Source organism: Cnephaeus nilssonii, assembly GCF_951640355.1.
Source record: "Cnephaeus nilssonii genome assembly, chromosome: 4".
NCBI lineage: Eukaryota > Metazoa > Chordata > Mammalia > Chiroptera > Vespertilionidae > Cnephaeus > Cnephaeus nilssonii.
The window spans coordinates 60,191,179-60,263,267 of NC_137075.1; the positions used below are offsets into that span (position 1 = coordinate 60,191,179).

Genomic DNA, 72,089 nt, shown 5'->3' on the forward strand with positions numbered 1-72,089 from the left:
AATAAAACATCAGACACTTCCAGAATCATGATACAGTCTCTAGGACAACTGGCCAGGATCCTCCCCCTGATTATTATTGACAAGGAGAAGATTGTGAGAAGTTCTGAGTTAAATCACAGTGCAGGACAGTGAGAGAGAGACAGCAGAGTCAGTATGTTTATGGCTGTGGGCCAACTGACAAAAGACCGCTCACATTCCTTCTATGTCTCCTGGAATTTCGGATTAATTTCCAGATGGCTATTTGCACAGATTATTTTGGCCGGTCACCCTCGAACTCCGGGAGCCTCCGCTTCTTGTTTGCACATGGGCTTTGCGGACTGCTGCCCACAGCCATTCCACAGGAGCGGATATTCCTTTTGGCAAACTCTGTGCCTGTCTCCGAGCTGGCCCCACGTCACCTTCTCCCACTTCTTACTCTATAACTAATGCAAATTCTTTCAGACAGCTTACTTCTTTCTTCTTCCTTCCTCCTACTCAATGTATAAAAACGCTTGCAAACTCCCAGATGATGTACACGTATGCCTTTTCCACCCAGCCATGCTACTGGTGGGTGGTTTGGCTAGCATGTTTGGCTCAATAAAACCTTTCCTTAAAAGAAAATTAAAATTATTGTTTAACATTATCCAACAATAATGAGTCTTCCAATTAGTCTCATGCTCCCACGCCTCCTATTAGCCTTTGGTCCTCACCAGAAGCCTTGGTGGTGAAAGGTGGGGGAACCGGGCAGGGCTCGGCCCAGTTTGTGGATGGGGAACTGGTGCATGAAGAGAGCTAGCTGCCTTGCCTCCACCACACAGCTAGTAGGTACTGAGGGAAGAACACAGCATCCTTTCCCCTCCACACCTGCTTTTCTCAACTCCCCTTCACCTCCACCCACCACACCCCAACTACTATGCCTCAAACGCTGAGATCACTTTGATTTGGCTTTTGTGACTGCAGTTAGGAGAACAGCTGAAACAGAACAAACAGAGAAAAACTGAAACCCACCTCACATCTCAGTTCTGATTTACCTTTTTGTAGATTTGCGTCATTGCCAGCAACTAGCTATCTGACAGCATCCCCAGGGGGCCACAGCTGACTCAACTTGCCCATTTGCTTGGTGACAAGAGGGCACATTCAAAGGCAAACCTGCTCACTCCGCAGTTTGCGCTTGCTTACTCACTCAGACTTTCAGGACTTATCTCTTAAGTGTTAAGGTGTGAATGTGGCCCTTTTTGCCCAGCATCTAGCTCAGTACCAGGCACACCCAAGTTCTTTTTTAAAAATATATTTTATTGATTTTTTACAGAGAGGAAGGGAGAGGGATAGAGAGTTAGAAACATTGATGAGAGAGAAACATCGATCAGCTGCCTCCTGCACACACCCTACTGGGGATGTGCCCGAAACCAAGGTACATGCCCTTGACCAGAATCGAACCTGGGACCTTTCAGTCCGCAGGCCGATGCTCTATCCACTGAGCCAAACCGGTTAGGGCCACACCCAAGTTCTTAGATGTGTTTTCTGCTAAGCGTATCTTTCCATCATTTATCATCTTCAAATATTGACCCCACTTGAAGGGATACCCACAAAGACAGGATAAATTAAGTATCAAAATGAATAACTGACTGTAATAGATTGAAGCACAGTGAACATCTAAAAATCCATGAGTCTATAAAGATACTACAAAAGAGAAAGCAAGCATATAAATCCCATTTATTGTTGGAGGTGGCTATCATACCGACTCCTTACTCTGAAAATTGGTAAATAGTTTACATTTTATAGTAGCCAATAAGCCCCAGGTGATGAGATAAGAATTCTTTATAGATGAGTACTGGTTAGTAAATGTAGAAGAAATGATAAAATTAGAAAAATCACCATTTTGCAATCCCCAAGAAACAATAGATTTAACAAAGGATTATCTATGGGAAATAGGGAAAGTTTGATAGGGAATTAGATTTACCTGGTATCAAAGTACTACCTCCCCCACCCCAACAGATGGGGAAAAGATGGGGAATCAGGTGATGTGACATAAACCCTGGATCAGTCCTAGCAATATACAGGTAGAACAGCCAGACATTATATATCTCTTGATGAAATGCAATATAAAGTACACAACACCACCTCCATAATATTCTCATCAAAAGTATTTCACCCAAATCTAGTCAAGCCGTTAGATACTACTTCCACCTTACAGGAAATATAGGAGGTAGAAAAACAAAATAAATGACATCACAAGAGGGGGAAAAATAAAACAATTCAACATTCTATGGGACAACTGGTCTTGTACCCTCAATAAAGTAATGTCATGAAAATGGATAGGAAAGAAAGAGATGGATCCTAGCATAGATAATCCACAAGAATTAGAATTATGCAATTCTATAATTTTCTGGAAGCTGACTTTCTTTCTAGAACAGTGCCCAATGCAAGAACCAGGCCACAGTGGGCACTCAATACATATTTGTTAAACGAAAGGATGAATAGTAAGTGAATGAATTCTATAGATGAGATCAAAGAGGCACAGAGGCCTAAGTGCTGTGTTCTATGGCAGGCAGCTGGTTAGGGGCAGAGCTAGGACTAAAAATAGATCTATCAATTCCTAACCTGGTGCTTGTTCATAATTCTCTATTTTTGTGATTCTTGTTAAGAGGCATAACAAGCAAATGTAATGTGTGGTTCCTGGTTGGATCCTGGTTTGGATAAACCAGCTGTAAAAGATATTTTGAGGACAACTGAGAAACTGAACAGGGACTGGCTATTAGATGACATTGAGGCATCTCTGACAATTATGTCAGGTGAGATATGGTATTGGTTATATAGGAGGCAGTCTGTCCTTATTTTCAAAAGATATATACTAAAAATTTTAGGGGTAAAAGTCATGACATTGGTAATTTAAAAAAATACTCAGTGCAAAGAATTTGGTGGAGCATATATGGTAACATGTTGATAAGTATTAATCAAGAAAATGGATACATAGGTATTTATTTGGCTATCATTTTGTTTAAAAGTGCTAATATTAGATAGATAGATATACATACCAATAGATGGACAGACAGATAGAGATCCACCCAGCAAAAGTCTAGAATTCTTTTATTTCTCAATGTTCCTGGTGAAGTGGTCAATTTTACCTAATTAAGACATGAATGATGTAAAAGAACAAAATTCTCAAACAGCTTTTTTTTTTTACAGATATACCAACTATAGCAAGTGTTTTTTTTTTTAATATAGTTTATTGATTTTTACAGAGAGGAAGGGAAAGAGACAGAGAGATAGAAACATCGATGAGAGAAACATTGATCAGCTGCCTCCTGCACACCCCCTACTGGGGATCAGGCCTGCAACCAAGGTCCATGCCCTTGACCAGAATCGAACCCAGGACCCTTCAGTCCTCAGGCCAACCCTCTATCCACTGAGCCAAACCAACTAGGGCTCAAACAGCTTTTTTAAAGAGCATTGACATTGACTTAATTCTTAGTAGGAATAACTGTATTTTTTAATATTTTCAAATTACATGAATTTGCACAACGCATTGTGTTGAATAAATAGCTTAGAAACCACTCAAGTGTCCAAAAACATTTAGAATGTGTTTCTCAAACATCATGCAGGAAATGTTATTCCTCGTGATTTCCCATTAAGAAAACCAAGGCAGGAGGATGCCAAGGACAAGTGAGCGTTGTAAATCCCAGGCTAGAGCATCCTTCAGCTTTCCGCTGATGGTAAAGCTGAGGAGAAGCACAGGCCCTCAGTTAGAGTATTCTGCCTCACATTTGAATAGCAATCCTAAAAGGGCTAGTAACGTGGCTTCTGCTTCACTTTGCTAACCCTGAAGAATTCAGCTACTTGACGACTTGGTTAGCTGGGGGTGGACACAGAACTCTTCCTTCCTTCCTACCTAGTCTACCCTGAGTCCACCTCCAGGTTTACCAGAGAAGGAGCAGCAGTCACATCCCACCTGTTTCGTGTTGGGACACTTTCCCAAACTGTGAGAAGAGATCATACATTTGAGCATGAGGAAGCATCCAGGAGACCACTGGTTTAGTTGCATGAGATTAAGGAACTAAATTGTAGATGAGAAAACTAAAGCAGGCAGAAGACTGAGGAAAGAGCACTGTGTTTGGAATTGGCAGATCTGGGTGTTAGCTCCAATTTTGCCTCTAACACAGGACTGTCTCTTTCTTTTTTTAAAAAAAATATATTTTATTGATTTCTTACAGAGAGGAAGGGAGAGGGATAGAGAGCTAGAAACATCGATGAGAGAGAAACATTGACCAGCTGCCTCCTGCAAACCCCCTACCGGGGATGTGCCCGAAACCAAGGTACATGCCCTTGACCAGAATCGAACCTGGGACCTTTCAGTCCGCAGGCCAATGCTCTATTCACTGAGCCAAACCGGTTTCGGCCAGGACTGTCTCTTTACCTCTGTATCTATGTATCTCTCCATTTAGCTACCTAATCTCTCATTCCACAGATGTTTTTTGAGTGCCCAGTATATGCCAGGTACTACACTAGGAAGGCGTGTCTGCTTTCAGAAACACAGACTTCCAAAAGCTGAGTAAACTACTCATGAGTGATCTTTGCTGGGATCCACTTCCCTCCTTCCCCTCCTTGTGCACAGGTAGCTGTAGGCACTTTTGAGAAGGCCAGATTTCTGCTAAACCATAAGAAAACTTGTGGGTGAATAGAAATGATCAGCATAAAAACAATACAAGAGTTCTCTCGATATTCTAAAACCGACATTGCGACCACTTGCTGACCTAGGAGCACACCTGCAGAGCACAGAGAGCAAGCCCCAGCCAGGCCCTCACCACTGTGCTCCGTGTGGCTTGCATAGTGCGCCTGCTCAGTTGTTTTTCTTATAATAGGGACATTTCCCTCTATATCACTGTGGGAAAATCAGAAAGAAGACAGCAATAGATGTTTTTGGGAAAACGGTATTGAGCATACATTGGTCCCTGCCCTCTGTTTTGGTTTTTGGATTTGGGGGTTTTTAACACACACACACACACACACACACACACACACACACACACACACACTATCTGACATCCACAGCTCTTGGGTTTGTGACTCCTCGCTCTAGACCAGTGGTTCTCAACCTTTCTAATGCCGCGACCCTTTAATACAGTTCCTCGTGTTGTGGTGACCCCCGACCATAAAATTATTTTCGTTGCTACTTCATAACTGTAATTTTGCTACTGTTATGAATCGTAATGTAAATACCTGTGTTTTCCGATGGTCTTAGGCTCTACAGGGTTCTGAAAACACAGATGTTTACATTACAATTCATTAACAGTAGCAAAATTGGAGTTATGAAGTAGCAACGAAAATAATTTTATGGTCGGGGGTCACCACAACATGAGGAACTGCATTAAAGGGTCGCGGCATTAGAAAGGTTGAGAACCACTGCTCTAGACTGAAGGACAAGTTTGCTTGTCTGTACCCTGACTCTCCGAAGGGATGCTGTTCCCCAATACGAGGGTTCCGGGTAAAGCAGAAATGGAAGGCAAGCAGAGGTGGCCCTCTTTCTGTAACTTCCCAGCCACAGCAGAGACAGACCCCGCTCCCACTCAGACCTGGGACACAGTGGGGATGGTCTGGCCCAGTCCTCTTACTTAGTGTATGAAGAAAGCAGGCCTCAGAGAAGACAAGACTGTGACTCAAGCCAGGCAGTGGAACCAGAACAGGCTGAACACCAGCACGTTTCCCCCTTTCCTTTAAGATGCCTCAAGCTCAAGTGAAAGCGAAACTGCAGCTTCTATTAAATCATGTTTCTCATCATTTCTGAGCATCACAACTTTTTACGCACTGTTTCCACTCTAAATTGATTGTCTAAGTGAAATCTCTCATTCTGTCCTGGCTTTAGGAACCCAGAAAAATGAGCCCCCAGGAGCAGGCCCATTAGCAGGATGCTTTGCAAAGCTTCTCCAGTTTGCTAAGAAGCACTTGAGAGCCTCAAGTTCATCTCTCCCATGTGGCAAGAGAGTGCCCGCTCTCGCAGGAATGTCACAAGTGCAAAACCAAGGAACTTGGGGTGGGCAGGAGAGCTCAGTGTTAAGAACATGGATTTAGGAGTCAAACTAGATCTGGGGAAACTTTTTCTTGACTCAGTTTCCTCTTCTGAAACACTGAGCGTTTACTTCATACTGTCATTGGAATTTGTTTTAGAAACATATGAAAGAAGGAAGGCTTTTTTAAATTTTAATTTTAATTGATTTCAGAGAGGAATGGAGAGGGGGAGAGAGATAGAAACATCAATGATGAGAGAGAATCATTGATTGGCTGCCTCCTGCACGCCCACTACTGGGGATCGAGGCCGCAACCCACGCATGTGCCCTAGATCAGAATCGAACCTAAGACCCTCAGTCCACAGGCTGACACTCTATCCACTGAGCCAAACTGACTAGGGCCTGTCATTGGAATTTGATAAGCTAATAAACAAGATAATGGCAGACATAGTAAGTACTGAAGCGATGTCAGTTACCATCATTATAACTAAGCAAACTAACATTCTGTGCTTGGTCTTCTTTTCATTGTTTTTGTTTTGGAGAGACTAAATAATCATTGTTACCTTTCAAGAGTCATTTAGAAATTGAAGTTCCAACAAAAGTTTTGGACAATGATTATAATGAAAGCATTGAATTTCCCAACATAAATTTATTTTTTAAACTCTTTAAAAAATTTTTTTATTGATTTCAGAGAGGAAGGGAAAAATACAGAAATATCAATGATGAGAGAGAATCATTCATCGGCTGCCTTCTGCATGCCTCCTATGGGGGATCGAGCCCATGACCTGGGCATATTGCCCTGGCTGGAATCGAACTGTGACCACCTGGTTCATAGGCAGACCCTCAACCACTGAGCCATACTGGCTGGGCTATTCTTTTTAAAATCTTATGGGCCCTCAAGCCAAGTTTATCTTGGGCACCTCGGCAGGGCTGTTACTCCTCTCTCGCTTGGTATGTCACACTGGATGTGCTTATCAATGTTGCATTCCTTTTCCTCCATCATCAGCCCACACAGGCCCTGGGAGAACAATGTAGTAACCTCTCCTTCCCCAACTGGTACACTAACTGCATCGTTTCATAACAAACTCGCCTTCACCAGCGTGAACCCCAGTTTGCCCATGGTCCCTTCTATCGCCAGCTCTCCCCCTGATGGTCTGTGTCTGGAAGTTTGAGGCATAATGGTCCCAGAATGTGGGGAAGCGGGTGCAAACTAGGGGGCGGGGATTGCGGGAGTTTGGAAGCATTTGGTGATGGAACAGGAAAGCACAGGGGTCCGATCTGAGCACATTTACGGCGTGGCCACGTGAGCCGCCTCAAGAACATGAAACAGGAGAAACGACCCAATGGCAGCTGGGCGTGAACCCCACGCGTGAACTCCGGTATACCGTCACCCTGCCAGGAAGAGTTTGAATGCATCTTTATTAACCTAAAATTCTTGCAGAATGACTTTTCCTTGCCATCCTCCAAAACGTTCAGCTCCTATCAACTGCAGCCGAAGTCACTCTTCTGCCCGAGGCTATTGCTAGCTCTGCTTTTGAAAACTGAAGAGAAACGAACGGGAAAGCCTAAGTGACACTTTCCTGTGCAAATCTGCAAAAATGCTTCCCCACCCCAGCAGTCCCCAGGCCCCCACAAAAGCAGCAACTGGCAGGCATTGCGAGCAGCCTATTGTTAATCCCTAAGGTTAACAAACTCTCCTGAGAGGGATTGTGAATGGTGGATTATTAGGATGAGTAATCTTCTCAAATGATTTTGTTAGGAGACTTGGCTCCCGAGAAAGCCTAAGGTTTATTCTAAAATCACTCATTGTGGAAAGTTTAAAAAAAAAAATTGTAAAAGGCTAATAACCAACAGTGTGATATCACTATGAACTCAAGTTAATTATATACATGGATATAGCACAAAATGCTTATGGTTGTTAATATGTCCTGGGCAGTGCAATAATGGCTAATTTTTATTTCACTATAGTTTACCAATAGGTATTCGTTGCTTTTGTTTATAATGAATATATATTCTTTGTTTAAAGAAAAGAATAAAATCAACTAAAGGAAAACAAATCGAAGCATTCTGGGAGCATAAGCAGGAGGAGGCTGGGCGACTGTAAGCAGAATAACTCTTGTTTTCATTGATGCCTGGGAATGGCCCCTTCTCTCGGCCCACCTGCCAAGGAAAACCCCACTAGGACCCCACAGGGGCCTAACATGCTTGGTAGTGATATTTATATGTAGGACAGAATGAGAGCTTTCACTTAGGCCCTTATTCACGTTCTAGTACAGATTTTCCATTCTAATCTCCCTACATTTACAACGTGCCTACCACATTGGTTCCTTTCTTTGGTAAAGGGAATTCCCACAAGAAGAGGAAACACTGACTTTTTAACAGTTAATTCTTTATGATTAGGAATGGAGACAGATTCTCATTGGTGCTTTGCTGTGTGACATTCTCTCGGGTCTGTGATCTTTTCTCAGGTCACACTTCCAGATGTGCCCTTTTAAAGGCAGTGGCGGCCAATGTGCTCCACCAACGGGCAAGAGAGTGAGAAGAGAAACCCACCAGAATGTCAAGGGCCAGTTGGTTGGTGAGAAACGGATTAAGCAATAAGGAGAGGGGTCACCCAGCCCCATAACAATTTGCAAAGTAGGTTTCCAGGGCTCCCTTATATGTTTGCTTAACCTGTACGGATGCTGTAGGCCGTGGCTTCCATGCCTCTTCGGGAAGCACGCCCTCCCGGACTCCTCAGATGAGCTGGCTCCCTGCTGGACACCACTGCTGCCCTTCGGATTTTTCACTGTGGCATCTATCACTGCTGCATCCAAATAACTGTAAGTGTGATTGTTGGTGTAACTGTCTCTCCCACTAGACTATGTCTGTCTTTTTGCTGTAATATTCTTAGCACCTCATTCTGGGGCAAGATATAGTTAAACACTTATCAAACAACTGCATGAAGGAATAAGTGAATGAGCAAATGAATAAATAAGTAAATGAAATATTTTTCTAGCCTTTTTCTTAACTTCTTTCTGCTTTCTGGCATTCAACTTCATATTAATTGCTTACCGACCTCGTGATAATGTAAATTTAAAAATATTTATTGTGCATCTGCCATATAGTTATTATTGGATATAAATGGTCTTTCACACTTTTTCAGTGCTTTCCAAACCCTGAGGTGATGTGGTTACTGCTTTCATGCTAGATTTGAGGAATGAGAGGCTCAGCAAACTTAGGGTGTCCCCTGGAAATGTATATACATACTTTGAATAATTATAAAGGCACTGTTTATTAAAATCTATTTCATTTTCAAAAGTGAGCTATCAGCTGCTGAAGTGTATATATATTTCTGGGGACACCCTGTATTTACCCAAGCAAAGTCACAAAGAGCTAGAACGATATGGGAGATGCTTCCCACAGTACCCACTGACACTTGGGCTATGGGGTCCATCTGCAACCTTGAGAACCGACCCCCACTAGGAAGTCTTTCTTCTGCAGAACTGCTATTCCTGGGCCCCCTTTTCTTTAGAGGTTCAATGCGTAGTAGAGGTGATCAATGCGTTTTAAACTCATTCTAGATAGATTGGTATTTTAATAGAGATCGTTTAGATGATTTTAGGTGACACAAGATTTTTATTTTATTTTAATAGTTACAAATTCACTTTAATAGGCATTAGAAAAAAATCGTAAATAGATACCAAATCTATAATTTCATGAATATTATTGCTTTGGATGATGCTAAGTGTAAAGAAAAGTCCATTCAAAGAAAAATGTCTAGTAAATAGGAAAAAGTGGTTCAGAGATCTGGCAAATATCCCAAAGGAAGTATGTAAATAGCTGAGTTTGGAAAACACAATTTTAACCCTAAGAATTGAAGAACTAGGGACATGAAAGGTACTCAGTAAGGGTCCATTCATATTTAGCAAAACCTGATTGAGCTTCTACTATATGTGCTAAGTGCTAGAGAAAGAGTGGTGAGCAAGATAGCTAGGACCCCTACCCTCACCCAGCTACAGTCATTCACATAAAGGAAAAGAGGGAGGGAAGGAGAAAGGTACATTAAAGACAGGAATTTAAATGAATATATTAGGGCTATGGAAGAAAGATTTTCCGTACTGGGTAATTAATCTCTAACAGGTGCTGAAATCACACCACCTGATTACATTTCCAATGGAGAGAAGCATATAGATAATAAGGATTTGCTTATTTTTCTTTGAAGATTCAAAAGAGATAGACCTTTCTCCATCAATATGTATTGTCTTCTAGCAGTAATGGATCCATTTGGTAGATATTTATTTTTATTTTTAATTTATTTTTAATTTATCTTTATCATATTACAGATGTCCCCCTTTTCCCCATTGACCCCTTCTAGCCTGCACACTCCCCCCTCTCCCATATGCCCTCCCCTCGGCCTTCACCACACTATTGTTTGTCTCCATGGGTTATGCATATACGTATACAAGTTCTTTGGTTAATTTCTTTCCACCCCTTTGCCTCCCCACCCCTCCCTCTGAGATTCATTTGGTAGGTGTTTTGAGTGTCATATCTGTATGTGTTAGCCACACAAATGTAAGTCAGCGATGCCACGAACGACCACAAATGACACTGATAGCCTAGATTCTAGGTCCATGAAACTTCAAGGGATGTGGTGAGAGGGGTCCCAAGAAAGTTTGGATGTTTTCCTTCACGTGAAGGGAGGAAAACCACATAAGCAAGAATATACTCTAGAGACACCTTAGGGAGATTTCTAACAAAGACACTTGACTGACTATTAAAAGGAAAGCAAGTGCCTAGACATGCATATTGGAAAAGAAAGCCCAACAAAGCCCTGAATGTCAGCTCAAGTTTTTAAGTCTGAATCTCCACCACTCCACAGAAAATCCACCCTTCCTTTGCAGTAAGCATTTCCCCCAGCTTACCATTGCTTCTCGCTGAAGACGGATGGGTCCGCATCTGGCATTCTAATTACATTAGAGAATAATGACCAGGAAGATCTTGGGGAAGAGAGGATAATTTATTACTCACATTACTTCCACCCTACATAAGAAGTGTTCAGAAGTAAACTGTCTAATTCCCCCAGAATTCACTTATTTCTTGGAAAGCAAAACACAGTTTGGAAACAGGAAGAGCCTCCTGGCTTTGGCCCTGTTACAGTGGGGTCATGTCAGGAGCCCCTAGATAGTTCCAACCATTTCCATCAACTTTCTACCTGGAGAAGGATGTTATCTACAGGAGAAGGGGGTGGTTGCAGTAGCTATCATATGTTACAAGTTGACATGTGCTTGGCCTATTTAATTCTCTACATAAGCCTTGGGAGGTAAATGGAATTATTCTTATTATACAGAAGGAGCAAATAGAATATTTAGAAAATAACCTGCCCAATGTCACACCGTTGGTACATGATGGAATGAGTTTAAACTCAAGTCTGACTCTGAATCACATGCTCTCTGATGCCCTGATGTCCTCTTAAGTGACCACCTCTAAATTAGCTCCCATGATGCCCAGCAATTATGGCTGGGGCATCACAGTGCCCAGTAGCAATTTGCTAGAGTTCCTTGGTATGCAATAATCATGACAAGTGATAACAACTTGCCCATCACTTTAATTCATTTCAGAGTCAATGCCGGAATTAACTAAAGAAGGGATGTGGTGCTCTAAAGGCAGAGGGACTGGGGCCCTAGCATGAGAGGTTGGCGCATCCTCCTTTGCACATGTTTGCTCATCTCTTTTGCACAGGCCCTCCAGCTCTAGTCAACTGTGCTTCCTGGGGGTGAAGCAGATGCCCGCTGCCATTCTGAGAGTTAAATTGGCCAATAGATTTATATCCTTCCATTTTATCAACCTGCTGGCTCTTTGGTGTTGGGGGCAGAGGAAGGAGGTAGCTTTGGTGGGATGAAAACTTGACAACAGTGACTGCACCATTTTTTAGAAGGGGCACTTTGGCCAAATCACTTAACAGCATTACCCTCAGTTTTCTCATCTGTAAAACAGGACTGATGCACAGTACCTATCTCATGGGAAGAATTACATGTGAATGTGTGTGTAATGCACAGTACAGGACAAAGTAGCAGAGTGAACAGAAAAAGAAGAAAAATAACATTTATCTGACCCCCTTTAACATGCTAACCTTTCTATACCATCTATACTAATAAAAGGATAACATGCTAATTAGACTAGGCATCTTCTGAGCATCCTTCTGGAACAAAGTCACGGTGGCAGGGCTGAGGCAGAGGCAGTTAGGGGCAATGAGGTCAGCAGGGGAGAGAGCAGTTAGGGAAACCAGGCCGGCAGGGAAGAGCAGTTAGGAGGATCAGGCTGGCAGGGGAGAGCAGTTAGGGTGATCAGGCTGGCAGGGGAGAGCAGTTAGGGTGATCAGGCTGGCAGGGGAGAGGAGTTAGGGGGATCAGGCCGGCAGGGGAGAGCATTTAGGGGCATTAGGCAGGCAGGCAAAGGCATTCAGGCATGATCAGGCAGGCAAAGGTGGTTAGGGGCAATCAGGCAGGCAGGGGAGCAGTTAGGGGCGGTCAGGCAGGCAGGCAGGTGAATGGTTGGGAGCCAGCGGTCCTGGATTGGAGAGGGTGCAGGCTGTGCTGAGGGACCCCCCCCATGCACTACTTTTGTGCACTGGGCCTCTAGTCCATATATATAAAAAGCCAGTGACCAGAACACCAGAATGACTGGAATGACCGGTCGCTATGATGCCCATTGTGGCCAGCGAACCGGCCTGATCAGGGGGTGGGGCCAGCTGGCCAACCTCCTACAGCCCCTCCCCCTGCCCGGCCCCACCCCAGATCGGCCCCCCCACCCTGATCAAGGGCAGGGACAGCCAGCCAACTGCCTGCAGCCCCTCCCCCTGGCTGGCCCCACCTCCAATGGGCCCCCACCACCTCGATCAGCCTGTGCCCCCCCCAGCCAGCTTCACCCCCAATCGATCCCCCCACACCAATCGTGGGTGGGGCTGGCTGGACAACCTCCTGGGGCCCCTCCCCCAGTTGCTGACCCCTGATCAGTCCCCCCACCCCATTTGGGGGCAGGGCCAGCTGGCCCACCACCCAGAGCCCCTCCCCACAGACGACCCCACCCTCAATCAGCCCCCCCACCTCAATCAGGGGCAGGGCCCTCTGGCCAATCACCCACAGCTCCTCCCCCCAGCTGGCCCAGCCCTGATCGGGCTGATCACCCGGCCAAACTCCCACTGTCTCCTCCTCCCAATAGGCCCGGCCCCGATCCACCCTGATTAGGGCTGGGCCAGCTGGACCCCCCCCTGTGCATGAATTCATGCACTGGGACTCTAGTGTGTTTATAAATATGTACCAGTATGACTCTCTGTCTACATGGCTTTGTTTATTTCTGACAACATCTTGCCCAGGTAGGTATTGTTACTCCCTTTTCAGATGAAACAGGATAAAGCGAAGTTAACTGACCTTACCAAAATTCACAGCTAGTATATAACAGATTTAGATTTGAATTAAGGTGAGTTTGACTTATTTTTCATAGTCCAACACTGCCTCTCAATATAAAAATTGGAGACTCTATTATGTAAATGAATTGAGCTTTCTCTCACTGGAAATAATCAAATACAGATACTGGGTATAAAGTTGGGATTGATTAGCTAGCAAGTGCCTTCAAATGCTAGAATGTGTAATTCTTTGAGTCTAATTTCCATTCATTCATGGATTTATGCATTCATTTATTCAACACATTTATCAAGTACCTATTATGTATCAGAGCTGCTCTAGATGCCAAAGTGAAAACAAAATAGTATAAAAATAAAGAACATTTCAGAAAGCAAATGTGCTCTGAAGTTGAGTGAACAGGGTCTTAGCATAATGAGTCCCTGCTGGGTTATGGGTGATCATGGGGAGAGGCCCCTGTAGATGTGGCTCGGCAAGGAAGGCTCCCTGTGGAGGAGGTATCTGAACTGAAGCCCAAAGATGAGGTAAAAAAAATCAGCCACCTGGAGGTAGCAGGCAAAATCACCCCAAGTAGGAGGAACAATAAATGCAAAGGTTTTTGTTTTTAATACATTTTTATTGATTTCAGAGAGGAAGGGAGAGGGAGAGAGAGAGAGAGAAATATCAATGATGAAAGAGAACCATTGATCGGCTGCCTCTTGCACACACACACCCCACCGGGGATCGAGCCCGCAACCTGGGAATGTGCCCTTGGCCTGAATCGAACCTGGGACCCTTCAGTCCACAAGCGGACACTCTATCCACTGAGCCAAACTAGCTAGGGCTAAATGCAAAGGTTTTGAGGCAAGAACAAACTTGCAAGTTGGAGGAACAGAAAGGTGACTAGTGTGGCCGGAGGGGGCTGAGCATGCAAAAGGAATGGAAGGGGACACAGGAGGAGCTGGGAGAAGCAGGCAGTATCTGGGCCTCTTGGGGCCTGTAGTACATGGTCAGAAATCAGAATTTTATTCTAGTCCTGGGCCTCTTTCAAAAGAATCTAAAACAGAGGCTCTTGTCTCTGCTCCCTACCCCAAATGAATCATACAAACTCCCAGTATGTCAGTTTCCCATTTTTTTCACAGAATTGAGAAATTACAGCACTATAAGTCTTTGTGGATTTTGACCACATCCTACATAGATCCATACATTTGCATTTGGGCAAGAATGTGAATTCTCTCTGGCAGGCACTAGCCAGTATCACTGAGAAACCGCTGGGCTGTAGATCTGGTGTCCTTGCTGATCACAGGCCCAGAAAGTATTTGCCTGCAAGGCCAATGATCCTGGGCTGTCCCTCACCCCCAGCAGTGGTTGGCACTCACAAGCACCCAAGCCCATGACAACACCTGGAGAATTTTTGTTTGCACACAAGCATACCATCACCTCCTCCAAACCTTTCCCGCCTCAGCAACTTGGAAGAACAAGTTCAGAATCTTGTCATTGTGGTGTAAACTGGATTTAGACTCAGGTTCATGGATAATTTAGAATTTTATACTTTGCACAAAAGGAGTTAACCTTTTTGAGCTCAGTTTCCTCATCTATAAAATAGCAGTAGAAAAACAAATCCACAGTATGGTTGCAGAATAAAACATGATGACATGTGTGAAAGTATCCTGCTCAGTGCTGACATGTATTATGTATTAAAATGTATATCTAAAAAAATTGGAACCGCTAAACCTTGCCCCATGAACCAAGGATCAGATAAGAAACACCACCTGGGAATAGCCATAAGCCATTTGCATCCTGTATCTGTGGAACAAGAGAAGGGGAGGACAAGAGCAAACTCAAAACATTACTTCAAAATACAAATATCTCCAGTATCGAAGAAAATGTAAAATTTAAATATTAGACTCAGCTAAGCTTGGGAGATGGGAAAATGAATAATAAATGCAGGTAAAAATTTAAAGTTCTGTTTTATGCATACAAGGGGAATAATTAACTAATCTCAAACATGTAAATGAGGGCTTAGAAGCATTTTCAAATTACCACATCCAATTCCAGTTACATATGCGGAATTTGCTACATTATAATAATTAGGTTTTTTTTTCACAAAAGATTTATTTATTTTGAATAGAAGTATTAAATATTATACTAATTACTGGTTATTTTACTTTGCACCCAGGGAAAAGAAATGAATATTCATTAGCTCCTTAAGCTACTGATCCTCCACCGACTAGACAGATTCCAACATCACCGCGAAGCTGTGGGTGGGTGGAAAATGCTCCCTGTAAAAGCAGTCTTGTGCTACAAATCACAGTCCAATCTATTCTGCTAATGTGCACATGCTAGAATCCCCAAGTGAATTCTGCTAACACTGTACCCCTAGAGTCCCCAGATGAGTGGCCAATAAGTGAGAATAACTGTTAAATTGATTGTAAGACAACAGAATTTTTTTGTCTACACAATTCAGTCATCTTGAACAAGACAGTTCTTAAAATATTAAACATGGTTTCACACAATAAAATTAACATCTCCATCTGTCCAAAACATACCTAGTTCATTCCAAAAGAATATTTCCACATACACATTCGGATCATTTTCCAGCTCAGCTTTTGATCCTACTCTAAGGAAAATAACTCCAAAAAGAACCAGGCTTGAGATTCTAATTTATGAGGCCTTTTCATCATAGCTCAATAGGCAAACACTGTTTTACCTCCAGTGAAAGGAAAATCTAAGTAGGCAATACATTTATCAAGATACCAGTCTAGTTAACTTTTTTTTTAAGTCCCCACCTGAAGATATATATTTTTTATTTTTTATTTTTTAGAGAGAGAGGAAGAGTGGGAGAAAGAGAGAAACATCAATGTGAGAAACATCGACCTGTTGCCTCCCATACATGCCCCACCTGAGGATGAAACCCACAACCTAGTTATGTGACTCAATTGGGAATCAAACCCGCAACCTTCTTTGGTGTACAGGACAACACTCCAACCAACTGAGCCACCCAGCCAGGACCAGTCTAGTTAACTTTTAATCCTTGCTCTGTTTAGGGCACCTCTGTATCAGAGTCCATGTGATGCTAGATTTTTACTTTTTGGTTTGTTAAGTTTTGTGAACCAACTTAGTGCTCCTGCAAAGCACTACCCCAGAGTAGGAAAGGGACTGTGGCTCTGGAGGAAACCTGGTTTTACACAAAGGGCCTTCTGTTTCCCTCTTGGCTTTGCCTGTGATGTGACGTGCAGCTCCAATGGGGCATCTTACAGGTGCAGAGACGGGTAATTATGCTACATTGGGCTGGGAGAGGGTGACCAGGTCAGGCTGCGCAGAATGATGTTGGCTATATGAAACTGCGTGAGTAGAACTTTGGGGTGAGGGTGGAAGTATGTGAAACACAATAGCTTGATAGACTTTGCTTTCCAGTAAAAATTCCTCATTGTCTAACATAGACACAAAAGAGAAAGTGTGTGCCTCTACAGGAGGTTCCACATTTCTGGAGGTTAGGACAGAAAAGGACTCATTCAACAAATTTTTATTGAGTACCAAGCATATGCCATTCACTGCTGATACTTTAAGTGTGGTTGCTCAAACCAGCCACATCCACAGACCAAGGAGCTTCTTAGAAATGCAAATTCAAGTGTCTACCCCAGACCCTATCGGCATGCTGACACGATTCCTACATTAAACTTTGAAAACCACTGCTAGACACTGTGTTAGGTGTTCATCATTGATCTCCACTTAATGTGTATAAAACAAAAGTCCAGGTTACACATCTGCCAAAACTTGCTTATGGCACAACTTAAGATGTAACTCTAATTCATTGCAAGGGATACAGCACAAACACCTACGGTGATGTGAGACAGTCAGGCACCTTTCATAAAGACCTCACATACCAAGCCCAGGGATAGCCTTGCTTCAGGGCAAACAAGTGTGCCTCAAGCTACCTGATGTAGGTAAACTAACAGGTATCCCCTTCCTAACTTCAGGTTGAAAGAATTTCCCATGCAGAAACTCGAGACACTAGAAAGACCTAGGAAATAAAGGCTGGTCTCATCTTGTTTCCAGCTGACAAGGAGAGAGGGCTAGAAGGAAAATTATCCAATTCATTTAGCCAGCTAATTTATTTAGGTCTTTCACTAGTCCATGGCCCTAGCATGGGAGACATCACATGAGGTAGATAAACACAGGGGAGGGGTTGTCTCCACTGATTTCATTGGGCAGTTGTGTTACATTTTATCTTCATTTTCTGCTCTAATAGATCTGGTAATACTTCTTGACAGGTTGTGTAGAGCCACAGATTTCCAAAGCCAAATGGAAGTGACTTTAAAGATATTGTAGAAATTAATGACCCGTGAGGGTTTTCTATGGACTTATATCTACCCTCCCCAGAGCTTCCTCCATGTCAATCTTTATCAACTTGTCTATTCCAAGCATCTTATTTTTTCACCTTTAAAATCTTTTTCAAATTACAAAAGCATTATTAAATTCACATTTTAGAAAAATTTTAAATACAAAAATATATATAGAAAAAAATAAAAAATCTTTTTTATTCCCCAATCTAAGGGTAACCACAGTTAACATTGGGATGCATTTTCCAGACCTTATTCTATGCTTTTATAGGGTTTATGCATATATCCACCTGTAGTCGTTTACATCTTTAAGCCACACTATGCTATTATTCTTTTTTTCTTACTTGTTTTTTCCCCACTTTATTTTTTAAAAATGTTTTTATTGATTTTTTTAGGGAGAGAGAAACATCGATGTGAAAGAGAAATATTGATTGACTGCCTCCTGCACGCACCCCAACTGATGATCAAGCCCACAACCTGGGCATGTGCTCTGGCCAGGAATAGAACTAGTGACTTTTCAGTGCATGGGATGACATTCAACCAAATGAGCCACATCGGCTAGGGTCTCACTTTATCTTGGAGATGGTTCTCTCTCTCTCTCTCTCTCTCTCTCTCTCTCTCTCTCTCTCTCTCTCTCTCTTTCTCTCTCTCTCTCACTATAAACATACATTTTTTTCTAAAGAGTTGTATCATGTCCTATTAACTAGATTTGCCTTAATTTAATCATTCCTCTATTGATAAAGATTTAGATGATTTCCAATCAATTTTTTAACAATTATGACAATTTTCTCAGATTCCAGATATAAGAGCAATGTATGAAAATCAAGAACTTCTCATACACTACTAATACTTAATTAGAAATGCCATCTTTAAAAAGCCCATTCACAGTGATAGAAAAGAAGAAACGTGCAAGAACAATGTGAAAAAAAATCTGTAAAATCTATTGGCAGATTTAAAAGAAGACCAGAATAGTAGAGGCATATATACCTTGCTCCTCAGTGAGACCATACAAAATTGTTAATATATCAATTATCTCAGTTATCCTTACAAAAATCAGTGCAATTCTAAACAAAATGATATCGGGATAGTTTATACAACTTCACAAACTGGGTGTGTAGTTATTCTAGAACAGTAAGTGTGAGAAACAACCAAATAAACTTAGGGAAGAGAAAGAAGACAGCTATGATACCCTCAATGTTGGGGAGTGAATTTGTTTTATCTTTAATGTCACTACAACTTAGGAACCCACAGCTAGCAAAAGTATGTTTTGGACTGGAGAAGGGGAGGGAGGGAGAGGGAGGAAGGGAAGGAGAGAGAGAGAGAGAGAGAGAGAGAGAGAAAGAGAGAGAGAGAGAGAGAGAGAGAGAGAGAGAGAGAGAGAGAGAGAGAGAGAAATCCAATAAGATAAATTTGAAAATCAAAATTCCACAACACTATCATTTTAAAAAATCAATAGTTCTCTGTAACTGTCAATTAGAGTAAAAGTTTCGGAATTATTTGGAAGGAATAGATGTTCTCTGTTGGCTAAAAAAATAATACATATTCATACTCAAGCTTGTTAATTTCCCCCAACCAAGTACACATTTTCTGGGTTTACATGATATATTGATTCTTGAGGGATGTCATCAACACTTGAGTCTTTCTTCAGTTTAGGGAAATATTATTTTTATAGCCATGATTAATTTCCCATTTTTTCTTGCTTTCCCTGTCTTTATCATATCTGTTGTTATCCTCTCTCCTCTTCTTCTTCTTCCTCCTCCTCCCCTTCTCTCTCTACATCTCTCTCTCTCTCTCTTCCCCCACCCCTCATCTTTTGGCACATTATTTTTTGTTAACCCTCACCTGAGGTTATTTTTTTCTATTGATTTTCAGAGAGAGTGGAAAGGAAAGGGAGAGAGAGAGAGAAAGATCGATGTGAGATGTGAAAGAGACACATCAATTGGTTACCTCCCATAAATGCCCTAACTGGGACTTGGGATCAAACTTGCAACCCAGGTACGTGCCCTTGACCAGAAACTGAACCTGAAGCCCTAACCACTGAGCAAACTGGCCAGGTCTTGGCAAATTATTTGAAAGAAAACCCAGACATCATGTCATTTCTGCTCTAAATACTTGAGTGTACATATCTAAAAAATAGGATATTCCCTTTCATAACCATAATACCATTTTTACACACATAAGTAAACATAAATTTTCTTGGTATCATATAAAATTTAGACATGTTCAGATTTTCCTAAGTATTTAAAATGCTTTTCTGTTTAGTTTTATGGGAACGAAAGAAGGTCCACATATTATATTTAATTGTCTGAAGCCCTTCAATTTAGAATTGTCTCTCCTCGCTCCCCTTTATTTTTTCCCCTTTTTTTCAGGTAATTGACTTGAGAAAAAAATCAAATGTATTGTTCTACAGAAGATCCACAATTTGGGATTAGTCTGTTCACTTCTTTGTAGTGTCAATTGGTTATTCATTCATCTCTCATATCTTCTCCAAATTGAAGTTAGCTTTAAAGATTTTATTAGATTCTGGTTCAGATAATAAACAGTACTTTATAGATCATAAATAGCACTTTATAGCTGGAGGCCTGTCAGGAGAGACAGGCCTCCAACTGTCTGATGCTAAGATTAACCAATAGGTTTGGGGCATGATAATCTACTTCTCCCAGTTGGAGTTTCCAACAAAATGTCATCTAATGGTTTTATCCATTGATGATTATTGCCCCAATCTACTGTTAATTAGAGGTTAAAATGCTGACTTTCTAAATATATTATTCTTTATACTTCTATTATGTGGAAATTTTCTGTAAAGAACTCTCACTCATCACCTAGGGCTACTTGATTACCCAATGAACTGTTTGTACATGAAAGACAACCTAAATGCTTAATCTTTCCTTATAATTGACACCTTTTAGCATAATAAATTATTGTTCTAAATTCTCTTTTATTGAAGCATAGTTGACACACAATATTATATTAGTTTCAGTGTACAACATAGTGATGCGACATTTAAATATCATACAAAATGATCACCACACCACGTCTAGTAACCATATGTTACCACACATAGTTATTACAATATTATTGACTATATTCCCTATACTGTACATTTAATCTCCATGACTTATTTATTTTATAAATGGAAGTTTATACCTCTTAATCCCTTTCACCTATTTTTCCTACCTCCCTAACCCCCATCCCTCTTGCCACTAAATTTACCCTAATTTAATCATTCCTCTATTGATCAGTTTTTTTGTGTGTATCTATGAGTCTGTTTCTGTTTTGTTTGTTTTGCCTTTCAGATTTCACATATAAGTGAAATCATATGGTATTTGTCTTTCTGTCTGACTTATTTCACTTAGCATAATATCCCAACTCTATGCACGTTGTTGTAAATGGCAAGATTCCACTGTTTTTATGGCTGAGTAATATTCCTGAGTGTATGTGCTCCACATCTTCTTTATCCATTAACACGTTAAGTGCCCAGTCAGTCACCGGTGACTGACTATAATTTCCGTCTGGAAAACAAAACAGGCTGGGCGCTTAATGTGCTAATCTATCAATGAACACTTAGGAAGCTTCTCTATCCTGGCTATCCTATATAATAAAAGGCTAATATGCAAATAGACCGAATGGTGGAACAACCGAACAACCGAACAGTGCTATGACGTGCGCTGACCATCAGAGGGCGTGTGTGGAACCTGGCAGGTGTTGGCCATGGTGGGATGGTGCAGCAGGTGAGCGGGGGCTCCAGATCAAGGTGGGGTGCAGGTTGCTGTCATCATGGGAGCTTCTGGTGATTACTGAAAATTCTTTGCTCCTGTGCGCCGCGGTCCCACCTAGCGCTTGCACCCACTGCCACCACCCGGCACCAGTCCCAATTGCTCAGCACCGTTGGTGGGTGTGAGTGGTGGCTGCTGGCCCAGATTGCCCCTCAGGGCTTCTCCAACTCCCCCTGCTCCTGAGGGGCAATCAGGGCCAGCAGGCACCTCTCGCACCCACTGCTGGAGCCGGCCCCAATCACTCTGCACTATCAGCAGGTGCAAGCGGGGCTGGCACTGTTAGCATGTGGGAGTGGTGGCAGCAGGAGCGGGGCTGAGGGAAAGAGGGGACCAGGGGCCAAGGTGGGAGGGGCCGGGCAGGGGTGTGGAGGATGGACCGAGACCCACCCCTGTGCCCACTGCAGCCTCATGGCCCACAGTTCCTTTCAAGGTGCACAAATTCATGCACTGGGCCCCTAGTTATAAATAATCCTGCAATGAACATAGGGGTGCATATATCTTTTCAAATTAGTATTTTCATTTTCTTCAGATAAATACCCAAAAGTGGAATTGCTGGGTAATGTGGCAGTTCTGTTCTTAATTTTTTTAGTAACCTCTACACTGTTTTCCATGGTAGCTATACCAATTTACATTTCCACCAACAATGCACAAAGGTTCTCTTTTCTCCACATCCTTGCCAACATCTATTATTTGCTGTCTTTGATAATAGCCATTCTGACAGGTGTGAAGTGATATATCATTGTGGTTGTGATTTGCTTAGTGGTGTTGAACATCTTTTCATGTGTCTGTTGGCCATCTGTATGTCTTTTTGGGAAAAATGTCTATTCAGGCCCTCTGCCCATTTTTAAATTTAATTGCTTGGGGTATTTTTCATATTGAGTTATATGAGTTCTTTATATATTTTGGATATCATCTCTTATTAGATATACAACTTGCAAATATCTACTCCCATTCAATAGGTTGACTTTTGTTTAAATAATCCAATCTTTTTTTTTAAAAAAAAGATATATTTTTATTGATTTCAGAAAAGAAGAGAGAGGGGGAGAGAGAAACATCAATGATGAAAGAGAATCACTGATTAATGGCCTCCTTCATGACCCCTACTGGGGATTGAACCCGCAACCTGGGCATGTGCTCTAATGGAGAATATATCCGTGACCTCCTGGTTCATAGGTTGAACCTCAACCACTGAGTCACACCCAAGTGCCAGTAGGTTGCCTTTTTTTCTTTTTTAAATTGTTACTTTAGGATATTTTTCCATTGATTTTAGAGAGAGTGGAAGAGAGAGGAAAAGACAGAGAGAATCATGTCAATTGGTTGCCTCCTGCAATAGCCCCAACCAGGGCCTGGGCCGGGGAGAAGCCTGCAACCAAGGTACATGCCCTTGACTGGAAGCAAACCTGGGACTCTTTGGTCTGCAGGCCAACACTCTATCCACTGAGCCAAACCAACTAGGTCAGTGGCCGGCAAACTCATTAGTCAACAGAGCCAAATATCAACAGTACAACGATTGAAATTTCTTTTGAGAGCCAAAAACCGACTTCTGCGCATGGGCCACGAAGTTTCAATCGCACTGTACGTTTCAATCACACAGATATTTTGTGGAAGAGCCACACTCAAGGGGCCAAAGAGCCGCATGTGGCTCGCGAGCTGTAGTTTTTGACCACTGGACTAGGGCCAGTTTGCTAATATTTTGCTAAGGATATTTGCATCCATCTTCATGAGGGATATTGGCCTGTAACTTTTTTGATAGTATTTTTGTCTGGTTTTGGTATCAAGGTAATGCTGGCTCCATAGAATAAGTTTGGAAATGTTCCTCTCTCTTCAATTTTTTTTGGAATAGTTTGAGAAGCATAGGCATTAACTCTTCTTTAAATATTTGGTAGAATTCACTTGTGAAGATGTCTGGTCCTAGAGTTTTGTTTGTTGGGAGTTTTTTTTTTAATTAACTGATTTAATTTCATTACTAGTAATTAGTCTGTTCAGATTTTCTATCTCCTCCTGATTCAGTCTTGGAAGATTGTATGTTTTTGAAATTAATCCATTTTTTCTAGGGTATCCAATTTGTTTGTGTATAATTGTTCCTAGTATTCTTTTAAAATCCTTTGTGATGTTGGTTTTAACATCTCCTCTTTTATTTCTGACTTTTTAATTTGGATCATCTCTCTTTTTTTCTTGATGAGTCTGGCTAAAGGCTATTAATTTTGTTTATCTTTTCAAGAAACCTACTGGTAGTTTCACTACTGTTTTCTTTTGTTTTTTAGTCTCTATTTCATTTATTTCCACTCTAATGTTCATTACTTCCTTTATTCTACTAACTTTTTTTGTTCTTCTTCTTCTAGTTCCTTTATGTGTAAGATTAGATTGTTTATCTGAATTTTTTGTTTGTTTCTTAAGGTTGGCCTGCATTGCTATAAACTTCTGCTTTAGAGCTGCTTTTGCTGCATCCCATAGATTTTGGAATACCATGTTTCTATTTTTATTTCTCTCAATGTATTTTTAAAATATATTTTATTGATTTTTTACAAAGAGGAAGGAAAAAGGATAGAGAGCTAGAAACATCGATGAGAGAGAAACATCGACCAGCTGCCTCCTGCACACCCCCTACCAGGGATGTGCCTGCAACCAATGTACATGCCCTTGACCGGAATCGAACCTAGGACCTTTCAGTCCACAGACTGACACTCTATCCACTAAGCCAAACTGGTTTCGGCTCAATGTATTTTTTAATTTCCTCTTTGATTTCTTTATTGACCCATTGATTGTTTAGTAGCATGTTTTTTAGTCTCCATATGTTTGTGCTCCATATAATTCATTTCTAGTTTCATACTGTTGTGGTTGGAAAAGTTGCTTAATATTATTTTAATTATCTTAAGTTTATTGAAATTTGTTTTGTGAACTAACATATGACCTATCCTGGAGAATGTGCCATGTACACTTGAAAAGAATGCGTTTCTGCTATTTTGGAATGGAATACTCCATTTATATCTACCAAGTCTAATGTATCAGTTAAGGCCAATGTTTCCTTATTGATTTTCTGTTTAGATGATCTATCCATTGATGTAAGTAGGGTGCTAAAGTCCCCTACTATTACTGTAATACTGTCAATTTCTCCTTTAGTATCTGTTAATTTTTTATTTATGTCTTTAGGTGTTCCTACATAGGGTGCATAGGTATTTATAAGTGTTATATCCTCTTACTAGATTGATCCCTTTATCATTATGTCTCGTTACAGTCTTTGTTTTAAGGTCTTTTTTCTCTGGTAGACAAAAGCTATCCCAGCTTTCTTTTCATTTCCATTTGCATAAAATATCTTTCTCCATCCATTCACTTTCATTGTGTGTATATCTTTAGACCTGAAGTGAGTCGTACGTCTCTTGTAGGCAGTATATATATATATATATATATATATATATATATATATATATATATATGTATATATGATATTTTTATCCATTCAGCCAACCTATGCATTTAGTCCATTTACATTTAAAATAATTATTGATACATATGTACTTATTGCCATTTTGTTAATTGTTTTCTGGTTGTTTTTGTAGTTATCTGTTCCTTTCTTCTTCTCTGCTCTCTTCACTTGTGATGACTTTATTTAGTGTTATGTTTGGATTTCTTTCTCTTCATTTTTTGGTGTATCTAGTATAGGTACTTGGTTTGTGGTTACCATCAGGTTACACAATAACAACCTATGTATATAGCAATTGGTTGATGGTCACTTAAGTTCTAACACATTCTAAAAACACTACATTTTAACATCCCTGCCACCACATTTTATGTTTTTGCCATCATATTTTATAACTTTTTATTTAACTAATTATTGTAGATATAGATTATTTTACTATTTTTACCTTCATTCTAGTTTTATAAGTAGTTGATCTATTACCTTTACTATGTTTGCTTTTATCAGTGAGATTTTTTTTCTTTCATATATTTTCTTATTTCTAGTAATGGTCTTTTCTTTTCCACTTAAAGAAGTCCCTTTTGTCTGCCAAGAGCATCTTCTCCTGCTGAAAAATGCTCCCCCAGCATTTAAGCAATCCTATCTATAATAATAAAAGGGTGATATGCTAATTAGACCGATGTCTTCCAGATGTCATTCCAGACGTGAAGCTGGGGCTGGAGGGAGCCAGCCCAGGTCCTGGTGCCTGTGGGTGGCCCAAGGGAAGCCAGCCCAGGTCCCGGGTACCTGCGGACAGCCCGAGGAGGGAAGCCTGGGTCCCGGGTGCCGGAGGGAAGCCAGTGCCAGCAGCCAGGGGAAGGAAGGCCTGCTCTTGCACAAATTTTCGTGCATCGGGCCTCTAGTTAACTATAATGAAATACAATAATACATACTAATGGAGATAGGCATACATTATTCTGGGGAGAGAGATCAAGGAAGATTAAATCCGTTCTGGGGAGTCAGGGAATGCTATCTTAAATTATCCTTATTCAAATGTAACCTCTGTTTCTTACTACCCTTGATGGTTTCTGGCAGGATTAATTTACTTCTTTATCATTATTTTCATACATTTTTCATATTAATCAACAATATCAATAATAACATTTTATTATAATCACTTGCTTATAATTCTATCACTTACCAAAAAGATGTCAGTTTCTTGACAGCATGGTACAGACCTTATTTATCTTTGTATTTCTAGTACCTGATATCTGCAGTACAATGAACTCAGTAAATATTTTTATATATAAGTATGTGCACATGTGGAAAAATGAATAAGGTAGTATGACATTATTATGATCGGTGTATTCATAAAGAAAGCTGTATTACTTAACAACACAATAATCTGTGCAGATATTAGAGCTATGATGTGCTGAATATGAAAAAAGAGAGCCTTACTTGAACACATGGATGAATATCAATATGATACTAAAATTCATAATTATTTGTTATTTAAAAAACAATTATAGATACTCATTTCTCTGTATGTCTTGTAGAAACTTACCCCTATTTGATTAAACATTTCTATCCTGTTCAAAAATGCTCTTTCATACTAAAATTAATGTATAATTACTTTTGTCTCTTGCCTAAATCTTGGGGATCACTTGGTTATCTTGAGGCTAACACAGCCATTCAAGGCGCCCATTGTAACTCCAAGGAGATGAGTTCAGATGCATTTGGAATGACTGCCTTTAAAAACTATCCCAGCGTTGTGCTTAACTATAAGGTGGAGGGGATCTTAGCAAATCTCAGAGGGTAAAAACACCAAACTCTGAGATTTTAATATTCTACTATACAAAGTATATCTCTAAGAGTCCTAACACATGCCATTTTTATGCTTCTCCTTGGAAATGGAATTAACATTCCTGTACTAACTGGAAATGGTAAATTCTTAAATTGTTAATAGCTTCCTCAGGCTTCTGCTCCTTTGCTGTGCTATCATCTTGGCTCCGAATTACAAAAACATTGCTATGTGTGCTCATCAGTCTATCCTAAGGCTGTTTCTACTACCGAAAACAACTTTTGGACGGGGGAATAAACTGCAGGGACCCATTCCTGGGAAGGAAGTATTTTAACATAAAAATCCATTGCACATGTTGTACCTATTTTCCTGGATATTAACAGAAAATGCATCTGGATTTTAGGCTTATCAAATTTATTTTGCTAAATAATGTCCTGCTTAGCATATAGTAAATCCTGCCTATTGTCATGGGTTCAGTGCTCAAGGGGGAGAGGGGATGGGTGTTAGTGCCTGCTGGTAACTAGTATGTAACTGGAGGAGGCATTGAATGGGAGAGGAAGTGGAGCTCAAAAATGTAAGAAAAAAAGGGATCTTGATACCAAAACATAAATGCAACAAGCTTCAAGAAATTAATGAATAAATGTAGGCAGAGGGAAAATAAGGTAAGGAACTATTCAGATGAAGTAAACAGACAAGATGACAGTGGACAAATGAGAGTTCAGATTCCCAACTGGCCCTGCACAGAGTTCCACGGTGTCCCTGAGAAAAACGTGCTCAGCATCACACCCAACACAAGTTTCTCACAAATCTCCTCACGAAGAGCCCACTGTATGCAAATGTAGATGTGCTATATGACACTTAATGGAAACTTTAGAAAACCTCCCGAGCAAGACTACATATTGTTTGTAGATACTTGGTCATGAACTAACAGCACACAAATTGTGGACAGGAAAGATACATACAAACTCTGGGACAGTGGTTATTTCTAGGGAGTCGGGAAGGGAAAGGAGTTGGGGGTGGTGGTAAACTGTAATTAAAACATTCTATTTCTTTTTCAAAATGAAACAGATATGGCAAAAAGTAAACGTTTCATGACTACTTTGGGTCTATTACTTTCTATAAGTTTGAAACATTTTATAAATATAAAGAAAAAGGTTGAATGTTTACATGTGTAAAGTAATGGGCAATGTATTTCAACAACCCAAAAGTAAATGTAATAAGTATAAGGTCTTCCAGCCCTTTCTTTTTAATGCTGCCTGGTGAAAGCCAATGGCAAATGGCTGAAAGAAATGCAATTTAGTGTAATCAACTCGGTGAGAAGGGGAGGTGGCCAAAATGATGCCAACTAAAGACCTATATTTTGGGTGGTCTGGTCAACCCCAGGGATACAAAATATTACATTGTGTGAGACTGATGTTCTCTCCTCCAGAAAATCCTCCCTAAATGAGATTATTCCTAACTGAGATCTTGATATGCAATAGACAGTCCTGGGTTCAAAGTTTTATTCCCTGCCAAGTACTTAGTTCTGTTAAACTCGGTGCCTTGGATACTCGGCCAAGCTGGCAGAGGACCGATGTCCCTCTCAGAGCTTTGTGGAACCTGACAAAGACGGGTGCCTCGATGTCAGGCCCCCGGGACAAGCAGTGCTGAGGGTACCAGTGGGCAGAGATTGCTGGAGTCCAGGCCGGGTGGCAGCCAGGCACCAGCTCTCCATGCAGAGTCAGATCACTACCATTTCAGACTTAATTTCTGTTTCAAATGAACAATGCGATCAATCATAACTGTTAGTGTAGTACGTTTCTGTTTGAAGTGGAATAAATGCATAAAACAGGGAGAAGTTTGGATAACTACATTCAATATTAACAGAGCGTAATAGCTCAAAGTCCTTATTATATTCTTTAAAAAAATATTGAATATTTTACTCAAGATTTTGAAAGCACAAGTGTGTCTTAACTAGAGTAAAATTACAATGTGGCTATTTTTTTCAAAAGAATACTTAAAAAGCTATGCATGTTTCCTTGCAAGCAAAACAGAGAAAAGGGTATTGTTATTGGTATTATGATTATTAAGCTACAGACACGTAAAATCCACAAAATTGATTGGTGGCTTGGGAAATGCAATATCACATCACAGGTGCAGACTGTTTCGAACCGAAGCAAACCTCAACCCCTCCAGCAATGAACTGCCCTGAGATCTTGGTAAAGACAGCAAGGCCTGCTCTGAGGCAGGGGGATCAGGCATCGTGGCTGGCACTACGTGGATCATCCCGCCAAGTCCACAGGGAAGGCTGCGGGGTTCGGACTACACCCAGTGTGAGGCACGTGCATCAGTGGATCAATTTCTGAATAGGTTTTTATAAATATGTATAAATCAATTACAGGCACTTGAAATGTCTTTGGCTGGAATAACCCAACATTGCAAGAGAATATATTCACAGAGTGTCCAGGCCCAGGCTGGCGTCAGCAGGCAGTGCTTACGGTTTACTCAGTCTCTCTCAGAAAACGGGCAGCTGTGGGATTAGGCATCAGTCAAAGCAACCTTCTCAGGACAAAATCCAGTGCTCTGACGCAATTTGCTAGGTTTACCCTTGATAACCGCAGAGCAAGACCTTGTTATCACCATCACGAAGAGGAAGTAACTGGTGTGCATGAGGTGCAAATTAATTAATGAATGGTCATCATCTGGAACAATAACTGTAAGCTTGGGATTAAAGTGTGATAGACTTTTCCAATGGCCCCCTTCTAACACCAGAAAGGATTGTAATCTTGGGCATATTTTGTGTTGGCAGCTCTAGCAGTCATGAAGATCTGGGACCAGAGCGTGGCATTGCTGTGGGCGTCCGGAACACAGTGCGGTGGCTGTACTGTGACAGGGAACACACCAGGGTTGGCTGTGAGCGTCATGCAGGCTGTGAGCGTCATGCAGGCTGTGAACGCCATCTGCTCACAGTGACTGAAGGGCATAGTCATCCGCGCGCCAAGCAGCTGGCAGGGTAAAGCTAATGTTTATCTCTTCGTGGGCTTCCCTGCCTGAGAGTCCAATCTGATGCCCTAAGATGGTCGAGTACAGATGGGTGACATTGCGAGAGTACCCTCCAAAGCAGTGGTTCTCAACCTTTCTAATGCCGTGACCCTTTAATACAGTTCCTCATGTTGTGGTGACCCCCAACCATAAAATTATTTTTGTTGCTACTTCATAACTGTAATTTTGCTACTGTTATGAATCATAATGTAAATATCTATGTTTTCTATGTTCTCAACCTGTGGGTCTTAGGCTCTACACCAGACCCACAGGTTGAGAACCGCTAGCAGGGTTCTGAAAACACAGATATTTACATTACGATTCATAACAGTAGCAAAATTAGAGTTATGAAGTAGCAACGAAAATAATTTTATGGTTGGGGATCACCACAACATGAGGAACTGTGTTAAAGGGTCACGGCATTAGGAAGGTTGAGAACCACTGCTCCAAAGGGTGTGAGTGGGTCCAGGGTGAGGGTGATTGCAACTGAGATGTTAACCTGAATCCTCCAGTGCCTGGGGAAACTGGGTGGATACTCTGCCTGCCCACTGGTCACTGTGCTTTCCGGAGTCACGGTGTCATTTGTGAGATGCTTTAATGTTTCATTCTCTGATACACACAAGTCCAAGTCATTAAACTGCAGCAGAAAAGTATTCCAGTCCTCCGCCATTCCCAGTGACTTAATCTCCTTGATTTTGAAGAAATAGGCCAAGGTCAGGAAAGCTATTGCCAGGGTGCTTACACTGATCATAAAGACCACCAGGGGAGGCCTACTGCTGATGGCAGTGTCAGGTTCTCCAGGAGTTTGATGTCTGATCATCCACCCCACGCCCGGGGGCAGCAGTGTGCCCTGGGCCAAGCCTGTGGCTGCTCCGACCTCACTCGTGGTGTGTCTGGGGCCACTCGGCACCATCCTCTCCGCTGCTCTGGGAGCAGCACAGACACAAGGCCCAGAGGCCCAGCTGGGTGCATGCAACCGCTTCATGGGTTGTTCGGGGTCTCACAGCCATGGTTTCCCCTTATATTCTTTACTAGAGGCCCAGTGCATGATTTAATCATGCACCTGGTGCACCAGCTGGCTGTCTGTCCGCTGGTGCCCCAGGCCTTCCGAAAGCCTCCGGCGAGGCGGAGGCTTTCGAAAGGCCTTGCGCCGGCGCAGACAGACAGACAGCTCCCCCGCTTTGGCTTTTGATCGCAGGGGAGCCGGCTGGCTGTCTGTCCGCCGGTGCACCAGGCCTTCCGAAAGCCTCCGGCTCAGCGTCCTGCTGGCCCAATCAGCTACCCCGGCCACCCTGAGTCCCGCCCCCTGCGCCTCCTGCTGGCCCAATCGTGGGCGTAGCGGAGTGATGGTAATTTACATATTACCATTTTATTATGTAGGATTACCATGTTATTTTAATTGCAACATCTCAGTTAATGAATAAACAAGTTCACGTCTAGGTATTTCTAAGCAATGTAACCAGTCTGCCACCTTGATCATCCTATCTAATAAAAGAGTAATATGCAAATTGACCATACCTCCGCTATACCAACAAGCCATGCCCACCAGCCAATCAGGAGCAATTATGCAAATAAACTCAACCAAGATGGCTGCAGCCACAGAGAGCAGGAGGGAGGCTTGAGTTTCCCCAGCAATGGAGGAAGCCAAGCTTTCCGCCTGCCCTTGCCGGCCTAGGCCTCCACTCAAGGCTACAAAGTTTCAATGATAGAAGATAAATAAATCCAAACAGAAATGGCGGCAGCCACGGAGCTGGAAAGAGCAGGAGGCTAGGGTTGTCCCCAGCGATGGAAGAAGCCAAGCTTCTGCAGCCCTGGCCTGCTTTGACCTCCACTTAAGGCTGCAAAGTTTCAATTATAGAAGATACATAAATCCCAACAGAAATGGCTGCCACCACGGAGCAAGCAGAAGGCTTGGCTCCACTCAAGGCTACAAAGTTTCAATTGTAGAAGATAAATAAATAAATCCCAGATACCAGGGCCTCCGCTTGTGTTGCTAGGGGGTGTGGCTGGCCTGAAAACAACCACAGGCCCCTTGCCCAGGCTGCCCCACACCCCAAGGGAACCCCCACCCTGATCTGGGACACCCTTCAGGGCAAACCAGCCAGCCCCCACCCATGCACCAGGCCTCTATCCTATCTAATAAAAGAGTAATATGCAGATTGACCACCACTCCAACACACAAGATGGCTGCCCCCATGTGGTCAAAGATCCTGCCCCCATGTGGACACAAGATGGCCACCACAAGATGGCCAGCAGGGGAGGGCAGTTGGGAGGGACCAGGCCTGCAAGGGAGAGCAGTTGGGGGTGATCAAGCTTGCAGGGGAGGGCAGTTAGGGGTGACCAGGCCAGCAGAGGAGGGAAGTTGGGGGTGACCAGGCCTGCAGGGGAAGGCAGTTAGGGTGACCAGGCTTGGCAGGGGAGCAGTTAAGCATCAACCAGGCTGGCAGCAGAGTGGTTATGGGGTGATCAGGCTGGCAGACAGAAGCAGTTAGGGGCAATCAGGAAGGCAGGCAGGCGAACAGCTGGGAGCCAGCAGTCCTGGATTGTGAGAAGGATGTCCGACTGCCCGTTTAGGCCCGATCCTACCAGTAGGATCGGGCCTAAACGGGCAGTTGGACATCCCTCGAGGGGCCCCAGATTGGAGAGGGTGCAGGCTGGGCTGAGGGACACCCCGCCCCTCCGTGCACAAATTTCATGCACCAGGCCTCTAGTCTATATAATAAAAGCCTAAGCTCCCGTTACAGCGGAACGATCAGAACGACCGGTCTCTATGATATGCACTGACCACCAGGGGGTAGATGCTCAATGCAGGAGCTGCCCCCTGGTGGTCAGTGCGTTCCCACAGGGGGAGCGCCGCTCAGCCAGAAGCCGGGCTCACGGCTGGCAAGTGCAGCGGTGGTGGCAGAAGCCTCTCCTGACTCTGTGGCAGTGCTAAGGAGCAGCGAGCTGAGTGGTAAGGAGCAGCAAGCAGGCAGATGGTAAGGAGCGAGGGGTCCTAGACTGTGAGAGGGATGTTCGACTGCCGGCTTAAGTGGACATCCCCCGTGGGGTCCTGGACTGAGAGGACTGTGAGGACTGCGAGGAGAAAGAAAATTAATACCTGGGTGCATTAGAGGGAAACTACAAAAAAAAAAAAAAAAAGGCAGAGAACATCTTAAAAGTAGTCAGAAGAAAACCAGCAGGCAGACATTCCCCGAGGCATCCCAGACTGAAAGAGGGCACAGGCTGGGCTGAGGGAACCCCCCTGCCCTCCCCCGCCCCCCCTCCCCCGCAGTGCACGAATTTCATGCACTAGGCCTCAAGTTAAAATAATAATATTGCTAAAAATCTCAGGAATGCAGCCATAGTTCTGGAGATGTGAATACCTACAGCTCTCCTACAATGCTGGTGGACCCTTGCTACGGAAGGAAAGGAATGATGTTCCCATTCTTCCATCTGCTCTTTTCTTGTTCATTCCTGGTGAAAATGACTCCCACTAATTGCACATATATAAAAATCACAAGGGATCCATGTGCTTTTCCTTGCTCCCCATTCTCAGACTATCTCAAGAATGACCATAACTGCACCAATTAGCTTTTCTAGGGGGGCCTTTACAAACATTCAAACAAGTGTCTTCACCTTGGTATTTTGTGGGTGTTAAAAATCCTTGTGATATGAGCCTCCTGGGAGCACCAGGTGTAGTCCCTTTCCCCCAAGTCAGATATTTGCCAACACTCTTTCATAAGCCCAAGAACCCTGCAGCATATACCGTGTGTCTGCACCATCCAAAGTTTGTTTCTCTAGTCTAGACCAGTGGTTCTCAAAGTATGGTCTCCAGACCACCAGCAGTGGCATCTCATGGGAAACTTTTAGAAATGCAAATTCCAGCCCTGGCCAGAGCATCGTCCCAATATGCCAAGGCTGCAGGTTCAATGCCCAGACAGGGCACATATTAAGAATCAACCAATGAATGCATAAGTAAGTGGAACAACAAATCTCTCTCTCCCTCTCTTTCTCTCTCTCCTCCCATCCTTCCTTTCTCTCTAAAATCAATCAATCAATCAATCAATATTTAAAAAAAAAAAAGCCTTGGCTGGTTTTCTCAGTAGTTAGACCGCTGGCCCATCAACTGAAGGGTTGCAGTTTTTTAAAAATATATTTTTTTATTGATTTCAGAGAGGAAGGGAGAGGGAGAGAGAGACAGAAACATCAATGATGAGAGAGAATCATTGATTGGCTGCCTCCTGCATGCCCCCTACTGGGGACCGAGCCCACAACTCAGGCATGTGCCCTTGACCAGAATCGAACTTGGGACCTTTCAGTCCGCAGGCCGATGCTCTATCCACTGAGCCACACCAGCTAGGGCTGGGGTTGCAGTTTTGATTCTGGTCGAGGGCACATACCTCAGTTGCAGGCTCGATCCCTGGCCCCGGTCAGGGAGCATCGGGGAGGCAACCAATGGACGTGTTCCTCTCACATGAATGTTTCTCTCTGTCTCACCCCCTCCCTTCCACTCTCTCTAAAAATCAATGGAAAAAAATATCCTCGGGTGAGGATTAACAAAAGAAAAGAAATGCAAATGATAGAGCTGATGAATCAGAATTCGGGATGTGAGTACCAGCAATGCTTTTTGTTTGTTTGTTTTTGTTTTTTTTTGTGTGTGTGTGTTTTTTGTTTTGTTAATCCTCACCTGAGGAAACCATCCAGGTGATTCTGATACTTGCTAAAGTTTGAGAACCAAATATAATTATGGTTCTGGTCACAGGAGAGAGTAGTATAAAAAGTGTAGATAGCCAGACTTTCTTCAAATTCCTGGTCTCCCACTAACTACATTTTAATGTACACATTGCTTCACTTTCCTGTGCCTCTGTTTCACTATCTGTAAAATGAGGTTAGTGGTCATATACCGATGCTTAGGATGGTTGTAAGAATGAAATACATTGTTTTTGTTCATTGTCAGATACTGTGTGAGGTTTAACAACTCACTGAGGCGGCTCCTTCTGAGGAAGGGTGATCTGGCGCAAGCTCTGCCCTGGGCAAACCCCTTTCCTTCCCAGAGACACAGCGACTTCCTCTGTACACGGGACAGTTACATCTGAGCCACTTACCTCACTGGGCTGGTGCGAAGACGGAGTGAGAAAATGTGTAAATTCTTTGTAAACTGAAAGAGCTATTTAAGGCAAACATATGCCACACTCACCCGCGTGACTACAATTTCCCGTCATCAGTGGAGTGCGAACCCCAGGAACTATCTCTAGGTTTCTTTCCATCAGCTGACCACCGTGCCCCCTTGTTCAGAGCACTCCATTCATTCTGAGAGCAGCTGCCATAGTCTACAAGCTATTTCTCTAGTGTCTTGTGGAGTACTCATTTCCATACTGCTTTTCTTTTCTTTCTTCTTTTTTCTAGTACTTCTTTAGATGCCAGCCATTATCGCTCCTCTTCGGTGACATCATTCTCACTAAATAAATATTTGTTACTTCCCCAGTAGTTTCCATCTGAGTTTAAAACATGCCATATTTAGCAGAATGACTTACTTGTTGATACCCTTTCAAACTTAATAGAGGAAGGATAGTGAAGTTGCATTACAATAATAACTATTGAGCAACTATTAGGAACAAGGTACTATACTAGAGCTCCACATATCTTATTTCATTTGTTTCTCAAAACAATCCTGATGCAAGTGCTACAACTATCCCTGTTTTACACGTAAGACAACCATGGCCAAGAGAGGTTAAAGAACTTGACCAAAGCTTTCCAGCAAGGATTATTATTTTTTTTATTTTTCCAAGAGTTCTTTCAATGGGCTCACCCCTGTAAAACAAAATCCTAAAATCATCTTGTCCTGAATTTCTTTGGCACTTTGAAAACTGAACACAGTCAAAGGTGAATGAACCAGCTCATGTCACACGCCTTTCAATAAGAAAACCTGTGTTTGGGTCAGTTTTGAGTGACATTTAAAAAGGAGTACTCAAGAACTATTTCATCCTTCACTCCCTCTTTGTCACCATAAAGATCAAGGCTGTGCTTCAGATGGGTACCTGACTTTCTCTAAATAAAGTGAAACTAAATGACCAGTTCCATCACATTAAACAAATAGTTTTGTTAACACATTGCTTTATTTGTTCTCCAACCCCACCCCTAAGGCACATAATTTTTTAACTAATTGAAATGACATCACTTGTCCATTCAAAAACATCTCTTATTAACTTTTATATGCCTTTCATCATTTATTTTTGTCTTTGTTGTTTTGTTTCTGTTGTTGCTAATCCTCACCCGAGGATATTTTTTTCCATTGATTTTTAGGGAGGGAAGGGGAAGAGAGAGAAAAAGAGAAACATCAATGTGAGAAAGACACATTGATTGGTTGCCTCCTGCACGAGCCCTGACCAGGACCAGGGATCGAACCTGCAACTGAGGTATTTGCTCTTGACCGGGAATAGAACCTGCAATCCTTCGGTGTGTGGGCTGACACTCTAACCACTGAGCAAAACAGGTCAGGGCTTGGCAAATTATTTTTAAAGAAACTCTAGACATCATGTCATTTCAGCTCTACATACTTGATGAGAGAGAGAGACAAAAGAAGAAGAAGAAGGAGGAGGAGGAAGAGGAGGAGGGGAAGAAGGAGACAAGAAGAGGGGGAGAAGAGAGAGGAAGAGGAGGAGAAGAGAGAGAGGAAGAGTGGGGACATAGATGTATGAGAGAAACGTAGATCTGTGAGAAAAACATCCATCGGTTGCCTCCCATAGGCACCCCTACTAGGGATTGAACCTAAAACCTTTTGGTGCATGTGGCAATGCTCCAACCAACTGAGCCACACCAAACAGGACTGCTTTCAACTCTTGCAGTAGATTTTATAAAGGTCCTTAGCTGGAGAGTATGCATTTATGGAGTGCTAGTCTGGATGAAAATAGCATTATAACATAAAATGCACCATTAATACTTTAAAACCCAGTATGATTTATATTTATATAAATAACATAAAAGAAGCCAATTAAACCAAAGTCACTGGAGTGTAAATAACATAAAAACTTATTGTTCTGTGAGCTATGAAGATAAACTAATAATGAAAGTATTTATCATATGTCTAACAACCAAGCAGGTACGAGTGGGTTAAGCAGACTGCAGGGGGAAAACATTTTTATTTTTCTGACATCTCCTAAATGCAGCACAGCATTTTGGCCCAATTCAGATCCATTTGAAATGTGACTTTATATCTGAAAGTTGCCTTTTGTCCATTTGAGTAATTAATAATTTTAAGTGTAACAAGGACATCTTGATTCAAACACTTTGTAATCTGACTGGGAGGATATTTAAAATTCATTACAGTACATTAAACTCGCAGTGAACAGTTAGCTTCATTGCAAAATAAATAAATAGCCACTTTGCTTTGATCAGCAGAAATTCTGATAAAATCAGCAAAACACCAATTAAAATGTGAAAAATGTCACCTACCATAGTTATTCTAATGGAACATGGACTTAGAGGAAGGAACTGATTCAATGTTGATTTTCATGCCAGCTGTGGCTTCCAGATGTAAATCATTTTGCTTTTTGCTGGTGTAGCTGGCTAACTCCTCCACAGGCCCTGGATTGGTCCTATGATTGAACCATTACATAACAAGGCAGCTCTATTGGGGCTGCAACTGCATTCTCTTCATTTTCTGGCAAATCATTGTTTTCTTTAGATGTTTTACCATGACCAAAGGATCCACAGTTGTTCCTGTCACATGTGGACACTGTCTGGGGTTGAGGCCATCTCTCTTGGAAGAATCATGACATGACCCTTTGACCTTACTTCTTGTCCTGTCAGTCATTTTAGTCCTTCAGCACAATGCTGCTATCTGTCCACAATAATTCAGACTTCTGTCACAGCATGGCAAGCTCAAGTTCAGTACATCTTTGTTCATTTCTAGTACTTAGCCTAGTGCTGGGTGCCAGGTGGGTGCTCAATAAATGAGTCCTGGGAGTGATACTGTTGTAATGAACTAGTTATTAATAACAGGAAAGGAGCAAAGGGAAGGCCAAATATTATGGGCATGTCATTTGAGCAGCTCTGCCAGAGAGCTGCAGCTTTAACTCCCCAGGGGTCCAACAGAGGGGAGATAGACACGCGCCCAATGAAGTTGGGGTGGCTTCGGAAAGGTACTTGTCTGTCAGTCAGACTTGGGAACAGATCATTGGCCAGAATGGGTGTGGTTCCTGCCAGGGCATGGAATTTGAGATATTTAATCACCTAAACCAGGGGTGGGGAACCTTTTTTCTGCCAAGGGCCATTTGGATATTTATAACATCATTCATGGGCCATACAAATTACCACCTTAAAAATTAGCCTGCTATATTTGGTCAGACATTTAATTAACTTACCCCTAATGCCTTGGCAGGGCCAGACCAAATGATTTTGTGGACCTTATATGGCCCGTGGGCTAGATGTTCCCCACCCTGACCTACACAAAGGAGTTAGCTCTCTTGGTCTCTCTGGGTTCCTCTTGTGTTCTTGGTGTGTTGTGCTCTCCTGCATTCACGGCCATGTGGACCCCACACACAATGGACTGTAACTAGCCTGATGCTGAGCTGGACCTGACTGCAATACGGAACGGAAACCCTGGACACTGGCTCTGATTTTAGCTCTACTGAAACCCAATCACACTTCTTCTATAACTGGATTAAGGGAAATGGGGCTTTGGAAACGCAAACATGTAATTCCACTTAAATAAAAATCATTTGTGCCCTGACTGGTTTGGCTCAGTGGACAGAGCATTGGCCTGCAGACTGAAGGTTCCCAGGTTTGATTCCGGTCAAGGGCATGTACCTTGGTTGCGGGCACATCCCCAGTAGGAGGTGTGCAGGAGGCAACTGATGGATGTTTCTCTCTCCTCGATGTTTCTAGCTCTCTATCCCTCTCCCTTCCTCTCCGTAAAAAAATCAATAAAATATATATTTTTTAAATCATTCGTTCTCCCAGGCAAGTCTCAGAAAATTCTTTTTCTTGAGATATTGTAAGGACTCCACCCCCAGCACTCACTGGGGAAAGGGATATATGAACTTTCCCGATAACAGAAGGACGGAGGAGGCCCACCTGAACTTCAGTTTCTTTCAGTGAATTCTATGGCAGGTGCTTGGACCTCCTGCTCTCAGATTCCAGAAATCAATTCTCAGGTCTTCGGACCTCCATAATAAAGGGGGTAATTATGGTGAAAGAGGAAAAAACTGTTAATTGCACACCCTCTTCATGGAATTAAAAGAAAAAATAGAATTGCTTTGAACTGCAAGATGTGTTTTCTTTCCTGTCTGTAGGCAGATTCTTCCTGACAGAAACCATGAATTCATTTCAAACAATTATTGTGGAATCTGTCAGTTCCAGCTACTTCAGAAATCAGTAATAGAAAAACAAATGTGCAAAAATGAAAACAATTGTGCTGTGTCGTGAGCACTGTTTTCTCCTTTTGATTGTTTCCCCAAAATGTTGTTTCATCCTCCTTTCAATAATTACACACAATAGATATTTAAGAAGAAACGTTATGGTAAGACCCTCAGCATGGAACCTGGCCCATTTGCAAATGAACTTACTCATTTTGCATTTAGGAGATGGAGGCTATGCTCAAGTAAATTCACAAACACCAAAATTAAATTTAAACACCGCAGGCAACCATAATGCATTTAAATTTAGAAGAAGTAACAGTAATTTTACTGAGTTTAAAACAACTAATTGTTTGGGATCTGCTTACACTCATTTGAAGTTTTGTCCAATTGTTACCACTGCATTTCACACCTTGAATTTATATTTTTGCTATAGTTAGGATGTTCTTTTTAATAATACGGGGGTGACAAAATTGGATCTCTCACCCTCTATGTTACAGGTTAATTACATAACCACACTCTTCTGAGGTTGCCTCTAAGAATCATAGCCTTTATTCTCGGTGACCAGTTACCAATATGAATTGAGGGTTCTAGTTCCAGGGGAAAAGGCAGAAAAAAATGACAAGGAGATGAACTTACCATAATAAGACAAGTTCTGCATGTTAGCCTTAATATATGCATTGCAAAACTCAACCTTGAATATGTCTGTATGAATTTAAGACTGTTATTGGTACCTTTAAAGAAAAGTTAGACACATGATCTTATCGTCAACTGGTCATTTGGTTTCATTTCATGAGAAAGCATGATGGTGTAGTGAAATCAGAAGGGTCTTTGTACAGACTCCAACCACCCCGATCCACCGCATGTTTGCTGTGATCACAGGGAAGTACCTTCACCTCTAAGCCCCATTTTTCTGTAAAATGGGATAATAATATTCCTAATTGAAAGAATTGTGAGGAATGATGATCATAAATATAAAGCACGTAGGATAATGCTCAGCACATAGTAATCACTCAATAAATTCCAGCCACTAGAATTATGCATTCTTATGCCATATTTAAAAAGCAACACCAGCCCCGCCGATGTGTTCAGTGGTTGAGCATTGAGTATGAACCAGGAGGTCACGGTGGGTTCCACCCCTGGAGGTGGCGTACAGGAGGCAGCCGATCAATGAGTCTCTCTCATCATTGATGTTTCCATCTCTCTCTCTCTCTCCCTCTTCCTTACTCTCCAAAATCCATAAAAATATATATTTTTTAAAAAGCAACACCAGGCAAGTGAGTAAGATGCAAGTCTTGGTCCTCCAAAGCGTTGCCAGATGTAGCAGAGAAAAATACAGGATGCAATATTTGGGAGATACTTGTACTAAAGAGTTATTCAGTGTCTGTCTGAAATGCAAATTTTATGGGGCATCCTGTATTTTACCTGGCAATTTAGTGCTTAAGTTCTGATACGTAAAGACATTACGATTTCATATTTTCCTTTAAATACTTGGGGATCGAATAAAGGGCAGGTTAGAAATGAAATGTTTAGGTTATTGCCTTAATTCTTTGCTTCAGTTTGGGCATAGAGAAAGCAGGCTGCCACCGTCACTCTGGATGTCCTTGGGTACCATGACAAGCAATCAACATCACCTGTGCTGGCTGATCATTCAGAGGATATGATGCCCTTGTTTATAGCACCTTCAATTCCAAAGACATTTTTACTTGACTAATTCACTGTTTCATACCAGGCAGGGGGCGGGGAGGAAATCATTCAAACTAAATGCAACTCTGAAGTTCAGTTACTTGGCTTGGAAAACAGCAGATAAATTGACAACTGCAAATGGTCTGAAATGTGAATGATTCTTTTTCCACTTCAACTAAATCTATTGAGCACACCCAAATAATTTAAAAGTGCTGAAAATAAGCAGTATTGGGGATTAATGAAAGCAATATATTCACTTTGTTGCATTTATTATTTTTAAATTATAGTACTCCCTCTTGAAGGAATGCAATGAGGTTGAAATGAAGCAATTTTGTTGTTAAATATTGTCATTTAGAATAAAATGCATGAGACTCTGGAAATGAAACAGTACAGCTGTTGCTGTTTTCCATTTATCCTTAGTTGGGTTTTTTTTTCAAGTGAATAAAAAAAAATAAAAAAATGGTAATCGCAAGGAAGTTCGGCGTCTCAGTGGTCGCATGAGGGATGGATCAGATTTGGCACAAAAGTTGCTCAGGACGTGAGGACCAAGGAGGCAGAGATGGGTGTTCAGATCCCTGTCACTCCTTCTGGGGCTCAGCTAGCAATGGCCCTTCCTGCTTGTGGACTGGCTCTGACTCAGTCCCCCCAAGAACAGCGTGGGTCACGGAAAATAGAGAGATCTGGGCATCAGGATGTTCTTTGGGGTCACAGACCCTATCCTCACAGACTTAGATCTAGTAGAGGAGACAGAAACAATTAAAGTATTTTCCTTCAGGTGATTAGTGTTGTGAAAGGAAAATGGACTTTCTGACTGTGTGACTTAAGGCACATTACTCATCTTCTCTGAGCTTCATTTGCTTTATCTAAAGAATGGAAAATAGACTCTACCTGCAGGGTCCTTGTGAGGACTGGAAATGATGCATGCGAAGGGCACAATTCCTGGCGAACAGAAATGGTAACGGTAATTGTTTTTATTGCTATTATTTCCGTTACAGTTTCTGCTCTGTCTTGTTAGAAATGGAAACCAGTAAAGGTAGGGTTGGTAAAACTTATGTCTGAAATTCAGCGCCAAATTGCCAGATGAAGTTCAGGATGCCCAGTTAAACGTGAATTTCAGATAAACAATGTATAATTTTTTAGCATACGTATGTCCCACACAATATATGGAACATGCTCATAACTTTAACAGAATCATTTATTGCTTGTCTGAAATTCGAATTTACCTAGGCATCCTGCATTCTCTGTCCCCAAACATGGCAACTTCAAGCAACTGGTCCCTTCCGAGAAGCCTGTTGAAATTAAAATCCTTCTGAGTCAAGTTCTCCTTTCCTACTAATTTTTGTGTGATGTTGATGCTTTCTTGATTTCCTTTTCTTTTTAAATTTGTGTGTGATAGCAAATTCTTTATTGGGGAAAAGATACGGCATGCTAATATTCTCAGGGTAGTTTGGTATTCCTTGGAGCAAAGTTGGTACACATGGGATCACTAGGAGAGTCTCCTCATCTGTAAAATGGGTGCAAAGTACAGTGACTCAGCTTACAGCACATTGCGGATGGCAGGCTCTAAAGTATGTGGGGAATTAGAGGTGGAGCTTGGCACAGGTAAGGTATTACTATTATTCCCTTGGAAAGGAAAGCTATTATTGTTATTAGTCATTCATTCAACAAACATTCATTGAGTTCTTATGATATGGCAGACATAAGCTGAGACACAGGGAATAAAACCATAAGGAACTCCCCACTTGTTGGGAAGTTCTATATGGCACAGACCCCTCACAGAATTTCCTTTTTAATGGGGAAGAAAAACAAATACTTTACATCAGATGATGATGAATGCTAAGAAGGGGGAGGGCAGGAGGGTGTGGTTAGAGAGTGACCAGAAGTCGCTATTCTCAATAGGGTGGCTGGGGAAGGAAGGCAGTGCTGCTGAGTGACATTTGAGCAGAATCAGGGAGCAAGCCTGGGGAAAGAACATTCTAGGAGGGAACACTCAGTGCAGACACTCTGACAATGCACATGAGTGCTTGACATGTCAGCAGAAAACCATGAGGGATAAGATTGACCAGGAAAACATATTTTGGTTTTCTCGAGCCAGTTTACCTGGAAATGCTGGCCTCACAGAGACCTTCAGGTTCTCAATTTCAGCCCAGTGGGAATCACTGCTTACAAAGCTTATGTTGACAATCCCTTGTGTGTCTCAAGGTCGGAGAAAGTTCCACTTTGGGAGCCTATTTTTAAGGGGAGCCTATACTCTCCCAGCTGTGGCCACTGCCATTCTCTAGCCCCATGGAAATTAACAGGCCGTGTTCCCACAGCCACTGGAATATCACACCAAACGTAGGACCTTACAGTGGGACGAGAGCTTCCGGCTTACCTCATCCAATTCTACCTGTTTTCTCTTTCAGCCATTTTTCTTTCTTAACTTTTAATGTCTACCCTTTGCCATATTAAATGATTATTACAAGATTCTGTCCCTCCCAGTGGCTGGTCTACAACCTGACCTCTGGCACTTGTCCATATGTCTCCTTCTTAGTCATCCTGCAATGGTGTGAGTTGGTAAGATGGCCTTCAGGAGAAGTCTAAATTATTCTTCTTCCCCTAGAGCTCTTGAAAGTGCTTTCAAGAATAGGCAGAATTATTTAAAATAATCAAATTCATTTGTAATATGCCAGCACTGTTAGGTCTGATCAAATAATTGAATTGATACCCCTCCCCCAGGAACTGGCTTTTCAGGTCATTTCACTATGGACATTCCCTTTGCCAAGACCACATTTCATTTGTGGTGACCACATTCCATTATCTCCTCTCCGTGTACGCATAAAGAAGTCTCCGCCCAGAAAAAAAGCCCACCAACAGTCCTTTAAAAGCCACTGGCTCCCGTCACTGGTCACTGGTCACTGGAGCCATCCAGGCCTTCAGCCACCTGGTGTGCAGATGATCAAATAAATTCATAATACCTCACCACTCTGGCCTCATGTGTTCCTTCTTCGGCAACCTAACAAGCACTATATTAAAGTGGGTCTTGGATTCAGTAATTGTATCTCATCCTTAAATAGTGTAAACATTTCTTTCATTTACATTACTTTCTTCTATATAAAGTATAAAGATCAGCTTCAGTAAATTAACATGTTAGGATCATGTTCAGTGCTATAAAGGGCTTCTTATTTTTAAAGTTCTTTGTATTCTTTCAGTAAATATTTGATCACTGTCGTGGTCAGTAGATTAGATACTAGCACATTTTCCATGCTGCTGCTCCTATCAAAATCAACCCTGATGCCTCCATTTTATTGGGGCATAAAAGGGTCCCTTTGACAGAGTTTCTGAAAGTTTAGCAGGAGCAATTGAAGACATGGGGGTAATGGTTCCTTGAACCCTGCACAAGGACGTGTTTATGACTTTTTGACTGTTTTTAGCAAGGCTTTTGAGTAATTTCCTGTGTTATTGACAACAACAACAACAAACCACTAATGGGAAAGAGTCATTCAGGCTAGAAATTCCCTACACTGAATCCTTTAACCTGCTGAGGGATATGCAAAGGTGACATTATGGGAAGTAGCTAGGTCATCCTTTGGGGAGGTGAAACCTCCTCTACTTTTTGCTGGAAGCCTTTTCCCCACTCCAGTGCTTACCAAGGCTTTCCATTTCTATGTGAAATGGCCACCATCTCACATTCCTTTGCATTGAGATGCTTCGCTACAGTTTCTATCATCCTCAGATCTTGTTTAAACTCTCAAAATGGGAGTCATAAAACACACACACACACACACACACACACACACACACACACACACGCACGCACACCCCTAATTCACCGGGCTGGTTGTATCCAGGAAACTTGCCTAACAAAAGCAGTGCCATACTGCATGTCCACCCTATGGAAGCACCAACTTCTCATTGTAATTATCCACCTTTAAAAAAAATTCTACCTGGAGGTGGAAGTGCTCCTGAACACTTCATTTTGTGACATTGAAGATGAATCTCAGCCTCCCAGAAGTTCTTTCCATTTCACAACAAAAATACAACAACATCCCCTCCCACCCACCAAAATAACCTGGAGAAGAGAATGGTTGCTATTCTAGACAAACACTATGAAAATGTAGTGTATTGATTAGTGAAGAAAAATAAAGTTTCCTCTCCATGCTGTTCAGTTATCCTGTTCATTTCTTAATAGTCCTACATCCATAAAAGGCCAAAGGACTCTGACCTTGACAAGCTAACTGAGCAGGAAAAGGCAATCATGTGTACAAGGCTGTCACCCACCCTACAAATTATGATAAAATATACCTCAGGGTCAGAAAAAAGAGTTGCATATCTCCAGTGACACCCACAGTAGTACGCTTAAGGATTTGAATAGAACAGCAATTTATTTTGCACGACCATGTTTTATGGTTATCATCAAGCATTATGTCTTCAGAGACAGAAAGGTGGTGTTTTTTATGGACTCAGGCTCCTGGTTGCATTATCCTCACAGCTCAGAAATTACCTCTTGCTCCTTTTTTAATTCCCCCCTTCTCACCCCCAACTCTTACCCCTCAGTTAACAAAGCAGCTGTTTTTGTAAAGAAAAGGGGAAAAATAACTTGAATCCGAATTGCATAAAGGGCACAAAGTGAACAGATTTCCAACCCTGAATAGTTTCAAAATGAATGATTATCTGGCTAATTAGTGAAATAAATAATAATAATTGCCTGTCCCTCCTCATTAGAGCCCTTAATAGTAAATGGAACTCCAGTGCAGAGTTCCAGTGAGCTGGCTTCACGGCACAGGACTCAGGTCTGCGTTGGAAAAAGGAGACACGACTCTATCTTGCAGGTGCCCACGTGTCAACCCCGAAAACCAGAAGAGCAAGGAAAATGAGGGAGGCTTCGGGATCTGCAAGGGAGATGGTTTGGGACATAGAGGGAATATTTCTGGCTTCCTTGCATGCTTAGGATTATATTCCACACATCCAAGAAATGAGAGCTATAAACATAGAACACTAGGGCCAGAGCATAGCTTATCTAACCAGCAGCATCCATGTTCTTCAGTTCTGACCTAATCCATCTGCAACATTATCCACCCAGGCTTCTTGTTAAACCTGTGAGCCCTGGGCTCCCTCCCAGACCCCTGACTCAGAAGTTCTGGAGTGGGCCCAGTGTCTGCAAGATTCTGGGGCGCTGTGCATGCACCTGAAATTGGAGCAGCTCCGATAGCCAGTGGCTGGAGAGACTGGGCCGTGCTATGAGATAAAGCATGTCTCTTTCTGTAGAGAAGGTTACTCTGTGGTTCAGCCACAACATCCTCCTGCCAGGGCTCCTCTCTGCACCAGCCTCGCCACAACCTCTGAAATGAGCAGAGAACCTCGCTGCTGCTTTGCTCCTGGAGTCTGTTCAGCCAAACCCATTACTCAACACGGAAAGCATTTGGCTGGCTTCTAATGAGGCAGCAGACCAGCTTTTAGGAGTCTGTTCTCAGTGTGATGTATGAATGGAGAGCCCTGGTAATGTTCATCAGTGGAGAGTTCCCACTACTCCGGCAACTGTCCTGTAAAGCTTGACGCTCAAATCATCTTCTTTCTGTTTGGAAATCCACCCCTGTTCAGGTGCTAGCAGGAAATGGGAATACAATGATTGTCTTTAACCTTCTCCTGTTTTCTAACTAAACCTTTCAAGATTCCCTGGCTCTCTCCACTATGACACATTTGACCCAACCATGTGAAATAATTAATTAAATTAACTATAATGTGCTTAGTACTGGGGAGGCAGAGGTGTTTCTTTTTAAAAAAATATATTTTATTGATTTTTTACAGAGAGGAAGGGAGAGATAGAGAGTTAGAAACATCGATGAGAGAGAAACATCAATCAGCTGTCTCCTGCACACTTCCTACTGGGTATGTGCTCACAACCAAGGTACATGCCCTTGACTGGAATCGAACCTGGGACCCTTGAGTCCGCAGGCCGACGCTCTATCCACTGAGCCAAACCGGTTAGGGCAGAGGTGTTTCTTGAGTTTGAAGAACGTATAGTCTAGCCTGGGAGACAGACTGGTAAACAGACAATTATAATACTACAGTAACCCTGGAATAAGCTGAGGAGGAAACTCGGGCAGAGTCTGCAATGATGAAGAGATGCTCAACAGGAGAAGGAACATGCTCAAGAGAAGAAGATGCTTAGAGAAGAGCTTTCCAGTGAGAGAAGAGAGGGCTTATGTCGGGACCAACTTAGCCAAAAGACTCCAACTTGTCCGAGCTGCCCACAGAGGCACAGTGCTCAGGGCCCAAGATACTTTTAGGGGACTACAGAAATGTTTTAGCTCTAATTTATTCTAAAATCAGAAGGAAAAAATGAATACAATGATAAGGAATACAGAATAATGAATCTAGCCTGTGTTATACTTATCTGTTTAATGGAAGAAGAGGCCCATAGAGGTAAAAGTGTCCAGGGTCCTCAAAAGCCATAATGCATTAGTCATAAGCCCTGGCTTATGTGAAGATACAGGTGAGCGATCAGGTCTGGAAGTGCAGGTGACATCACCTAAAACACACCAAGCCCTCACTCTGTGTGAGGCTCTTTTCTGAGAGCCTTGAGAGTATTACCCTCTTTACCCCTCACAACCCCGTGAGGTAGGTAGTATTACCACTGCTCCCATTTTACAAATACTGAAATTAGAGCAGGAGAGAGTAAGTTCCTGAAGTCATACAGATAAAGATACACTCATTTGAGGTAACCCAGAGAACCAGGCCACTATCAAGGTGCTATTACTCCAGAGTCCACACACTCAAACTCTCTGCTGGTGCTCCCCAGTTATTTAATTACTAGAGGCCCAGTGCACAAAAGTTTGCACTGGGCCGGAGGGGTGCCTCAGCCCAGCCTGCGCCTTCTCGCAGTCCAGGACCCCTTGGGGGATGTTAGGCCCACTCTCCAGGGGATCGGGCCTAAGCTGGCAGTCAGACATCCCTCTGGCAGCCCAGGAGCCCTTGGGGGATGTCCGACTAATGGCTTAGGCCCGCTCCCCACGGGGACATCGTTAGCGCTGCCACAGATCCCGCCACCGCTGTGCTGGCCAGCCATTAGCTGGTTTCTGGCTGAGCAGCACTCCCCCTGTGGAAGTGCACTGACCACCAGGGGGCAGCTCCTGCATTGAGCATCTGCCCCTGGTGGTCAGTGCACTTCATAGTGACCGTCATTAGGGTCAATTTGCATATTACCCTTTTATTATATAGGATCAGTGATGAAAAGCTTATTTTCTTTCTTTCTAATCAGTCATAGACCAATACCTTTGTAAAAACACACACACACAAAGCCACCAAAACAATAAAAATGAATTGCTAGAAAAGTGAAAAATAAAACATACAAATGGTAAGCCCAATTTTTAAAAAATTAAATTCCACAGACATAAAATCACATTTCAATAGGTATGCTTACATGTAGCAGCCATGGCAAATTTATTTATTTATTTATATTACTTATTGTTGACAATATTACAGATGTCTCCCATTTTCCCCACTTTATCCCTTTTCCACCCAGCCCCTAACCCCACCCCCAGGTCTTCACCACCCTATTGCCCATGTCTATGGGCTATGCATATAAGCATATAAGTTTTTTGGTTTATCTCTCCTCATCCTCCCCACCCCCACATCGAGGTATGTCAGTCTGTTCCATGCCTCCCTGCTTCAGGTCTTATTTTGTTGGTCAATTCATCTTGTTCATTAGATTCCCCAAGTAAGTGAGATCATGTGATATTATCTTCCTCTGACTGGCTTATTTCACTTAGCATAATAGTCTCCGTAGAAGTTTCTCAGGGCTGACCCTCAACATCTCTGCTCACCTCCTCTCAGGCTGGTAACAAAGAGCTTGCAGAGCCGAAGGCCTGTGCACCACACGCGAGGAGCATGCTGGGTGCTGTCCTGCCAGCCCCACAGGTGACAGTTTGCTTCCTTTCACAGCAGTGGAGTGGAAAGGAGGCACACAAAGGAGGATGCCACTCCCCAAATGCTGGTGAAAGGGCCTGAGAAGGGGAGGACTGGGAGCTCAGAGTGAATTGGGGTGCATACCTTTTCTAACCAACTTGAGGGTACTCTCTGTGTCAAGCACCTGCCTGTCACAGGCAGAGCTGGGGCCATGTAGCCTGAGCCTCCCATCTATGGTCACCTGGGACTTGGGGATTTAGAATTTCTTGTTAATGGCAAAGTCTGGAACATTGTTGGACACTGTTCTGAAGGAAGAAGAGCAGCCTGGGGTAGAGACACTGCCCATAGGAATCCACGCCACATAAGCATCCACCCAGAAATGGACCAATAGAACCACTCTGACGATGCCCATAGACACCTCCGAGAAGGGGGTGGGCCCGCCTCTGGGAGGCAGAGTAGTCGCACCTCCTAAGAAGTGATGCAACAATATGTTCTCATCCTATCGCCCTGGGAGGCCTGGAGCTGCCCAGGAGTCTGGTGACCTGTTATGATGAGACTCTCTTCTAAGTGCTTTACAGATAGTTACCTTATTTGATTCTCATGACAACCTTGAGAAATGGGAACTGTTCATTTGCAGAGAGAGAAGTGGAGGCATGAAAATGGTGCATAGCTTTCGCAGTGTCGCACAGCTAGCAAATGGCGGTGCTGGGTTTAGAATCTGGCGCCACAGATAGGTGCTTAATATAACCTATTATATTAATTTGACCCATATTCTTCCACGTAGATGCTTTACACAGCCCATTGGAGGGCCCTCTTTTTCAAGGTTATGAGCAGAACTTCAGATACAAGAGAGAGGCAAGCTGACATTAGCAGTACACAAAAGAATAGCTGTAAGAACCATTTATATAGGAAGAAATTTTCATTATTTTATTTAGTCCTCTGCATTGCCTGAAATCAGTTTTTCACCATACCCATATTATAGATGAGCAAAGGATACCTTCAGTTGCCAAGTCACATGATTGATTTGGGCTCCATCAGAGATAGGAACCTGCTATTTCCAATTCTTTGCTAGTTCCCAATCACCATTCTACGGAGTTTGGGAGCAAACTATTGCTATCTGGAGCCCACCCCTCTCCTCTACTTCCTCCTGAACAAATACAGTTATGCCGGGTCCTCTCTACCCACTCATCTTGTCTAGGTCATGCCTGAGGCCAAAGATGAAAAACATTTAGACAGTTTAAAGCTTAGTTGCAAATTTTAGGGCTGAGAAAGGTTGCCCTGCCCCATGCAGCCTCCCTCGTTGTAACCAGATAGTCAGAAGAGCCTCCCAACAGGCACAGACAGTTTGTAGAAGCTGAGCTGAAACCAAGCAACCCAACTCCGAGCTCTAATAATTACTGAAATTTGTAAAGAATAACAATAGCTCAGTAAAGCCCAGTGTTTCCCTAAAGGGCAAGTATAATAGGCTTATAACCTCAAACGTGTAAGAATCATTTGTTATTCATGTCAATTCCCTCACCATTGCCAGCCACATCAATCTTTTTCAAAGGGGGACACTGGAATGAAACATTGAAGTGTAAAGGGGAAAAAATAGGCCTATAAGGTGAGCAACAGCAGACAGCAAAGCCACTCCGTGATTCTGCTTGTTGCTGCCCAGGACTTGTAACGATTCATTAGGGTTCACCCTTCACGCCATGCCCATGTGGCTCCAACTCCCTAGTAGGGCAGGGAGGTGGGCCAGAAGGAAGACAACACCACTGAGCCATTTCTGGCTATTTTTAGAAGAATAACATTTTTTTTTCAAGAATTTTTAACCATGGAGGTCCAGGCATTCTTTGCTGATTCAGTTTCAACTCAGAAACAGCGCCCACTTAAAAAAATGTACACACACCCAGGCAGCCACACTGGTCCCAGGACTTAGCCTTCAAAGTTACAGAAGTATCTCCAGCAGAAAGGATGCTTAGGAACAGACAGCAGCCAATGACAGAAGGACAATGCAACACGGATGGAGGTGACTCTGGATGGAAGGCTCAGCCTGTGGGTAAACCTCTTCCCAGAGAAGAAATACATGGTGCTGGTAGTCTTAATGGCATCCCCTCTGCCCTTTTACTTAAATCATGAATGATGATTTTTAGGAGGCATTTTCCATCGCAGTCACAGATGGGCCACCACATACCTTCGTTTCCTTGTTCTATGCACGTGAAAGAGAAGGGAAAGTAAAGATCTCTTCCCCTGGCCCTCCCACCCCCACCACACACATTCACTCTGGCTTGCTTGGACATGGCCTCAGAAAACAGGGGCCCTGGTGAGGTGCAGGTTTCCCAGCTCTTGGCCTTTGTGGGGAAACAAGGCTCCTGTCTGGGTGGATACTGACCAAAGGTCCTAATGCATGGGAGACTAACTTCATGTTTGCTTTCATTAAACAGGGTATTTATCCTCCCCTCTGCCGTCAGTGTGGAGCAAGCCACACACCCTTCCAGGCTCAGAGGAAGGAAACCCAGCCATGGTCCCTCCTGGTCTCTCCTGAGCGGGTGGCCTCTGCAGCCTAGAGCAAGGCTTCCTCTTTCAAACGTTGCCTGGGAATAACTCAAGGCGGAGGCTGGGTCCCGCTGCCAGGGGGGAAGAAGGTCTGAGCCCACACACGGTCAGGGCAGGCCCAAGAGACAGTGGCACTGGTCATGCAGAAGCAGAGCAGGTGCCAACAGTTGCCTAAATAAATTATTTGGGTTTGTCAGGCTCACACCTCAGCAGCTAAAAACTGGTTTTAGTTCTAGGGTATATTTTCTTCTCTTTAATAATTTTTATAATTTCTAAATAAAAAAACTGACATGCCAATTATAAGATATATTAGTGGCCCGGTGCACGAAATTCGTGCACATTAAAAGGGAATTAATTAGAGGAAATATTTTAATGTTGCTATTTGCCCTTTCTCTATAATAGAAGTGTCAGAGATGAAAGAAAATTAGTAAAATGTATATGAAAATTTCCCTCCTGTCAGAGTCTGGGGCATGCCATGGGACCCAGAGTCAAGTCCCCGCCCACCCACGCATGCCTCGAAATCGCACAAGACCCAGACCCGGCTGGCCCCACCCACATTGGGTGAGATCCAGACCCGGCCAGCCCCACACCTGTCAAGCCCTGCCGGGCGGGGGGCACAGCCTCAGGTCCCCTGTCAAGCCCTGCTGGGCAGGGGGTGCAGCCTCAGGTCCCCCGGCACACCCTCAGGTCCCCTGGCCCAGCGCTGGGGCAGGGAGCACAGCCTGAGGTCAACCGTCAAGCCCCACTGGGCGGGGGATGCGGCCTGAGGTCTCCCATCTAAGACCTGCTGGGTGGGGGGAGTGGCCTGAGGTCAACTGTCAAGACCTGCCAGGCGGGGGTGAGGGGGGCGCAGCCTCAGGTCCCCTGCCCTGGCCCAGCGCCATGCAGCCTCAGGTCCCTGCTGATCACTCATTACAGGAACCCCGCCTCCACTGTGGGCACAGCCATCTTGTGACAGCGTGAGGGTTAATTTGCACATTACCTCTTTATTATATAGGATTATCAATAGACATGTACAAATGAAAAATAAGAATGCTTAAGTCTCTCCCCACCCCATCCATCCTAACCAACACTGTTAATATTTTGGGGCATTTCCTTCCAAAATGTTTTCTAAGCACATCTCCCAGCATACATTACTGTAGATATATGCTCCCATTTCTCTACTGATTCTGCCTCTGAACCCTGTGCTGCTCTGAATCTGCTTAGTCTCTTGTGGTACCCTGGTCTCTAACGTTGGATACACCCTCAACCTCATGTCTGCCACGGGTTCAGGCTAGGTTCTCACCCACAGCAGCTTTGCCTTGGCTGCTTGGCCTAGCTCTCAGTCAGTTCAGCCATTTACTGCGTCTGAGCTGTGATTTCAGCGACTTGAGAGCCTCTTGTTAAAGAGTTGCCTGGCCTTCCTCTCATCAGCAATAGAAGAGAGTTGGCCATGGTGTCTTTATAAGCCAAAATGCAAACAAGAAGTTGTGAAGAAGACCTTCTAGCCTAGAGGAAACAAGTAATATTTCCTGCATTATAAGAAAACCTTGCCTACAAGATTTAATAACAGGTATTTGGGGCAGAAATAACAAAATACTATATTAAGAGTATTTACAAACTGTAAGATGATTTTATGAACTATAAAACATTGAAATGTTTTTCTTAAGGTGCATTTTTGAATGAAGAAAATATGGTACTTTCACCAACTTCTCATGATGTGAACTAAGAACTCATGTACCCCACCACCATCTTTTGGCCCCATCTACCCCAATATGTCATCTTAGATATCTGTGACCTTACAAGATGAATAGTCTCAAAGACTGGATGTCTGATGTGAACACGAGTTGGGACCTGAATGAATGTAAATCACCTTGATGTTTTGCACTGGCAAACCCATTTTTGCTATGAGAAGGCTGACTGGAATGATTTCCCCATTAGGAACCTTGCCCACAGCCCTTTAAAAATAAATCATACCTGTAGATGATCCGTCTCTTCATCGTTGGCAGAAATCATGGGTGTTAGTCACAAATCTAGAAGTTGACGACATGGATAGAATCTGGAAATATAAAGTTAGGGAAGAATTTGAAACTAAGTGTGATCTCTCATGTTTCAGGATGGGGTTCCCAAATGAGGTATGTGATGAGGTAGTAACTGGTCATATAGCAACAGGCACCACACACCACTTCTTACCAGTCAGCATGTAATTCCTCTTATAAATAGTTTTAAGTGCCAATATATAGGGGATAATCAGGCAACAAGAGACATACAAAATATCACGACCCCACCCAACCTGTTATGACATCTATAACTCTGTCCTGAGAAATTCATTTATTTGCACTTATGAGTCCCTGAGGAGAGCAATATCTTAAGCTATTTTCATTTAACTAATTCATGATTAGGAAGCTACCAGAACCCAAGGGTGAGGAACAAGATATAAAGCAAACATCAGGAAGGTGAAGATGGACATTTAAAAGGAAGTTAATGTGTCAAAAACAAATAGCAGTGCCTTCCTCATCTTGCTTATGGCTTGCCCTTTAAAAAAAAATTCTTCTTAGCAGAGGAAAACCCTTAGAATGAAAAGTGATTCACAATAAGGCATCTGGAAGAGGACTGATCCTAAGCAGATAGATACTCATATATTTTGGAACCAAGAGGAGAAGTGCTTATGGATTCTCGCCATCCTGAACCTCTTTTCCACACAGCCTTGAATATCCCTGACAATGTTAACACTCATGAAGAGAGATTATGTCAGGGAACAAGAGCCGGGATTGAATCCAACCAAAAGACAACCTCATTTGGTTTCTGGACCCTCCCTGCTGTGGGGCTAATTCCTAACAGAAACAAAAAAAGTATTAAAAAATTTAATAAAGTAACCAATTAGATATTTCAGCGAGCCTCGTTAAAGCATTTTACTATTTGCATTGATTATCATGTGGCTACTTATTGGGATGCCCGTAAATCTGACTGCATTAGGTTCTCAGGCCTGTATTTCAGATCATTTCTTCTCCCTATGTGGACTTGCCCAGGAAATGAGATTTAATGAGTCACCATCCTCCCTGGTAATCACAGGAGAGCTCATTAGCTTTTTGTCAGATTTGTACCTACTATCTGCCCTCAATATGCCTATGACTTCTTTTGAGTTAAATATGATATTGTCGAAAGGGAGAGCTCAAAAGAGCATGCCTGTGCTGAATCCTGTGGACTTGAAACACTCTATAAATATTTTTACATAGATTAAAAGGCAACTGAGAGTAGAAGGGGAAAAATAACAGAAACACAACATCTCCATTGATGGCATTGCTATTTATATGACACATACCATTTTTTTAAAAGTTTGACATTTATACCTTGCAAATCTGTTTCAATGCCTAAGCTGAGTCAAAGCAAGAGAGGGTTCGAAGTATAGAAGAAAACAGCCTAATTCATCAAGTCTGAGGAGTCCTCTGTCACACATCTTAGGATACTTCACCAAGGTCTCCTACTCTCATGACCTTTGGTATTGACTGGAAGTGACCAGAAGGCTCTCGCGGCATTTCATGGGAAGGGATAAAACCCTGATTACGCTTAACCAAAAGCTTGAAGTGAATCTTCAGTCCTCCCACAGACAATCTGAGTAATGTTTGATTCATCAGGCACTGATATTGCCCATAAAGGAAGTCATGACATGGATGGCCTTCAGCAGAAATCATCCGAGTGATTTCTCATCTGAAGTTTTCCTACGTACAGGGTTCTCATTTGGGGCTTCCCTCAGTACAGAGAGTAACCTGGGTGAGAGTGTTGCTCTGCATGGCTGAATGACAGCCAAGGACCAGTGCCAAGCTCCCAATTAATGCTCAGCAAGCTAAACAAGGGCCATGACACCTATGTGAAATGTATAAGAGTATTTAGCTTTAATGCCCTTAGAGTCAAACAAAAGTGGTTCTTAACCTTTTTTGGGTTACATATCTTTTAAAGAATCTGATGGAAAATATGGACTGGTTCCCAAGAAAAATGGACAAGTGTGTGTGTGTGTGTGTGTGTGTGTGTGTGTGTGTTGGGGTACAATTGTGTGGGGTACAATTCCAGAGAGCTCTCAAACACTCTGATCTTATTCCTAGACCTGCTTGAGGCCTCTGGACCTAATATTAGGACTTACAGAGATTATGATATCAAGGGATGTAATACAAAGTAACATTCATCGAGAGCTTACTATATGTCAGGTACTATTACATCTCATTTAACCCCTACAGCAACTTTAAGATGTATGTCTATTACTCTCCCCATTTTACAGATAAGGAAACTGAGGAACAGATAATTTAACAAAGAGGTAGTTAGTGGAAGGGCTTCAATCTGTCATGGCTCTGGATTCCTTGCACTGAACCACTAGATTATCCTGCCTCTCTTACATAACACATTAAAAAAATTTAAGGCATGCTCACTTCTGCTTTCTCATTTCATTTTTGCAATCTCCTCCAGGAGTTACATTAGAGAGATATCTCCATTTGAGTAGGTGTTGAGTGCATTTCCAAAGTGGACCATGAGATTTACTTTATATTTTTGTAGACAACGAAGTGGCAGTTGCTAAGATTAAAACTTAAAAACCAAATTTCTGATTTGAGCCTCCTTCCTCCATTAACTACAGGTTATATTCCAACACCCCAGGAACATTCTTAATTCCTCTCTTCACACTGTCCACTGCCGTGAGGACTAAGTCAGCATGGTGAAGTTTTGAAGCCACGTGGTGCTCCCTGCAAAAAACCTAGCTTCCTGCAGTTCCCAGAGCATAGCTTTGCTTCTCCCAAGGAAAAGGCATAAAGAAGAGCAAGAGGAGGGAAGTTGTCAATCTGCAGAAAATAGCAACACTGTGTGCATTAGATTGTGCTGGATGCAGATGCACCCAATCTTTGTCCTTGTGCATACCTCCAAGTCTAACTGACATGCAGACATATTTTAAAATATTTAACACTCCCTTAAAACCTCTACCAGCATGTACTGCCCCGTAATTCACAATTATTCAGTGGCAGAGGTTGGTCCCGGCTTCATGTTCCAGTGAAATGGCAGAATGCACTGGCATGCCCCAGTCTCCTTCCTCTAAAATGGCTTAGAAATGCTGGAGGAATTGTAGCAAAAATATTTTGAAACAGAATGGAACTTGAAAAAATTAGAAGGAGAGCGCAGAGAAGAAAGGCATTCCCAGGCACTAGAAATGAAGAGAAACAGAGCCAGAGCTGCTGCCTTGCCCTTGGTGAAGTGACACTCTGGTGCCCAGGAGGTGTGGATCCAGATGGAGGGCCAAATGGCAAGAGGCTGGGCTTAGATGCCCACTTAACAACAGAAAAGGTAGAACAGGAAAGGGTCAAGGAACTTGGTCCTTTATCAGCTCCAAGCAGGAAACCAAAACCCCTCTCCTGTTCAGGTGTGCAGGGTGCAGAGTCCAAACTCCTGTCATCCGCCCATATGGAAACCTCAGTGAAGAAATTGAAATAGAAATAGGTTGCAGACCAATAGAACCATCAAGAGAAAATACAGCCCTGGCTGGTTTATCTCAGTGGATAGAACGTCGGCCTGTGGACTGAAGGGTCCCAGGTTCGATTCCGGTCAAGGGCACATGCCTGGGTTTGTGGCTTGATCCCCAGTATGAGGTGTGCAGGAGGCAGCCGATCAGGATTCTCTCTCATCATTGATGTTTCTCTCTCTCTCTCCCTCTCTCTTCCTCTCTGAAATCAATAATTTTTTTTAAAAAAAAAAGAAAATACAAAAGTACTCTGTACAAACATTTTCACAACCCAAGGAGCAGGGAACATCCCCAAGATGGCGACTACTCTTTGCTGAGAGTAAGCTCACAATTGAAAAAAAAAAAAAAAAAAAGAATTACAGCTCACAAGAAGAAATGATGCCCCGAAAGAGAGAGTAAGCAAACAAAACCAACGGGAAGATTATACTCTAAGAATTTAAGATAATAGAGCAATCTGAAACAGGCAAGAAAACCAAGTACATTCAAAACAACTAAAGACATAAAAGATTAGAAACCATGATACAAGCACAGGAGCCACAGAATACAAAGAAATAGATTTGAAAACGTCACATTGTACTTCTGGAAATTAAGAAAAACACAGAGTCACTGACATTTAAACTTAACAAATGGCATGTTAGTTTCCTAGCTCTGCTGTATCATAACAAAATAACCACATGCTGAGTGGCTTAGAACTACAGCAATGTGCTGTCAGAGCTGTAGAGGCTACCGGTCTGAAATGGAGGTGTGGGCGGGCCGGGCCATGCTCCCCCTGAAGCCTGGGGGGAAGGATGACCCTTCCTCGCCTCTCCCAGCCTCTGGTATCCCAAATGGCAGCATAACTCCAGGCTCCCCTGGCATTCTCCTCATGTCTCGTCAAGCAGTCCTCACGCGGGGCATGCCTCCGTGTCCAAATGCCATCCCCATCCCCGCTTTTTAGGAAAACCAGTCAGCTTGGGTTAGAACCCACCCTAATGACATCATTTTAACATTATTTCTATCAAGACCCTATTTCCAAATAAGGGAATATTCTAAAGACTGGGGGTTAGGACTTCCATGTACCTTTTTTGGAGGATACAACTCAACCCATAATGAATAGGTTTAATATTAGATCAGATACAATAGAAGAGAATCAGTGAAAGAAAAGATAAATCAGAAAATTACTCAGAATGCAACAGGAAAAAATTAGGAGATAGAAAATATTTTTTAAAAGTTCAAATTTATACAGGGCAAAATAAGATCAGATATATATATGCCATATATATATATATATATATATATATATATATATACACATCTATACTAATAAAAGGGTAATATGCTAATTAGGGAAGACATCTTCCAGACGACCCTCCCTTCCCGACAAAGCCGCAGAAGCTGTGTAGGGCCGAGGTGCAGCTGCGAAGAGCCCAGGCTCAGGCTGGCAGTGGCAGCAGCAGTGGGGTAATGGGGGCGGCGCCTTCCCCTGATCCGCCAGGTTTGCCTCCCGCAGAGGGGCGGCTTAGGCTGGGGGCCGAGGCAGAGGTGGTTAGGGGAGATCAGGCTGGCAGGGGAGCAAGGTAAAGGTGCTCAGGCCAGCAGGGGGGTAAGTTAGGGTTGATCAGGCAGGCAGGCGAGCAGTTAGGAGCCAGCGGTCCCGGATTGCGAGAGGGATGTCTGACTGCCGGTTTAGGCCTGATCCCACAGGGGTCCCAGATTGGAGAGGGAGCACGCCGGGCTAAGGGACTCCCCCCCACCATGCACAATTTTGTGCACCGGGCCTCTAGTATATACATATATACATATATCTATATCTTAGAAGGTTTATAAAGATAGAGTAAAAGGGATGAGGAGAAGCAATATTCAATGAGATAATAGATGAGATTTTTCCAAAATTTATGAAAAACGTATTTTTATTTTAGGATACATACCAAGAGCAGAGCAGGGCAAATAGAATCCATAGCCATATATATCACATAATGAAAGTGCAGATAGTTAAAAATGAAATCTTAAAAGAAATGAGGGGGAAAGATTAACTATAGGGAAAGATTAGATTGATGGCAGAGTTCTCATCAGCAAAAACAGAAACCAAAACAACACTAATCTATGCTGGTAGAAGTCAAAATAGTGTTTAACTGTTGGGGGGCTAGTAGCTGGCAGGGGACATAAGAGGGGCTTCTGAGGTGCTATCTATGTCCTACTTCTTTTTCTAGGTTTTGATTGCATGGACTCATTGACCTGTATACTCATGATATGTGAGCTTTTCTATATATGGATTTTAGTTCAATAAGCTTTTTTACAAAGAGACCAGAAGACAAAGGAATAATATCTTCAAAGTACTGAGGAGAAAAAGTCAGCAAAGTGATCTCTCAAAGAGCATGATAAAATACAGACATTTTTCAATCAAACAAAGAGTGTGAGATTTACTATGCATCGACTATCCTGAAAAGTACATACACAGCAGCAAGAAATTGAACCCATAATGAAGGAACAGCATTGCAAGGAACAATGGTGAGAAAGAAATTGATAAACATGTGAGGTAAATATAAATGAACACTTGCTAAAACACCAACAATAAAGATTTCTAGTTTTGAACCAATGAAGAATTAATATCCTGAAATATCATGGGTGATAAGAAGGATCTTGGGGCACAAAGATTCTTGTATAATTTGGGAAAATGGAAGAAATGTTAAATTTTGGCTTCAAGTTTGCATATTAAAAATTGAATGATAACCACTAAAAGATAAAAAATAGAATATATAAATTTCAAACCAGCAGAGAGGGGAAAAGAAATAAAGAAAATTCAGTCTATCCAAGGGAAGCCAGTGAAAGATAAAAACTAAGCCAGTAGTATAAAAAAGTCAACAAATAAGTGTTGATTTATGAAAAGGGAGCCCTTGTGCCCTGTTGGTGGGAATGTAAATTGGTACAGCCATTACAAAAAAATAGTATGGAGGTCCCTCAAAAACTTAAAGATAGAACTATCTTACAGTCTTGCAATTTCACTCAGGTGTTTATCCAAAGGAAAAAACCCCCACTGATTTTAAAAGATATATGCACCTTTATATTCATTGCAGCATTATTCACAATAGCCAAAATATGAAAGCAACCTAGATGTCCATTGATAGATGAATGGATAAAGAAGATGTGGCAAATAGACACAATGGAATATTACTCAGCAATAAAAAGGAATGAAATCTTGCCATTGGCAACAACATGGATGGACCTAGAGGGTATTATGCTGAGTGAAATAAGTCAGCCAGATAAAGACAACTACCATATGACTTCACTTATACTATGTGGAATCTGAAAAAAGAAAATACAAACAAAACAAAACCAGAATCACAGAAACAGAGAATAAACTGATGGCTGCTACTTGGGAGAAGGTTCAGGGGATGGGAGAAAAAGTTGAAGAGACATCAGAGGCACAAACTTCCAGTTATAAAATAAATAAGGGCCAGCACAAGAAATATAGTCAATAATATTGCAGTAACTTTGCACGGTGACATATGGTTACTAGACTTAGTGTGGTGATCACAACTGAAGGTATATAAATGCCAAATCACTATGCCGTACACCTGAAACTACTGTAATATTTATGTCAAGTATACGTTAATAAAAAATTAGACAAAAAAGAGAAAATACTAAGCCAAGAAAAGGCAAGGAATACTGAAACAACAAAATTGTGAAAAAAAATCCAAGTAAATTGTGATTTAAAGCATGAAATTTAAATCAATTAAATTGACCAAATAAGAGAGATGTCCTTTGATTTTTAATAATTCAGTTATAAGCTATTTTAAAGGAGAAATGCATTAAATATAATGACATAAAAGTTGAAAAGTAAGGAATGGAAATAGATATGCCAGTCAAATACTAACCAAAAGAAAATTTTAAAGTGCTAATATCAAAGAAAAATAATTTAAGGGGGGAAAACACCTTACTAGGAGCCAAGAAGGGTCATTAGTTTATGAGAAATGAAGTGATAATTCTCAAGAAGATATAATGATCATAAAATAGAATGAATTAAACAGCATTGGCTCAAACTATATGAAGAAAAAAATTAACCAAATTACAAGAATAAATTGATAAATTCTCCACCATGCTGGGAGATTTTTTAAACACCCCTGTTTTAGATTTGATATGTCTAGTTGATGTGCATACATCTGATCTTCACAACAAAACTGTCAGAGCCTTTAGGTCAGGGTGTGTGTCTTCTGCCAAGTTCCCCAGCATATGAGTTGCATTTTCCCTCCCCGCAAGAGTGAAAGTATTTAACCCCTTCTCATATAACGGATGGAAGACTAAGTGCTGTAAGCAAATGCATGGCGCAAAAAGCATGTGATAATAATTTATTACTGATAGTAGACACTTTTTTAACAAGCAAAATTATGACAGAATAATTAACGAAGACATAAAATAATGGATTAAAAACAGAAAAGAATGTGTTATCCCACTGTACTTCTTTTGCAGCATTTATGAGACACCAGGCTTATTAAATGATTAAATTATAAAATTACTGTACTAACCAGAGGATCTTATATTCATTTTAAATGGGGGGAAAATACAGTTCTTCTAAAAATTAAGAAGCTGCAAACAGAATTCACATTTGATGAACACAAGACAATAGCAATGATGCTACCCTCTAGTGGCACAGCTCAGCAACCCAAAAAGTTGTATGTCTTAGAGGTCATTTTCCTAACAAAAATATTCAGCTACCATGGATGGTGGTGTTACATTCATGTCTGCTGTTATTGCCATCAATATCATCATTTTCATCATGATCAGCCTATAACTAAGTGTTTGGTGACCGGTAGCCATTTCCAGACCATCAGCTGTGGCCAGGGCTGCCAGGTCACATCACACAAAGAGGCAGTTTATATTCAGGGAACAGCCTTTGGCCACTTCTCTCAGAAGGGGGCAGTGTGACCATCAGACACTTGGCTTCCTGGCCTTTTTAGTACTTCATGCAAAAGCAGCTCTTTGCAGATCAGTAATGTGAAGTTCTATCCTAGAGAACACTGAGGTTATTCATATGGAACAGAATGCCATTTTCAGATGGCCCTCAATTTAAAAAAATGAAGGAAGGTAGACATTTCAGTTATAACTCAATAGGCCCATCCCATGGGTAAATATGTCCCACATGGTTGATTGAAAGTATATAAATGAATGTTAAAAAGGAGTTAAAGTCCCTATTTTACTTGCTAAGCGAGACTCTTACAGTAAATACGATAACCCGTAGGTAGCAGGCAGCAATTGCACCACATCTTCTTTTAATGAGATCCAAAATGGAATTTGTTGAGGTGTGGTATGTGGTTTCCATTAGGGTAGGTTTTCCTCTGAACTCAGTGCACTAGAGCAGGCTTTGCACAATCTACTGCTTTAACAGAAAACTGCATATCTCATCCTACACAGAAAGTAATACTCTTTGCAACTTGAGTAATTTCACCTTGGCCTTAGGACATTTTAGTTGTATGTTTTAGACCAGTCCAGTGGAATGCTTAACCAACAATATTAACTCTTTTTTATGAGTTATACCTAATTGGTGGGAAAGGGAGCTGGAGTTGGTGACAAACATGGAAGGAATGTGATCAAAGGCAATTTGAAGATGCCCTGGCAGTCTAAAATGCAGTGATCAAAATATCCTGCCTAAATGTTTAATGTGTGGACTTCACACAAAAGGAAATGGAGCAAATTGTGATTCCAAGCCAAATACAAATCCAATTAGTTGCCAATCTACCTATTATGTTCTTTTTTTTTAAAGTTTAAAAACATTGTTGATTGTTAAAATCACAGTTAGCTGTCATTTCAAACCCACTAGAATGGCAAAAATAAAAAGAAATGTATAGCCCTGGCCAAGTAGCTCAAGTTGCTTAGAACATCATCCCAATGTGCCAAGGCTGTGGCTTCAATCCTGGGTCAGGGCACTTACAAGAATCAACCAACGAATGCATAAATATGTGGAAAACAAAAAAAATCAATGTTTCTCTCTCTCTCTCTCTCTCTCTCTCTCTCTCTCTCTCTCTCTCTCTCTCTCTTCCCCCCCTCTCTCTCAACCAACAAAAAAGTGTTTAAAAAGACATATAATACTGAGTGTTGACAAGGCCATGAAGCATCTAGAACTCCACCTACACTGTTGGTGGGAGTGTAAAATGGAACACGTTGGAGAACCATTTGGCATTTTCTATTATAATAAAACCTACATATAACTTATGACCTAGTAAGTCCCCTCCTAGGTACTTAACGTAAAATAAATGAAAATGTAAGTCCATAAAAAGATTTGTACATGATGAGAAAAAGGTTAAATTTTGAAGAAGTCCTACTTATTGGTTGTTCACTTTATAATTCTTGCCTTTGTATCTTATCTAGGAAAAGTTTTGCCTATCCCCAGGGTTGAGAAGATTTTATTGATTTTCTCCTAGAAGTTTTATTGTTTTTACTTTCATATCTACGTCATGATCCATTTTGAGTTAACAAAAGAACTGGTACATAAATGTTCATAGAAGTTTTACTCATAACAGTCCAAAACTAGGAACTATCATACCAAGTGTCCATCAACAAGAGAATGGATAAATACAATGTGGTACATCCATACAGCAACAAAAAGGAAGGAACAATTGATACACACAACATAAACTAATCTCAAAAACATTATATTGAGTGAAAAATGGCAGACACAAAAGGGTACTCTGTATGTTTCCATTTATATGAAGTTTAACAACAAGCAAATCTAACTCATAGATAGAAGTCAGAGCAATGGCCGCCAGGGCTTAAGCATGGGAGGATGCCGACTGGAACGGAGCACAAGGGAAATTTCTGTGGGAGATGAAAATGTTCCATACCTTGTTTTGAGTGATAGTTACACAGGAATTCATTTGTCAAAACTCTTCAAACTGTACACACTTAGGAATTGTGCATTTTACTGGTATACATTATAACTCAATAAGAAAAGGAACATTGCTGATCTCAACGCTGACATTTGCTCTGATGAATTTAATCCACCAGAGAACACCTTCCAAGGCACAAGGCTACTTACCTGGAAATGAAGTACAAGTGTTTGCAGCTTTTGGGGCCTTGCCCTTGCAGTGTTGTCACAGAGAAAAACTGTGAAGCAGAAAAGTGAAACCAGGGCAGTGTGGAGTGACATCTCCCTTTTCCAGTGGCTGCTATTCAAAAATTCACTAATGATGGGATCTTAAATCTCTGCCACTTTTCTTCCATAGGAATAGTTGAGTTACAATGGACGGGATCCATTTTTTTTTATTAACTTAATACTAAATAGTTTTATTTTCAAAATAGAAACATGCAGAATCCCAGATTCATTTTGAATTCAGTGTTCCTGTTTCATCCATTATTCATCTACACTGCACTTTCTTGGTTTATGATTTTACTAAATTTCTTCATTTGAATTATGGCCTTGTGGTCAACAGCAGGCGATATATTATTCTTATATAATTTTTAAATACAAAGGCAAATGGCACAGAACAATTAGAATCGATGGCTTGGGAGTCTAGCTCTCAGATGTCACCGGCAAACACTGTGCTCTTGACTTTAACCTATGGGTTCCACTTCACGTGGGTTGTATTCTTCATACATCAGGGGTTTTTATAAATTTACTATTCAATCCAGCAGCCCTACTTTGTTCGCAAAATAGAAGCAAAACAAATATGTCAGGGTAATGATGCCAGGACTCTCCCTTATTGAAAAAAGCAGTTTATTAATACCTTATTGCTACAAGCTAGATCTTATTATCATCTTGGGTCATTTAGAATCTTATTAGGTATTCTGCTGGTGGATGAATAATCCTGTGATAAATTCTTTGCCATGTCCTTCACAGTTGTCATAGCAGGATCATAAACAGCATTTATAACAATCTAGCCTAGAGGAAGGGCTGACAATGGTCTGCTTAGCATGCAGGAAATATTCAGATTGGCTGTGTCTGGTTAGACACAGGCCCACAAGAGAGACCCCCAAGTTAAATGTAGCATGGGTTTCTCTGAAGATTCCCCTTCAAAAAATGCATGAGGTCAGGGACATGGGGACCAAACACATTTTGGAAGCCACAGATAGTTTCTTCCCATCAGATCTGCCAGGTAATAGGGGGAGGCCCAGGCACAAGCCATTTTATTCCTGACAGGCTGTTCAGGTCTTTATTTGAAAACTCCAGATCAAGGTACAAGTTATTTTATACTGACTGATTTTTGTTCTCTTTTTTAAGTTCATATGCAAAACTGTGATTCCCCTCTGTTATTGCTGTGTGTTTAATTAGTGCACTTGAAGGAAAGATGAGTTGAAAGAGAACAAGATTATGATATGGGTGTAATTCCCAGCAGAAGCCAAGTACTTTTTTAAAATTATTGATTTCAGAGAGAGAAGAAGGGAGAGAGAGAGAAACATCAATGTGAGAAACACCAATCGGTTGCCTCCCCGACCAGTAAACTAACCCAGAACGTGGGTATGTGCCAGGACCAGAAATTGAACCCACCGCTTTTTGGTGTACGGGATGACGCTCCAACCAACTGAGCCACATGGGCCAGGGGCATAAGCCAGGAACTTTTGCTGTAAAATGCATGTTAAATATGTGTGTATAAATGTTGCATACATAAAAATGCATGTTAAATATGTGTGTATAAATGTTGCATATATATAATTTTTCCTGTTCAAATAAGGAGAACTATGGGTAGATTAGTACAAATCTGCCACCACTATTCTTAGAAAAAATCCATACAAGAGGCAAACAAGCTGGTCCAATATTTCTCCAGCCTCAACTCCTATTACTCCTGTCCACACACCTCACCATTAATCCACAATTAATTTTTCATTATTCTCTAAATATGTCAGGCCCTTCGCCTAGTCTGGGCTTTTATAAAAGCTTTTGTGTTTGTCCAGAATGCCCTTTGCTCTTTGTTCTTTGCCAGATGTCCCAAGTTGGATTCTCCCAGAATCAGAACCTGAAACAAGCATTTGAGGGAAAGTAATTTATTCTGGAGGAGACCCCGGGAAGCACAGGTGGGGGGTTGAGGGTGTGGGACAGGGAAGACCCATAATCCTATAGTGAGTGCAAATTGTGAGCAATGGAGGCTCAATCCCCTGGGGATCTCTGACAGTGTAGAATGCACCTCAACCAGCCCACCTCCGCAAAGCAAGGAAGCTGGGGTATTTATCAACTGCTCCATTGGCCGCTGTGGGCTTCTCCTGGTGGGAACTTCCAGGCTGCTCCCTACACTAGCTGAGCTTTATCTCAAACAGGTTAGAAGTAGTGGGGTCAAGGAGCATCCACATGGTGAATGCCAAGGAGATGTAAGACACTGACAGCATCTACTCCCCAGGCTAAGTCTTCTGTAATCTTCAAGTCTTAGGCTAAGTGCTATTTTCTCTGGGAAAGCTCCTTTGATTCTGCCAGTCTGAGTTAGATGGTCCTTCACTTGATTCTCATAGCGTGATGCTTAATCATGGCACATATTAGATCATACTGTAAATGTAACTGTCTTCCCCTCTAAGCTCCTTTAGGAAAGGGTTGTGCCTGACATATTTGTATCACCATATAGTCCCTGACCCATTAAAGAACTCAGTAGACCCATACATTCCACAAATCTTTATTGAGGACCTACCATAGGCCTGACACTATTCTAGGAACTGGGGGATATAGCAATGAGCAATATGTTCTACTCTTAAAATTGAGGAGAGTCTTATAATGGACAGAAGTAGAAAAAAAGCAGCCAAATTGATATAAGTTCAGGTATTAGTAAATGCTATAATGAAAATAAAAGAAAATTGTAAGGGGTAGAAAATGACTAAGATGAGAAGAGGTTGCTATTTTGCTAGGCTGCAGAGGAAAGTCTTCTCTGAGTAGGTAATATATGAACCAAGATTTTAAAAATGAGGAGGGTTAGAAGGGAAGGAGGGATGAACAGGCAGAGTAAAAAGGCTTTTTAGAGCCGTGAAGCTATTCTGTATAATGTCATAATGGAGGACACACACCACCGTGTATTCGTCCAAATCCAAAGAATGTACAACACCAAAAATGAATCCTCATTTGAACTATGGACTCCGGGTGATTATGATGTCAGTGTAGGTTGATTAGTTGTAACAAATGTACTATACTGGTGAGGATGTTGATAACGGGGAGGCTGTGTGTCTAGGGAGGTGTGTGAGTTTTTGGAAAAACCGCGGTACTTTCCATTTAGTTTTGCTGGGAACCTAAACCTAAACTAAGAAATAAAAATTCTATTTAAAATAAATCCTATATAATAAAGAGGTAATATGTAAGATGGCTACGCCCACAGCAGAGGCAGGGTTCCATAACACAAGATGGTTGCATCCACAGCGGAGGCGGGGTTCCCATAATGAGCGATCAGCAGGGACCTGAGGCTGTGTGGCGCCGGGCTGGGGTGGGGGACCTGAGGCTGCGCCCCCTCACCCAGCGGGGCTTGACTGAGGACCTCAGGCCGCACCCCCCACCCGGTGGGGCTTGATGGGGGACTTCAGGCTGTGCCCCCAGCCCTGGCGCTGGGCCATGGGACCTCAGGCCATGCCCCCCACCCAGCAGGGCTTGACAGGGAACCTCAGGCCATGCCTTTCACCCCAGGCCGGGGGACCTCAGGCCATGCCCCCACCTGGTGGGGCTTGATGGGGAACCTCAAGGTGCACCCCCCACCCCAGCCCTGGCCAAGGGACCTCAGGCCATGCCCCCCACCTAGCAGGACTTGACCGGGGACCTCAGGCTGCACCCCCTGCCCAGAGGGGCTTGACAGGGGACCTCAAGGCGCACTCCCTACCCTGGCACCAGGCCGGGAGACCTCAGGCTGTGCCCCTGCCTGGCAGGGCTTGACGGGGGACCTCAGGCCATGCCCTCCCCCCCCCCCATGCTGGGCCAGGGGATCTGAGGGTGCACCAGGGGACCTGAGGCTGCACCCCTCGCCCAGTGGGGCTTGACGGGGGACCTGAGGCTGCGCCCCCTGCCCAGCACCAGGCCAGGGGACCTGAGGTTGTGCCCCCCCCCTTGATGGGTGTGGGGCTGGCCGGGTCTGGGTCTCATGTGATTTTGAGGTGCGCACGGGTGGGTGGGGACTTGACTCTTGGTCTCACGGCGCACCCCAGACTCTGACAGGAGGAAAATTTTCATATACATTTTACTAATTTTCTTTCATCTCTGACACTTCTATTATAAAGAAAGGGCAGATAGCAATATTAAAATATTTCCTCTAATTAATTCCCTTTTAATGTGCACGAATTTCGTGCACCAGGCCACTAGTATAATAATAAGGACCAATACTTGTGAAGATACAGAAGAGAGTTCAAGGAAAAGGAAACAAGTTCAAAGGCGTGGAGGTTGGAGTAATCATGGCACCCTGGAGGGTCAGGAAAGCCAGAAGGCTTTTCACGGTAGTAAATGAGGGAGAAAATGTCAGAAGAGCTCAGAGAGGCTGGCAGGGCCAGATCAGGCAGGGGATTTTTAATATTATAAACGAAACCTGGCATCCCCAAATCAACTAGAAGAAAACTCAAGACTACACTTAAGAGCATTTTCCTCAACTGTCTGGATAGGTAGGGTAAGGTTGACTTCTGGATTTGTTTATCATGATACCTGCCTCAGATTGTCTGGTACAACCACAGGCTGCAACATTGATTAGAATGCTTTCTCAACCACCAATTTACGCACACATTCGAGGTCACACCAAAGAGCCCATATATGAAATAGCCAGAGCAAAAGTAAAAAAATAAGTACCTTATGGTGCCTGTCTTCTTGCACTGGCTCCCTTACAATTGACCTTTGGGAGCCCTTCGCCATCATATACTCAGTTTTTTTCTTGAGCAAAGTAAAGGGTAGGGACTAGATGGCCTTTAGAGTATCTGGCAGCCCTAAAAGTCTACATCAAATTGTTCAAGGTGAGAATAGAAGTTATGTGGTTGATTTTTTATTTAGCTTTTTTAATATAAAAATGTTAAACATTCACAGAGTGGAGAGACTACATAGTGAACCTGCCTGAAGCCATTATCAATCTTAACAACTTATGACCACTGTGTCATGACTGGCTTTTTTCATGCACATCAGAATTTACGCAACCAAATATCCACAACCCCTTCAAGGTGGACACCCTGAGATGCAATCCCTAATATGGAGTGATACAGTGTTGTGCATATTCTCAGCAGGGAAGGTTGACTTGAGGACGTGGCTGAGAACCAAAGCCAGAGAATAAGGTAGATGACCATTCAGATGATAAATATTAAATAATACATATTGAACTTATACATTGAAAACAAATAATTTAAGAAAGGAAATCGCCTCTTTTTTGTGGGGTAAACCTGGCTTTGAAAATAAATATATGTTATCCACTATTGGAATGTGGTTATCCAGTAACTACTGCCCATGAGGCCCAGCAGTAGCCACTGTGAGGGATACAAACACGGATGAGACAGTTTTTCCTCCTGGAACTCACCACCCAACAGATCAGAATTTGAGGCTATTCTGGTTCTGGCACCTACTTCCCAGCATGCTTGGCCACACAGCTGTCCTAGCACATCTCGGTATTCTGACGTGTCCTTGCTTCCCTTTCAAAGGCAGCTTTTGTTATAGTTGACAGTCACCTCTGTCTCCATGTTGGTGTGCAAACACATGTAATTCTAACATGTTTTCCTTCCCCAGCATGAGGGGCAGGATGATCTGCTTTTCCTCAAACCTGCACATGGAGGTGGAGATGCATGCTGCACTTGACCAGGCGTCATGGACCCCGCTGCCAGGGCCTCTGCAACGCCCTGAATAAGCGATTCCTCCTGAAGTGTCTGGCACCAACTAGATCAATTACTCCCATGATTCCCAGTGTGTGAATGTGCAACCCTCTCCCTGATTGATTGACTTAACACCAGCCAATTAGAGCTTAAACTGTCCAATTAAGCCAGAGATAGAGCCATCAGCTCGCTGAAGTCTGAGGCCTGTTAACTTTACCTAAACAATAGAATGATGCCAGGTGTGTAGTAGCACTGGGAATAACTCATAAAACCAGAGTAAAACAATTTGCAAACATAAAATACTCTGAGAATGTTAACAAGGATAAGCAAAAGATATGTCTATACTAAAAAAAACAAAAGCCAAAACCTGTACAAAATTCATACACTTACACTAATATCCTCTTTCAACATACGCACCTTTGAATTCACTATTTATTTTTTATTTTAAATTGCATTGTTTAAAGTATTATATTTCACTTTCTATTTAAATAACACAGAGCTACATGTGCATCATTACATAGGACTCCACCATAAATGGTTCCCATTTTTATTTCTTTGTGTGTGTGTGTATGTGATTATCATTGACCAGTATTGTTTACTACACTGCAACTATCAAGATAGCTCTATTACACTTGTTTGACCACAATTCACCATTAATATGCGCTTTTCTCAACTCCTACATCAATAACATAATTACTCCCCAATTTTCCCTTCTCTAAGAACAATAAAAGTGCTCACTTCAGAGGCATAATGATTGCCATCCTCTTCAAGAGCAAATGATAAATATTTACTGATTTGCTTTAAAATCAGACCATTCATCTATAAAAGATTTAAATTGTCCACCCAAAACATTCTTTTTTTCACTGTAAAACTGGCAACTGCAACAAAAAGAAATATACATGGAGAGGTGTTGCAACTGACTTGTTCAGCCAGGCACAGATGTTTATAAACACCACAGCACACAGAGACCCCACTCTGGCCTGTCCTCAAAGCTATAGCTGTGTCGGCCTCTGAGATAATACTTAGCAAAGAGACATTTTAAGAAAGTCAGCAAGAGAGAGAGAAAAAAATCTTCTCAGGTATATGTACGTTATTAATCATAATTAAGGCATATTTGACAGCTTCTTGGCAACAGAGACGATGAGTTCCTTTCTCTGACATCAAAATCCTAAAGGAATACTTGCTATTTCATTATCAACTTCAATGGTCTTAACACCTATAATACTCGCTCTGAGAATATGAGGTTTTAGAGAAACTGAACTCTGACAATGACTGTTTGCCGACCCCAGACACTGTGCAAGGTATAACATAAGCTGGGATCTTACGGAGATAAAGTATAGGGAACCATGAACGCTGGGGTTAAAATGTGAGTTCCAGGAAAAGACATGGCCTGCCCATAATGCATTTCCACTGAAGGGTCATCCAGATCTGTTGTTTTTTGTCTGTGCAGGTAGCTCTGCACTTTTGATTTCCCATTAAATTGGAAAGGGAGCACTTGGTTCCCACTGCAATGACATCCTCTGATAAGATGGTGAGAAATGGAAAATGGATCTGTTTCAAGAGAGACTCATTTTAATAAAACCAAACAAGAGACTCACTTCCGTGTAATCATGCCCAATTTCATTAACATGCTTTCTAAAGGGAGGCCTCTTTGGAAAGGTTCTTATGATGGCTATGTCCTGGAGGAAACAATCCCCAGGATTTCGAGTTGGTGCCTTTGCAGGTGATTTCAAGGAATTTATTCTGATCATCTGTTGGTCACAAATTTCAGCCAAGTTTCTCTCAGCCCCAGCACGGAGATTTGGCCTGTTACATGCAAATTCCCAACTCACTTTTTGCTGCCTTCTTTCCCAGAAAACATGGGCATAAAAGACCTTTGCTTATTGTGGCATCTGTTTAACAGCATGGGTTGAGATCAGGATGGTTCTCCACATAGTATGTTTCTACTTGGAAAAATGATCACTGATTGCTATTCTAGAATCTCTTGATCACTCTCCTCCTTTTTTAACATTCTACTTCTTAAACTGTCTCTTACTTTCTCCTTCTCCCCACTTCTCTCTTTACCTTCTGCTTGACTCCATGGCCCTCTACCTCCCTCCGTCTCTTCATTTTAGTCATCTCCTCTCTCACTGCCTCTCTTCCCCAGTCCAGGCTGAGAAGAATTGGAGTCGAGTGAAGACCAATGGTTTTGTCTCCATTATGTAGGTGAATTGAAAGAAAGCAAATTTTAAAATCTTAACTCCCCAGTTTTCAGCTTAAATTTCCCCACAGACATCTAGAAGTCAGATCCGTGATGCTCTGGGGTTGGCAGGGACACCTCAGGGACGGAAACACGTTAACTTCCTTCATCGTGACAAGGCTGCCCCTCCCCCCACAGTTGTTCATTGATTAATGGTTTCTGCCTCTACTACCACAATAGCATGACTATAATGTACTTTTAAAATATGGTCTTTAAGATAGTAAAGTCACCACCTCAGCTGATTTTGGGTTTTATTGTCTATTCTCGGCTATATCTCATCTTAGTGAGATCTCACGGGATTTAGCAATTAGCATGAATGTGGCAGTTGGATAACCAAAAGTAATTAATGGCATCAAAACATAATCTTGCCTGCTTCTGAGGACTTGTTACACACATCTGGACCTTTCTTTTTAAATAGTACTTTCTTCCTGTTAGGAAAGTATCTACCACAGAATTCTATGTTGACAGAAAACAATTAGCTTACTATGTTGACATGTTTAAAATAACATTGGAAAAGCGACTCAATAT

At 42.2% G+C, this 72,089-nt stretch overlaps 1 pseudogene across 1 annotated transcript; it reads right to left on the minus strand.

The window, feature by feature from the left end:
• Positions 1–29,191: 29,191 nt before the first annotated feature.
• LOC307098276 (transmembrane protein 248-like) lies at positions 29,192–30,705 on the minus strand (annotated as a pseudogene). Its single transcript has 3 exons — positions 30,606–30,705; positions 30,138–30,507; positions 29,192–29,764 (listed from the first exon to the last, which is right to left on the minus strand). The product of its transcript is annotated as a transmembrane protein 248-like (transcript).
• Between the last annotated feature and the right edge of the window lie 41,384 nt (positions 30,706–72,089).